Source organism: Coenobita brevimanus, chromosome 90, assembly GCF_032717465.1.
Source record: "Coenobita brevimanus isolate Jiangsu-jjx chromosome 90, ASM3271746v2, whole genome shotgun sequence".
NCBI classification, from domain to species: Eukaryota; Metazoa; Arthropoda; class Malacostraca; order Decapoda; family Coenobitidae; genus Coenobita; species Coenobita brevimanus.
Window position 1 is genome coordinate 6993229 of NC_137043.1, and position 72089 is coordinate 7065317.

Below are 72089 nucleotides of genomic sequence, written 5' to 3' on the forward strand. Positions count from 1 at the left end.
AATACCTATACTTTCAGAAGGACATGTATGATTCTGAAGTGGGTCGAGTAGTATCACTGAAGGACCCAGACACTGACTACCTGATTTCCCAAGAGATTCTTTGCAATCTGGATGTATGAATGTCGAACATGAGTATTGGGGGACTGGATGAGGATAGAGAGAGAGAGAGAAATGGAGAAATGAATTCCCCAAGCTAGGCAACTAAGGCCATATATCTCCCCTGGGTTACAGGAGGGAGCAACCCCTCCCGGCAACGGTAGCCAGGGCGAGGCTCGAACTTGCGACCTCCCGATCACAAGCTCAGTGCGCTACCACTGTGCTACAGCGCCCCCCAGAGAGAGAGAGAGAGAGAGAGAGAGAGAGAGTCTACATTTCACAATCCTGTTTTTATTAATTATCTATTCCATATCCATCTGCATCCACCTACAAAAAGTATTAAAGTATATTTGCGTCAGAGAATCAAGAATATGCAAGTAATGCAAGTTTATCTTGTTGTAGCTGTTAATCGAAAAAACGTTAGTTCACATATATAATTAAAACTATAGCATGCATTTTCAGTAAGTATATTCTACGATACCCTCACTCCCACCACAAAAATTGCCGCTTATCCCATCCATCACTTTGTTCCCAACCTCTTCTGTTAATGACACGTGTAAATAAGCTCGAGTGGCAATGTTTTTAAAAGAAAAACTGATAGAAATGCGTTGATGCTCAGTGCGCGTCACGGGGGGCGACGTGGAGTTTTCCAAAGGATGAAGGAGAGAGCCCAAATGCCTGAACTTACTAGCCGGCAGACGAACTGTGGTATGCAAAGCACCTTCCCAGCAAACTGCCTTACACAACAACCCAGAACCCAAGAAGTGGATGACGGTAGTTTAATGCCTCACTGATTGTACGAGAGTCATTAGAGCGAGGATTCAGTTTTGATGAGTTCTAATCTTCCTTTATCTAAGACACGGAAAAATTGAATTCACAGTGGAGTAGAAAGAAACGCAATCAACAACAGAGCTGTCAGTCCTTTCGTACCTATGTGATACAGAGTGGGCACTAACTAAGGTAACAAGTCGGTGAGTTGAAGACGAGTAAAAAACCAGGGAGGCTCCCCCCACCCACCAAAACTTCTGGCAGATGACGGAAAGAAGAAGAATGAGAAGTACTACCAAGCAGTATGAAAAACATCATAGAAATATCATTGGAACGGATGAAATGAAAACTATATTTACACTGACGCTGCAGTCCAACATCCTCCCCGCGAGGCGTGAAGATTTAAATCTCAGACACAATAATAGATAAAAGATTTTTTTAAAGTGGGGATGGGGACTTCCCCTCGGGGAGACGATCATTGGTACATACCAGAACCAAAGCTCTAAAGTAAGAATAATACACAACGATGTCCCAGTATTCATTTTTAACTTCTTCCACAACCTGCGAATCCCTCTTCCTTCAGTAACATTACTCTTCTAGACTGATGACTTGGTAATAGCTTTACAACACTTTAGAACTCAACAAACAACGACCTATCTCCATTAGTACCTACAATGACTAGAACTCTGGCTTCAGCTAACAGTGACTGCCTCAGGAAGCAGATCAGCAATCACCCTTTTTACTCCATATTGACATAAATCTCAATCACACCCTCAGTTTCCTTTTTAACTTAACCTCTCCCAGGTGAAAGACACGCCCAAAATCTAGGATTTACTTTGGACACAAACATGCATAACGTTGTCTTAATATGCAAGACATATCAGTGGAATAACACCTCGTAAACTAAATGCCGTAAAAGCACCAACAGTCTTTACATTTGTACAGTCGCCCCAAGAAGTGATGACTGAGTTTCCAGAAGTTTTCGGCATGTGATACTGCACATAATCGACCTTAAATCTTTACAAGATGAATCCTTATATGTGATACTGTAACAGAAAACAACCATTAAACGTCAAAATACTTGTGCATTTCAGTTTTGTCGGTAGTAATGATTAACAACCAGTTATTAGAAAATCATCAAACACAACTACTGGAAATTTCAAAACTATCGCTAGGGACAGTCATGAATAATTTGCGGTGTCTAGAATGGTAACAACAATTCTTTAGCAACGTAAGATGGATATGGATACAACTTAAAAAAATGCCTGAATTCTGGCACAGGTGTAAAAAAAAAAATCTGTGTGAACACTGACAAGTAATTTAGTGCCATATAATTCCATACCTGTTATCTCTCTAAGTCTACTAATACTCCTCCACTGACGACGGGTGAAAAGCGGGCAAGGGGCGTTATCACCATGGACGACGGCTGAAAGTGGAAAACCAGCTTAAGCTGGTAAACATTTTTTAATATTTATCAACATACATGAAGGGAGACGACTATTACTCAATGACAAACGGTTATCAAACTGCATTTGGCTAGCCTTCCAACAAGGGAAATCCTAGACTTAGTATAAACCAGAGACTATAACTGAGCAAAAAAAATATAGAGAACCTCGAAAATCTGCCGCAAATCGGAGCTCTTTGGAGAACGCCAAACTTGTCATTGCCTAGTATCCTCTGTGCTTATACAGCTGACAAGAGTAATAAAACGAAATTTCTTATACAAATCACCGAGTACAAAATTTCCTGGTCAGCATTTTCAGATATGGAAGATATAAAGAAACAAGATAACATGGTTTTTCTCCATTGCACAGATTTGTAAACTAGACCAAACGACATAAATACTTTAGGCACACACACACACGGAACTCGGGAGTGCACTGTGCGTGCAAAAATACATTCCACATTCAGATCTAGAGAATGTATCTTACAATGTCGACTTCTAATATCACTGCTTCATATTATTCAATTGATATACAGTTATAAGAAAAACTATCGTTACCCTTCAGAGCTATGCATTATGACACAACGACGAAGTGTTGTGGAATGACGGGACAGGAGTGTTTGTACCTCAAACACATCAGTGTCGGTAATGTGAGACAGATAATAGAATTTGTGCTTGAAGTTATAAAAACTAATTGGATCGTTTGGCCCCTGTGCATAGAGACAATATGCATTATTATCCGGCACCAAATTCATTAAATAACAATATAACCAAATGGTCTGAAGTCGGCAACACACATGCAGACGGGCAATGAATATATGCACCCATGCCAGACGTACGATAGTACTTCAGCCGATGCAAGCCAAGTTAGTAAATTTCAGTGTAATAATGATATGTATTGCTTTCTACATACAATAAATGTTGAGTAGAAGGAAAATAATAAATGTTTAGTCTAATTGGGTTAATATTTTGTATACCCACCCCCTGCATCCAAAACAGCCTCTCTACGTCTGAGGCATCCATCTGAAGCATTTAATCACCCATTTAAAGCAAACAAATGAACTCGTGCACCCCCCCTGGGGGTAGGGGGGTTTTCAAGAATACTCCCCCAGTATCCCTGCTTGTCGTAAAAGGCGACTAAAAGGGTTGGCGGAGGGTTAGTGCCCCTCCCCGGAAAACAACTAACTAAAAAAACAAACAAGAAGCCTCGGACAAGGACTGACCAAACGATGACGACCCAGGACCGGACAAAGGACTTGGTAATGAGTACATGGAATGTAAGAGGAGCGAATGATGAGGTGAAAGAGAGAGATTGTCCAGGTGCTTGAGGGTGCGAAAGTGGATGTATGTGGAATAACTGAAACAAAATGGAGAGGAGAAAGTGTGAGAGAATGGGAGTATGGATGGGGTATATGTGCAGGAGTAGATGAGAATGAGAGGGCAAAGGAAGGAGTGTGTATAGTTGTGAGTAAAAGATGGAAGAAGAGCATAAGACAGTATGGATCAGTTGGGTCAAGGATTGTGTGGGTAAAGTTGAAAGTTGGAATACAAATGTGGGCGATTGTGTGTGTGTATGCGCCAACGCAAGATCGTGCTAGAAGAGTGAGAGAAGAGTTCTGGACAAATGTGGAAATGTGCATGGAAAAGTTTGGAAGGAATGAGAGAGTGTTTTGATTGGTGATATGAATGGTAAAGTTGGGAATGTGAAGGTGGATGGAATAGTTGGTGAGTGGGGTGTGCCTGCCGAGATAGATGAGAATGGGAGTGCGTTAGTGGACATTTGTGCTGGGAGGGGGTTGGTGATAGCCAATACCCTCTTCAGGCATAAAATGATCCACAGGTATACATGGCGAGTGATGAGAAGGGTGGGTGGTGAACTGAATGAAAGGAAGGCAATGATTGATTATGTGTGTGTGGATGAAAGGATGCGAAGATGTGTAAAGGATGCAAGAGTGTATAGAGGTTGGGGAGTGGACTTTCTGACCACTACTTGGTGGTGGCCAGAATTAGGATGCAAGTGAGATGGAGGAATAGAAGAAGGGAAAGACGAGAGGAAGGAGTAGTTGCAAGGAGAGTGGAAAGGTTACAAGAGGATGAGAAAAAGGCAGAGTATAAGAGAAGTGGAGGAACGATTGGGCAAATATGAATTGGAGCAGATAGGGGACGTGGAAGGTGTGTGTAAGATATTTACAGAAGAAATATGTGCAGCATGTGATGTGTTGTGTGGAAGGAAGAGAAGGCGGAGGGGTACAAGGAACAGCGTGGTGGACTGAAGAGGTGAAACAGGCTGTGGCACAAAGAAGAAAGCATACAATGAATGGGTGAGAAATAGGGGCGTGGAAGAAGTTGAGAGGCGGAAGAGAGTTATATGTGGAAAGGAAGAGAAGTGAAAAGATTAGTAAGAGAGAGTAAGAAGAGAGTGGATGAGGAATTTGGAAGGAATTTGAGTGTAAAGTGGAGGGACTGTAAGAAAATGTTCTGGAGAGAAGTGAAAAGAGTAAGACAGGGTGGAAGTGAAGTTAGCAGGGGAGTGAAAGATAAAAATGGTAGATTACTAGTGGAGAAGGGAGAAAAAGTGAGCAGATGGAGAGAATACTTAAAGGAATTGTTGAACGTAGAGGATGGAAGTAATGCAAGTATAAGTGGCTGGGGAATGGCTGGGAGAAGGAGGGAGGTGAGAAGACAGGAAGAAATCAGTAGGATAGAAGTTGTGGAAGCAATGAAGAAAGTTAAATCGGGGAAAGCTCCAGGAATTGATGGAGTGTGTGGTGAAATGCTGAAGCATGAGGAGAGATAGTAGTAGAATGGATGTGGAAGATGTGCAGATTGGCCTGGGAGGAAGGTAGAGTCCCCGAGGATTAGAAGTCAGGTATAATTATTCCCTTGTACAAAGGAAAAGGGGAAAAGGAAGTGTTTGGTAATCATAGGGGCATTTGTCTTCTTAGTATAATAGGAAAAGTGTATGGTAGGATACTTATAGACAGAGTTAGAGAAAGAACAGAGAAATTAGTTGGAGAAGAACAGGGAGGCTTTAGGAAGGGAAGAGGTTGTGTAGATCAGATATTCATTCTTAGATCTTCAGTGGAAAAGTTTCTAGAGAAGGGAAAGAAGTTGTATGCGGCTTTCATGGATTTGGAGAAAGCATATGACAGGGTGGATAGACAAGGATTGTGGAAAGTGTAAAGAATATATGGAGTAGATGGGAAGTTGTTGAATGCTGTGAAGAGTATGTACGATGGTGCGAAGGCTGCAGTGCGTGTGGATGGTGAACTAAGTGAATTTTTCTCTTTGAAAGTTGGTTTGAAACAAGGATGTGTCATGTCTCCATGGTTGTTCAATCTGTACATGGATGGGGTAATAAAAGAGGTACAAGGTAGGGTAGTGGATGTTGGAGTGGCCCTGGTGAGAGAGGATAGTGTTTGGAAACTCCCTGTACTGTTGTTTGCAGATGATACTGTGTTGTGGAGTGAAGACGAAGGGGAGCTGCAAGGCTTGGTGGATGAGTTTGAGAGAGTGTGTAAGAAACGGAACCTAAAGGTGAATGTAGGGAAGAGTAAAGTGATGGTCTTTGAGAGAGGTGAAGTTAGTGAATGTACAGCAAGGTTAGATGGTGAGGAATTGGAAAATGTGAGTACGTATAAGTATTTGGGTAGTGTGATGAGTAAGGATGGAGGTTTGGAGTGTGAAGTGCTTGAAAGGGTACAGCAGGGAAGAAAGGTTGCTGGTTCCTTGAAAGCAGTGATAAGAAACAGGGAAGTGAGCATGGAAGTGAAAAAGTTACTACATGACAGTATTGTGATACCAACTCTAACGTACGGAAGTGAAGCTTGGACATTGTTGGAAGGACACAAGTCAAGAGTGAGAGCAGTGGAAATGAGTTATTTAAGAGGAGCCTGTGGAGTCACGTGGAGAGACAGGCTGACGAATGAGGATATAAAGGAGCGTTGTGGTGTGGATGTGGATGTGATAGGAAGCGTTATGAGGAACACACTGAGGTGGTTTGGCCATGTGGTGAGGATGGAGGGCGAAAGACTGACGAAGAGAGTGTATGTGAGTGAGGTGGAGGGGGGAAGAGGGAGGGGGAGGCCGAGGATGAGATGGAGGGATGGGGTGGAGAGGTATATGAGAGAGGGGGGTGTGAGTTGGGAGCAGGGCAGTGAAATGGCGGGGGACAGGGCGACTTGGAGGCGATTTGTTTGTGGCCACCCCAAACGGGATTGAGGCGTCTGGCAATAGATAGATAGATTTGTTGTATTCTATAGATAATAAGTGTTGAATAGTAGGAAAATAATAAAACTGCCGAGTTTCATTATTAATCCCCGGCGGGGCGCTCAGGGTAACGCAAACACGTCCTGTATATTTCCCCGCCATATGGCTCATTCTTGCTCATTATTCCAACTCTTGTAATGGATTGTGATATGGCAACACTAGATAGGGGAGGGGCGAACAGCAAGGACTCGCCCACATAGTCCAGCGAACGTTCGTTTGGCATCGAACATTCCTGGGGTAACGATACTTTTTCTTATGACTTTACATCTCAGCGTAATAGTATGGATTTTTTTTTTTATGATATGGCGTGATGAAGGTACAAAATATTTAATTATCTCCATGACCTCTTGTAGCACCTGGCAGTTCAGAGTGAGGAAGCATTCTAAAAATTTGTAATCACTTCTTGGGGCGACTGTATAACAGAAAAATATCTGAAAACCCTATATTAAGTTAATAAGAATGACACTGAATTGCACTAAAACAAGCTGGGTACCCACTTCAAGCAACACACACACACACACACACACACACACACACACCGGGGATGGAGTATTCTGTATTCGTATTTGAATGCTTTCGAATACAGTATTAATGTTTACTTGCATTTCTATCCGATTTATTTTAATTTCAAAGTCTTCGCATTCGTATTCGAAGACATAGGTAAAGTATTCGTATTCATCGTGTAATTTGACGAACAGTCGCAGATTTTTTCATCATAAATAACCATCCATGTGACTGCTTATTTCAGTTTGAACATATAAACAAGTATTAAAATATGCTATGCAGTGTGGTTTGACATATCATTACCAAAAAAATGATATGCGATGTGAACCGTATGAAGCTGGTGCTGCTCATCATAACAAGTTGGAGTTGGTATGGCTGTACGTGTCCTGTACACGTCGGTATGGAGTTTGGATGGTAAGATGTTGATAGACAAAGCGGCTCAGTCTTCTGTCGTCTAATCGACCGGTAGTGAGGTGAAATATTAAATAGTACAGCAAGGATTCGGAGCGTGAATTCGTGTTCATCACTTCAAGCAGTAAATTTGGCTAAGGACTAAGATAGACTGATCAAATCTGCTTATATTATTGACTACAAAGAATTATGTGTTGGGCGTAATCACTGTATTAGAGTATTCAGTTTTTGCATGGATAATCGTATAATAATTTTATAATCTTTAATTTCTCGCGAAGTTCTATAATTTTAACTCTGATTACTGACATCTTTCTGAGTCATATGACAGTTCATTAAACCATTCAGAAATTATAAAATGTCATCTAAGTAGTCATCAGTGGTGTACGAACATTTCATTATCCCTCAAGACAGAAGTGATGCCTTCAGAACAAGCTGTTAATATTGTGAAAGTAACCATTTCATCTTCAGGAACAGCTACCTCTAACTTACTGCAGTATCTGAAGATAAGTCCGCTCAGCTAAACGCGAAACAGTTTTTAAGCAAATGACTCCTGGTCCTTCAATTGACGACTTTATTCATTTATTTATTTCTTTAAGCATGAGTATGTGATGGGGACGGTCAGTAATATTTAAGTCTTTTTCCAAGGGGCAGAGTCAAATTAATATCAGTATATACAGCAGTTTACTTTCTCAATATATTTGTGTACATATGTTCATTAGGGTGACCCACTTTTGAAAATTTTTCGAAACTTATGAATTTCTGCTCTTTTTTCCATTATTTCGACCCAGCCAAACACATTGGTATCGTTTTAACGAAAATGGGTCGATATTGAGGGGTCTCGCAAGGAGCCTAAAAGTCTGAGTTTTGGTGAAAAATTACGAAAACAAAAACTTCTTACTGGATGAAAATAAATTAACATACTTGTATATGTACATTTTCTGAATCCTCTCGTTGAGACAAATCGTTTGACGTGTATGAAATCCTCATACGACTAAGGTTTTCCAAAACTGCTTATGTTAAGTGTTGATAAAAAGAACATACTGTGTAGCTTTTTGGGTAACAACGCTACCAATGTGTCTGTATCGGCCGAAATAATGGCAAACAGTGCGGAAACTCAAAGTTCGAATAATTTTCTGAAGTGGGTCATTCTAATGTTCATGAAAGAGGGAGATGGTATCTCGCAAAGAAGAGGTAGTTCTCAAGAGTCTTAACATAAGGTTATGTAAAAGGATTATGCATACCATTTTAAAGGGTAATTGGTGAGAAAAGGAGGGGGAGGGAGGAGCACGATGATCATGACAACGGCGTTCTTGTCCAGGAAAATTATTGCCATAATAAATGTGACATCCAGAAAATAATGTTATTAAAAAATTCCAGTAGGCTCCTTGTGAATGTATTTATAAATTTAATTGTAAAACAAATAGTGATAAATAAGATTAGTAAAAATTCGGAGATTTTCGTTGTCTTTTTTTTTTTTTTTTTTTTTTTTTTGTGTGTCCGACTCTGGGCATAGCAGACACCTGAATTTCTGGAGACTCCGGCCCAAAACCGGAAACCTTGCAACCCTAGGTCTAGGTCTAGGTAGTGTTCCTGAAAGCTAATGCTTAACAGTTGAATTGCACATGAAGTAGCAGCATTTGTCACTATGGTAGATATGATAATCCTTATTAGCAGCCTATTTTTTCATGTTGCCTGTTCTGTACTGGTTTTTCCTTGTTACACTTAACTTGCAGTCATTGTTACTAGAGCTATGGTTTTCATTCTCTTTATCTTCAGTGTAATCATGCGTCAGTGCTGCTGCGAAGGTTTGAGGCTGGCCCTTGAACATTATTATTATTATTTTTTTTTCTTTAAGGTTCGTAGCTTTATTAACTACAAGCAGCACAAGGCGCCTCTGAACACACTGGTGGTGTTACAGTATAGTGCTGTATATGGCAGGTACAGATTATAATTGACAAAGATGTCGTTGCACATGTGTTCAATAGGCATGACGCCTCGCCAGCTAACTAACCTAATTATACAATTGGTGTTAATTGTTGTGAATGTTTCATATGCTATTCAGCTAATAATAATAATAATAATAATAATGATAAATAATAGTCGTAGTCGTAGTAGTAGTAGTAATGATAATAATAATAATAACAATAATAATAATAATAATTGGTAATTATAACAAGTAGTAATATTAAATGATGATGATGATAATAATAATAATAATAAATCATAATCATAATCATAATATTAATGATAATAATTATGATGATCGGTTTATTTTTCGTTTCGTTTTCGTTTTTAAAGGCTCCAACATGCTTGCATGTGTCGGCCTTGGTCACCTAATGGCGGCTCTCCACGCTGCACGATCCATTGCAGCCTCCCTGTTCAGTCCCTTAACCCTAAGGTCACACTTAATGACCCCGTCCCATGTCTTTCTCGGTCAACCCCTCATAACCCCACCCCCAATATTAACACTTCTCACCTTCCTCACCCAATTATCATCCCCCATCCTTTCCACATGTCCAAACCACCTCAATCTACCTCTCCTCATCACAACACCAATACACTCCAGTCCCATCCTACCTCTCAACTATTCCATTGTAAACCCAGCCCCTCCAGGCCTTGGATGCAGGGACGCACTGCACATCCACCTAATCATTGTCATTTCTGTACGTCTGAGCGGGCGAATATCTTCCTCCCTCACTGCCCAGGTCTCACTGCCATACAGCATTACACTCCTAACACATACTGCATACAAAGACCTCTTAGCACGTAGGGAGAGCCCTCTCAATGTCAGGAGAGGCAAGAGCTCCCTGAACTTCTTCCAACCACTTCTCACCCTAGCCACAGAGCTAGCTCCAGCCCCACCTTCAGCACACAACATGTCTCCCAAATAACAAAACTCTTCCACACACTCAAGAGATTCACCTGCAAGTTCAATCCTTTCACGTCTGACGATCTCCACCTGCTCACCTCGGCACGCCGTACACATAAAATCAGCATTATCTCCAGTCTACCTCTGATACCACTACATCTCTTATGCACCCATTTATCACACACACCGCACAAGACGGAATTACTTCCCACGCCCTTGTGGCAAACTGCACATGGCCACTCTCCCTCGTCTTTGACAGTACCGCCACCAACCATAGATATCATCACTTTTGTTTTATCTGCATTTACCCTTAAACCCTTTTGCCCCATACCATCTCTCCACTTCCTAAACCTTTCCTCCGCCTCCCTTTCATTCTCTGCAATCAACACCAAATCATCAGCATACAACAACTCCCACGGGAGTCCGTTTCTAAAGTCACGTGAAAGGGCTTCAAGTACCATGATAAACAACATGGGACTCAAGACTGACCCCTGATGCACACCAACATTCACGGAAAACTCATCACTCAAATCTCCATTCACTCTCACCTGGGTGTGAGCACCCACATACATGGCCATAACCACCCTAACCAGCCACTCCTCCAAGCCAAACTTTCTCATTGCCCAGTTCACCACCTCTCTAGGGACTCTGTCAAAGGCCTTTTCCAAATCAACAAAAACAAAATAAAGATCCCTTCTCCTACCAATATATTTTTCCTGAAGCTGTCGAACAATGAATATGGCATCAGTGGTCCCCCTACCTGGCATAAACCCAAACTGCATCTCATCAATATTCACTCTTTCTCTAATGATGATAAAAAAACAAAATCACTACTAATAACAGTAATAATAATAATAATAATAATAATACAAATCATTATCATCATTACAGAATCATCATCATTATAATGTACAACTATAATAACAATATTATGTTATTAGAGTGTTTTGGTGTATCAGTGTTGTAGGTGTTGAATGTAGGTTAGCGTGGTGGTGGGTGGAGAGCCACCTGTTCCTTCATGTAGGTCGTCCAGCCATGAATCAGACAGTTCGATGCCCGCGGCAGTGGTGTTGGGTCCCCTGCCAAGGAAGGCAGTGGCGGGCAGGTAAGGAGCCAGTGATCAAGGCTGGTGGCTGGGGTGTTACAGTGTGTGCACGGCTCAGCTGGGTATTCATATCGCTCCCATCTACACATCCAACCCAGTCGAATTCTAAATAAGTGTTGCTCTTCAGCCCTGGTTGTGGAGGTGTTGAGAGCTGGTGGGTCATATTGAGTGACGGTCCTGTACCACTTAGCCGAAGCTGAGTGTTGTGGAGCTGTCTTGTGTGTAGTAAGTGCTTTCTCTCCTTCTGCTTTGCGTCCTCCTTCAGTTTGGCTCTGCTGGGGTGTAAGTTTATGCAAAAGTCGGGATTAGGATGGGTGCAGGCTGCTCTGGCTGCCTTATCAACAATTCCGTTCCCTGCTATATTCACATGGTCAGGGACCCACTTAATGATGGTTTGTCTTCCTTGTTCTTGAAGTTGCATCAACTGTGCCAATATATCTGTAACGAGTGAGATGTTGTCTTTATGGGGTGTCTGCTGGAGGGCATAGATGAGGGAGACTAAGTCTGTACTGATGTTCACATGTTTCTGGTGGGTAGTGAGTGCGTGAGTTAGTGCATGCTGGATGGCCACAGCTTCTACCTGAAGTGAGATGCAACATGTCGTGATTGATATTTTAATGGGAGGGAGGGAATCAGCTATGAAAGCGGCTCCTGCTCTTTTAGATTTGTTAACTGAGCTATCAGTGAAATATAGGGAGGTATCATTTGTTGGGAGAGTTGCTATGTGTTGAAGTGAGCTGCTTCGCTTAAACTTCGATGTGGGCCAGGCATGATGCTGTACGTAGCAGGAGGTGGTGCCCATGGTGGTGGCGGTGTGTATCGAGGGCTGGGTCCATCATGTCCCTTCTCTTATAGTGTTGTTGCTAAGTCAGATGTCCGGAGAGCTTTCACTGCTCTACCTGACCATTTGTTTAGAGGAAGCATTTCTTGCACTTGCTGAAGTGAAGAGACTAATTCTGTCAGAATCTGCTGTCTTCTGGTGACTGTAGTATCTTTGCAACAAAGTTGGCACACAGTTGCTGAGCCCTCTGATACAGAGTTGTATGCTGGCACTCTACTAGGGCATTGTCAGTCAGTGTCCATTTGGGAGCTCCCAACAATACATGGGCATACTGATTCTGAGCAACTTCAAGGCGATTTTGCTGGTTCTTACCGAGTCCAATCATTGTGAGGGCAGCATAATGAATAACTGGTCAGATGGCATGTGTGTAAAAGGCCCTTAACACACGGTAGTTGCAGCCGTTGTTTCGAAAAGCCAATGCTCGGAGGTGACGTAGTCGGGAATTCACTCGATCCCTGAGATAAGTGACTTCTTGTACAAATGTAAGGTTTTGATCAATCCACATTCCGAGATACTGGAACTTTGCTACTCATTCGATGTCTTGACCATAAATCTTCAGATTCAGCTTGGTGTTATGTTTCCCAAACCTCATTGCTTTAGTTTTGGTGGTAGAAATCTTTAGGCCTAGATCATCTCAGGCATCCTGCAGAATATTTACGGCTTTTCTTGTAGTGTGGATCCTGGGGCCACGCTAACCAGCGACAATGATATAGGATATTAGAGTGCAGCCCTCGGGGAGTTTGATATCCAGTAGGATGGTCATTAGGATGTTGAATAAGGATTCCTCCCTGGGACATGCCATTCTCTAGGCAGTGGTAGGCAGAGGAATAGTGCTGTAGTTTGACTCTGGCTTGCCAGCCATGCAAGTAATCTGCCACCATACACAGGAGTCGTCCTCGGATATTCTTCCTGCCTAGGCCATGAGTATGGCGAGGGGGTTGGCATACTCTAAAGCCTTCTCCAAGTCCAGGAAAACTACGACAGCATTTTTACCATGCACAAGAGAAAGTAAGGTAGCAATGCTATACTGTGTGCTCCGACCCTTGGTGAAGCCATGAAGGTTCTTATGAGGTGTCCCCAGCTTGTATCTTAGTCGAGTGAGCACCTGATGTTCGTCGGTCTTGCATAATACAGAGATGAGGGAGATTGGATGGTGAGATGTTGGGTCAGAGTGCTTGGAGATGGGAATTATGTTGGCCTTCTTTCAAATGTCTGGTAGTTGACCCTGTTACCACAATGTATTGATAATTCGCAGTAATGCCACTTCACTTACCAACCCTATGTGTGCCATCATGGAGTATGTGAGATGGTCATGGCCTGGTGCTGTATCCTTGCTCTTTTTCATGGCTACTTTTAGTTCTTGAAGTTTGAAGTCTCTTGTCAGTGTCATCGGCTTGAGCACAGGCCTGATCAACCCTTTGCTGACGTTCTGACTGTTTTACCTGTAGTTTTACTGTGATATTTGCAGGCAGTGAGGAACAGTATGTTCTACCTGCAAACTGCGCAGCAAGACGTTGAGTTTCTTGCACAGGATTATGGTGAAGCCTGCATCTTGGCCGATGTCCAGTGGCAATGCAGAGTTTTTGCCAGAGCTCTCTCAGGGATGTGTGTGCATTAAATGTGGCATAACATTCAAGCCATTTCTCTGTCCTTACTTCTGCAGCTACTTCCTGTTGGCGGGCAGTTGCAGCTCTAAGATTGGCGAGGTCTAGGTCTGATCTAGTGCAACGGAATTTGCTCTGTGCCATACATACCTGATGGTTGTATTCTTTAATTCTGTCATTATAGTACCACCGGTCCTTCCCTGCTGATTTCCCTGCATCCTGCATTGCTTTTGTTAAGTCACGCTCCAGCTGATTGACATCATCTGTTGGTTCATAGGATTCTTCCCACTCCTCTATCTTGGCTTTGAACAAGGTCTAGTTGGCTTTGTCGAGTCTCCAGCGTGGCTCTTGTGCAGCAATGTGATGGAATACTGGGATCTGAAGGGTGATAGTAACTGGATAGTGGGCACTAGTGATGCCAGAGTTGATATCCCACGTAAGATAATCGGCCAATTCTGTGGAGGCAAATGTTAGGTCTAGGCGACCACCATGGATGCGAGTTGGTTCTTTGGTGTCGTTAAGTAGAGTGACGCCTGTGTACTGGGATTTCAGCAATGTGTCATCCTGTAGCATTGGCTGGACGGGGTGACTCTAGAAGGATGGGGTGATGAGCGTTGAAATCCCCTGCTATGATTGTGTCCTCTTCTGCTTCGGTGAAGAGTTCACCCAAGTCAAGAGTTCCCGTGTGAGGTTTGTATATGTTGTATAATGACGGTTTTATTCCCAATGAACAACTGTACCCCCAAGTAACTCAATCTGATCCCCACACGCAATAGGACTGTCAATTTTCTGGCTGTTCAGGTTCCTTTTGACAATGGTCATGCATCTCCAACTTCGCTGGGCTGGTGGAAGGACGTAAACTTCGTAACCTGGAAATCGTGGGGACTCTTACGTTAGTCTCTTGTAGGAGGAGTACATCTAGTTCCTGCAGTCTTATACAGGCTTGTAGAATGGATTCTTTGTTGAGAAATCCCCTACAGTTCCACTGCATGATGCGAAGTGACTGAAAACGTTTGAGGAATGAGTTATTTCATTAGCCATTTTGCTTGATGAACATTAAGTGCAATTCTGGTTCAGTGCGATGGTTATTAGGGGTCAAGTACTCTATTGGTGTCTTCGAGTTCTTCTTCAGTGTCAGGGTGTCTGTCAGAACAACTATCATATCCAGCTCATTGTTGAGTGATGACGAGGCTAGGGGATGGAAGTTTGTGACAGATGTCTGTGTTCCTTGCTGGAGATGTTGTAAGGGAGGTCACTTTGTTACATGTGCATTGGTTGTGACGAGTGGATCTGGTTTTGTAGTGTGGAGACTGGTGAAATACAACATCCTCTTGGAGGGTGGAGGTATCAGAGCTGGAACTTCTCTTGATGGCTTGTTGTTTCACTGTATGTGATACTGTTATTTTCGGTGATGAGGGTGCTGTTTTTGGTGATGTTGTGGGCGTTCTTTTGGGTGTTAGTGCTGTGGATGTTGTTGTGGGTGATGTAGATGTTTGGAGAGTGGTTGTTGTGGGTGCTTTGCATGTTGCATGGGCTTTTGTTCTGAGTGTTGTGTATTTGGCTTTGGGTGTTTTGGATTTAGTTTTGAGTGTTGTACAATTGGTCTAAGGTGCTGTGCATTTTGCTTTCTGTGTTGCGAGTTGTGGATTTTCTAGCTGTTTTTTTGGGTTTGTGCTATTGTGTCTATCTCGGTTACATATGTCTGGGTTTGTGTTGTTGTATCTGTCATGGTTGCACATGACTGGGTTGCTGTTGTGATGTATATCCTTGTTGAGGATGTCTGGGTTTGTGTTGTGGCATCTACCATTTTGTGTATAAGTTTGCACAGACTCCTCTCCATGGGAAACTGTTGGGTGTTCCTGGGACTTGTTCTTTTCCAGTGCTGAATGCACAACATCGATTACAAACTTAACCTCTTCCTCAAGCGAGTTCCTTGCAAGGCCCCATCTCTTAGTCACCTCAACAATTGTTGTACCAATAATATCGATGAGAGTGTTGGGGGGTCAGTCCTACCTGGTGTTTGGGAGTGGGACTTTTGCTTGAACCTGTATGGGTTGGTAAAGCTGGGATGGTTTGTCTTCGAGCCTTCTTTTGAGCAACAAGGTTTGGGGGTTTAGACCAAGCTGAGGGATGGTGTGGTGCTGGTATGAAAAGTGGCTGTTTACTGGCCTTGTCTTGTGCATGTTTTCTAAACAGTCGAGCTATGGGGCAAGTTGGGTTCCATGCATGATGATTTGCTGAACAGTTCGGGCACTTGGGGGTTCCTTTTTTGCCTGTTTTCTTGAACCTTGCAATACAAACCTCTGTTTCACATACACCGCTGCATACCCCACACTTGGCATTGTTGATGCACTGAATCTTGTTATGACCCCACTGCTAGCACCTTCGGCATCTGGGGTAGGTTGGTATGTATGTTCTCAGCATCCAAGTGCCGTGTCCTGGTATCGTGATTTTGTCCGGTGGGTGTGTTCCATTCCATTTGAGGACAGACTTGGATGGAGTTTTATGCTTTCCAAATCCTTGGAGAAGTTGTTTGGCCTCACATACTTCTCTGGCGTTGTATAGAACTGCTGTGTCGAGGCTCTTGGGGAAGTTTTGCACTACCAGGCTGTGATTTTTGTCATATGGATCGACCCTTGCTAGATGCATATTTCTTCCCTTTATTTTGGCGTTCTGTAGCTGCTGTGCTGTACCTCGTCTGAGGGCATGATAACAATGTCCAGCCTCATGCACTGGAGCAAAGGTGAAGTTCCACATTGGGCATTCCTTTTTCAAGGCCTCTATCAGCTCAAAAGTAGAGTTGAAACCAGCTGAATAGGCTGCGATGAAAATCGTAGTAACTGGCTGGAGCTGACAGGTGGTGAAGCTGGGGGAGGGAGGGGGCAGGACTCGGCGCTGGAGGTGCTTGCTCCGTCATTGGTGAGTGTAATGGCTGTCGTATTACGATGTGGCACTTCTATGTTTGATACTTCCCTCTTTGTTCCTGAAGTTCCACATTTTCTAGTTCCTCGAAGTGGTGAAGTTGTGGTGCAAGGTGAATTAATGTTTTGGCTATCAACGTCCTATTAGCAATCACTCTAGGAGGATTCACTATAGCGGGTTTGTGAGTGCAGCGGGAGTCAGTTTGAATTTCATCATATTGAGTGTCGAGAGACTGTAGCTTATAATTTCCTTTTCTTTTCCCATTGTCACTTATGATCCAATCTTGTGGGATTTCCATCATCTGGTTGTATTTTCCTTACATAAGTGAAAATGTTGATGTGGGTGGTGGGAAGTGTAGCCATGGTACAACAGTCTGGGCTTGTTTACTATTCCCTACCTATCCTCGCAGCCATGTTAGACTAGTCGGAATGGTGCTTATGATCCTCAGGTCGGGCTGTGAGGTGCCTAACACCTAACCCTAGTGAGTGGTAGTTCATGAAGGTCTACCAAGGCCCTGTCGAGTGGTTGCCACCCTTACTGGTTGTGTCTCTGACCACAGGGTTCTCCTCGCTACCTCCAGCAGGGACCCTGGGCGAAATGGATAGGATAGGGAAGGAGGGGTAGGGAGAGCACACTGTATGGATGAAATAGCAGATCGATACACTGTGCTGGGACAGAATTATGGAGAGGGAGTCCAGGGTTGGTTGTCAACAGAATGACCATTAAGATTTAAATCACGAAGCGATGAGCAATACATCCACTCTTTATGCCGGCTGGACTCGCTCTGTTATACATCTACAAGTATGACCCAATCCACAGTTCCATCTACCTAGAGGAAGACAGAACACGTCCAACCTTCACACACGCTGAAAGTTTATTACTGACAATATTTTCACCTTCGTTGCTGGAATTCTACAACCAATGTTAGTTATAGAAGCAAGGGAATTTATAATTTAACAAGTACATTGGAGCCATTTGTCAAAAGCTTTGCTTAACCCTTCATTAGTCCTGCGGGGTATTCAAACGTTGTTAGTCCGGTGGGGTGTTACAACACCCCAATACAAAAATACATGTAGTGTTATTAACATGTAAAATATATTTATACTGCCGCTTCAGCATATCTCTGCAACCACAAATGAAAAGACTGAATGCCTTTGAGGTGGTGTTTATTAATTTATAAAAATAAAATACAGTAAATTATAATATCAGTAAAAAAAATAACAAATGGATACATATCTCATTTGTCAGGTAAATGCGCACAGGAAAATACATTCTGTGATTCTTAAAATCAGTATAATAAATAATATGCAATTATAATAATAAAAAAAAATCTATATCGCAATATGATCTAAATGGTTAGTTTGATGGTTTTGACTGGACACCCCAGGAGGGGGGGAAGTGCCCCTCTCTCTCACTACAGGAGAGGCAGGACTAATCCAATCCACATGCTCCCTCCCCTCACTGAATCAGGAGAGTACTGGAACGGTGAGAAATATTCGAATTACCTGCTAGGAAATATGGACTTTAACAAAAAATCTGGGGTGCCAAAACACCCCACCTGACTAACTAAGGGTTAAAAACAAGTAAGAAGAGCTCCAGCAAAGTACTGTCTCCATAATGAAACTTGTGCCAAACATTAATATTACTGTAGATACCTGGTGTAATAGACAAATATAGTACGTACCTCTCTACCTGGAGTAACATACAAATATAGTACGTAGCTCTCTTGGAGTGACTCCTCACTTTCATACATGACTGGGCGCTACACTCAGTAATGTTATCCTATCAGAGATTTATAGGACGTCAAACCTCAATGAATATCATTATGTACTGTCACCTCTGCGATCCAGACTTTTACATGGTCAAAAGGGGGAGAAAACAAGTCACTATTGATGACCAGTGTGTGCTGGAACGGTCAGGAACTCAGATTGAGGGAGACTCTCTCCCATTAGCGGCCTCTTTGGTTGTGTTTATTATATTTCAAGTGGTCAAGTTAAGAGTGGTAGCATGCCAAAATGGCGGGGCCAGTTTCCAACTAGGCCAACCCAAGCCCAACCTTCGCAGTTTCCCAGAATGCTTCTAAGTTGCACACTAATGAACTACTAGGTAAGCTCTATACCACCAGTTCTCAAGGGTTATACAAACAATAAAGTTCGAGTGGGAGGGAATGTGTATTAACAAGACCAAAAAGTAGAAATCGTCCCCAGCAACTTGCTTCACAAATTAAGCGTAAATCAGTTGGCACATTGTTCGAAAAATATATCTCTATATAGTTCACGTATCACGGCCGGTGAGCGAGTCAGACGCCAAAACTGCATGAGTGATGCAAAGGGGAGGGGGGGATGACGGCATACGCAATTTAAGATTTTAATTATTACAGACTCGAGATAGACTCAGTGTGATGTCTTTCCCCTTACAATCGATTACCCCCAAAAAATAACATTCTCTAGTTACAATAATTACTCAGCATCAACTCTCACTTTATACCCTTACATCGAAAAATAATATAAATTATCGTGCTTTACATCACTTTGCGCAAGCGTACATTATGCTGGATTATGTGAACAAAGGCACATGTTCCCATCGACTCGAGATTTTATATTATAAAGAGACTTAATACTAGTGAATTACAGTAGGAAAAAAAAAGTGACTTAGCAACTATGTAATCAACCTATATTCTGGTACGTCCGCATGGTAACAGCCATGCCTCGGCCACTCTCTCTCACTTAACCGAACTTTTGGTCATATAAAATGAACTAGATACAACTCATTATCACTTCCGAGCACTACAATTACTCACTTTGAAGATGTAGTTAATTTCTTAAGCATCACCAACAAAGTGTCTTATGTAATCACAGACAATGCATCAGACATGATTGAAGATTTATCCTTAGCTGGACCAAAGCCCCCAAAACAAGAACATCATATTCTACAGACAGATAGGTCTAATAATAGTTCAGCGAATGACTCAGAATCAGACAGTGAATCTCTAGGTCTATAAAACTCTTCAGACGATGCATTCAGGTTCTCCCCTGAGCATGACCCTTGTCTTTCACACACAGCATATTGTAAAGGATGGTAAGAAGGAAGCTGGTTGTATCAGAGATGTGTGCTCTAGTAGCGGATGTCAGAAAATCTACTCAATCAGCACATTTACTAGCGGAAGAGGCCAGGCTTCACATAGCAACACCAGCACGATGAACTTCTGAAGTTAATACGATTAAGTCCTCATTGAAAATTCCTGAAGGAAAGTTGGATGAACTAGAGACTGCTGTATCTAAGCGTGTTTATCACGCTCAGCCTCTGCTTACTGAATTGGTAACAGTCTTGGCACCGTTTGCTGAAGCAACAAATCTTACTTAAGGTCAGAACATTGTCACGTCTATGTATGTCACACCATGTGCCGCAGGGCTGAAATCTGAGTTCAGTAACATGCAGTTGAGATACAACAGTCCTCTTGTACTGAATCTTAAACCTTCAGTCTAAACTCGACTGATACCTAATAAACAGTGCTCTGTCTTCTGTTTAGTTACTGCCTTAGACCCCAGGTTTAAATTAAGTGGTGCAGTAATAATCCAGGTACATACATATGGCTTGACACAAAAAACTGAAAAGCTGCAACAAAGTACTACATCTGAGACAGTTAATTCATTAAAAAATAGAGATCCGCTCTTCCCAACACCCAAGTAAAAAAGTAAACTGTTTTCCCTTCCTCTGTTCTGTTATTAAAAGAAAATAAAAACCTAGTCAGCCAATTCTTCCATCTTTCATCACATGTGGAAGCAGAGCTACAAAAAAAAAATAAAAAAATAATAAAAACTTAGAGAGCCCTTAGGCATCGGGATGTAGCAACCTACTGCAGTTCTGGAAAGCTCATGAAAGCGAGTACCCATACTTGGCAGGATTAGCCAAGCAATAAGATCGAAATTCAAGTCTCGGTTTTGAACCCGATCCCTGGTGAAAACCTTGGATGGCATTATCCCAGCTCACCTATATTCAGAACGAGGTTTTGAGTCACTATGGCCGATTAAGTCGATCCTCGGTTTAAACCGCCTCGAGAAGAGGGACTGATGGATGACAAGGCTGACAAGTGTCAACATAAATAAGAGATTATTCTTTCCAAATTTGTCTACAGACTGAAGAGTTTGTGGAGAGGAGACTGTTGGATGATGTACGTGAGAATATAGACGGCCCTCAGTAACAGTGTTAATGCAAGAAATCTTTCATAAGTTGACAAATCACTGGTAGATAGCAATAAATTAAGTCATCAAACTGAAAAGGTTAAAAAAAAAACTCACTAATACAATCTCAGTGATGTTAAAACAGAGGTACTGAATCTGGGAACTAAAGACGATTTTATTCAGCAGAAAAAAAAACCATGCAGAGGGTTAAGTCTCAGCCTCTGGCTCTCCTCACTACTTACATGAATGGCTGTGGAATATTCTGCTGCGAGTGTCACTGTTCCATTTTCCTCTTTCCCTCACACTCCCCTTCCCCTCCAATGCTCCCCTATCACTTCTCTCATACTTTACCCTCCTTACTTCCAATTTCTTTTCCCCCTTCCCCTTACTTCCCTCTAATTTTTCTTACCCTGTGTGCTCGTTATTTCCCTCCTATTTTTCTTACCGCCTCGCCTTCCTACTTCACTCCCATTTTTCCCCCATCCCTCTATCTCCCCTCCCATTTTTGTTATCCTTCTCCTCTGACTTACTTTTGCGTTTGACAGGAGCCAGTGTTTTGCGGCCTCAAAGCACTTGCATGGATGAGGGACGTTCCTAAACAGCTACCACCACCACCACAACCAAAGCTACCACCTCCACCATCATCACCACCACAACTACCACTTCAACCATCACCACCACCACCACCACAACAACAACTACCACCTTCATCTTCACCATTACAGCTACCACCACCACCACCACCACCACCATCATCATCGCAGCTACCACCACCATCATAGCAGCTACCACAATAATCTTTGCCACACATACTACCACAAGCAGCATCTCAACCAAAGCTACCACTACCACCGTCGTCATCACGGCTACCACCACCACAACCATTTTCTCCTGAATAAAATCGTCTGTTCTCTCTCTAACATCATTTGAAGTAATAGACATCGGACTGTAGATGTACAATCTCTCTCTCTCTCTCTCTCTCTCTCTCTCTCTCTCTCTCTCTCTCTCTTCAAAGACACGTGAATCTCTACAGAAATGTCCCGCCGCCTCTTCCAAGTACTCGTATTTTAGTACCATAACACTTTTTCAGAAAATTTCCATCGACATCAAACCGAAACTGCCCCATCTGTGACCCAGTTCTAACCATCCTGCCATGATTCATCAAAATCCATTTTCCAACTGTGGCTGGATTACACACACACACACACACACACACACACACACACACACACACACACACACACACACACACACACACACACACACACACTCATAAAAAGAGAAATGAGAACAGTACTAAGAGGAAACTACTCATCATGGAAAGAAGTGACTAGTGGAGTACCACAGGGTTCAGTGCTGGCACCAATCATATTTTAAGTGTATACAAATGATATAAACAGTAACACTGGAAATGAGAGCTATCTGAATATGTTTGCAGATGATGCAAAAATACAAAGGAGAATTACTAACACAGACTCTTGTAAAGAGCTACAAGAAGAATTAAATAAACTTCATGAATGGAGTAGTACATGGCAAATGGAATTCAATGTGGACAAGTGTCATGTAATCAAGTTTGGTAAAAGTGGAAAAAGACTTGATTGGGATTATAAGTTAGGAAATAAAACCCTATACACATCAGAAAGAGAGAAAGACCTAGGTGTGATTATCAATAACAGACTATCTCCGGCTGACCACATCAGTGAGAAGGTACGGAACATGTATACACTGCTTGCAAATATGAGAAAAGCATTCACATACATAAATGAAGACATGCCAAGAAAGATAATAACATCATTCATTAGACCAACCCTGGAATATGCATCAGTAGTCTGGAGTCCTCATCTCAAAAAGCACATAGACAAGATTGAAAAAGTTCAAAGGGCCGCTACAAGATGGATACCAAGCTTAAGGGACCTAAGCTACGAAGAAAGACTAAGTAAACTGAATCTACCAACACTACAGGAGAGAAGGAAAAGAGGTGACATGATAATGCTATATAAGTGCATATCAGGGAAGGAGAAAATAGACATAAATGAATACTTAACATATGGAGAAGCATCAGCAAGAGGACACTGCAAAAAACTGCATAAGAAGAGAGGTGATAAAGACGTAAGGAAATTCAGTTTCCCAAACAGAGCAATTGATCAATGGAATGCACTACCGAATGAAATAGTGTGTGCCAAAACAATTCACAAATTTAAGGATATGTACGATAAATATGGTTTAAGACACGGGACAGTACGAGCTTGACTCATTCCTGTAAAGATACAATTAGGTAAGAACGAACACACACACACACACACACACACACACACACACACACACACACAAGTATCGTATATTAGATTCCAGCTAACGTCAGACTAGTTTTATTATCTTCAGTGTGAGTCATGACAGCATTAAATCAATAACATAATTCAAGTTCACTACTTAATCATGATATAAGTATTTGCCTCTGCATGCTGATTGCCTATCGATCCATTACTGATACTTCTGATAGCCACCTGAAGCACTGTGGATGAACTACATTTGTGTAACCACGTTGCGTAACATTCAAGAGCAGGGATTCCCACACTGGGGGTTGTATCTACCATTGTGGAATGACAGACTCAAGGATGGATAATAGTTTTGAGGCTGTTTTCAAAAAGTCAAACAGGGAAGGGCTAAGGAATGTATAAATTTTGGGATGCGTTCCAAAATATCGATACATTTTCCCCAAACTGGAGACGTAAATTGGTGGAAACTGACGAATTTGATAAATAGGTAGCTATGGAACTTAATTAGTAATGATATGTCCAAAACATTACACTCTCTAAATGGAAATGTATCTGGTACATCCGGATCCGAATCTGCCTCAAACTTTATTAAACTCTTCTTTAAATCCCACCTTTCCACTAGGTTTAATTGAAACCCGATATCCGCTTTTTGAGATAACTTGTACACAGACAAACAGACAGACAGACCGACAGACAAACAACAGACAGTGACATGAATGAATACATAACCTCCTCCAACTTCTTTGGCGAAGGTAATTAATATTCGAACGAAGGTAGAAATCTCCACTAGCTATTTAATTCTTTGTACCTCTAGATTAATTCAGTTTGTTCCGGCATTACCTACCATCGTCTAAGAATTATTATTATTATTATTTTTGCAATTTTCTATGGGCTTATTTTCAAGACAATGGCGTTCTTGAGCCTTTACAAGTGTTTTGCGGCCCTGTCGGGTCGCATAACATTTACCCAAATGAGAGCCATCTCTGTATTGTGCTTTGCTTTGCCCCCAGCCAATGATTTATCCGTCGACGCAGAAGCATGAAACCACGTAAATCTCCCGCTGCATTTTCCGCGTATCCGTGTAATGGAACACCTATTGGAAAAGGTATTAGTTGCCAAAACACCCCTTTGGAAATTTCCAATCATAATGAAACTGAACTACGCCTATATGTGGCCTAGTTCCAGCCATCCTGCCAAGTTTCATCGATATCCTTTTTTTTTTTAAGTTTCAGCAGTACAAACACAAACACACGCGCACTAGCTCAGAAATGGTTTATTGCCACTACCAAACCAGCTTAATTAGTCTGGGAGACTCCCTTTGTGGTAAAGATGATTGTGAAGGCTATATTTATGAGATGGAGCCCGACACGTCTTTCTTGAGAAAGGCATCACGGCAGTGAGATCAGAATCGGAATACTATGGCGTGCATGATTCAGCTATGCAGGTCGGAATGAAAGTTGAAATAAGAACACGTCATTTCATTAAGCCACGTAATGATCACTCCATTTCTCAACACCAGACATGATGTAAGCTACTCGAAGAAAACTGGATGCCTAGAATGTGAACCTGCAGAAAAGATTTTTTTTTTTTTTTCAATTTTAATGGCTAACCACACGATCGGACAATTTGGGTCAGTAGAAGACAGATCGCCTCACTGTGAATGCATCAAGCGGCAAATAATATTAATCGCCTAAGCACAAGAAACATGGCACAGAGTACTGTTTCCCGTGCTCAAATCTCTATGCACTAAGCAATAATCTCTCTACGAAATCGTATTGTCTCTCACTCTAACAAATACCAAGATCAAGAGAGCCAAATACCTTTTCTAATGCGGCGCAACGTACCCTGCCAGTTTCTCTCTCTCTCTCTCTCTCTCTCTCTCTCTCTCTCTCTCTCTCATTTTGGTACATGGGTTGATGACGATACTCTGTTTACTCCTTTGACTCTAGTCGTCTAGTTAGCTTAAGAAGCTTTGCAGTAATTGTTTCTCACGGGATTTTTTTTTTTCCTTGCCGGTGGTAAAGTCACTCTTCTTTGGTCATCCCGACACACACACACACACACACACACAGGGAGTCAATCGAGGCAGACGTCCGACATCGGCGCTCCGTACCGAACCAACATGGCCAGTGGCATTACCTAAATTAATATCTTTGTATGAGTCAAGCTCTGTACCAGGTTAGACTAAATGATTTTTCATTATTAAAAGGACAAAAATAATAAGTTTAAACAAGACTTGTTCAAACAGAAAAGAGAACCAAGAGGAAAAAATGCGCTGAGTCAGCTGAGGTTTGTTTAGACTACAGCAACACGGGGAAAGTATACATACTCTGTTCTTTTAGTATTGCAAAATGGATACATACTTTAGTAAAGCAAATTTGGAAAAGAAAAGGGATAAAGGTAAAAAGCAAAATGATGATTTCTACCAAGAACTGGTTGAAGTGGAGACTCACAATAGACTGGTTGAACGTGTACACAAACTAGAAATGGCTTTCAAAAATGAAATTGATGAAATAAAGAAGCAGATGCACTTGCAAAAGGAAGAAATAGAAAAACTAGGAAGGGAGGCCAATAAGAAAGACACAACCATCAGTGAACTAACAGTGGAATTGAGTACACTTAGGAAGAAAATGAGTGAAATGGCAAGTACAGTAGTCAATCACGAGAGTGTTATGGAAGAGTTCAAAAATGACACGGAGACAATTAGGCAAGTAAGCAGTCTTATAGACCAGAGCAGTGATATTGAGAAGATAACACAGGTGAATGAAGCTGTGCAAAGCTACAAAAATGATGTGGAAACCACGTATGCTGAAATGGTGAAAGTAAAGAAAGACTTAGAAACAAAGGTGGAGGAAAAAAGCATTAAAAAGGAAGTGAAAAGAATAATCCAAAACAATCCAAAGTTAGTCAGAGATTCAGTAGATATAAACAAATCTATAGTAATCACTGGTATAGAAGAGGAAGAAGTAAAAAACAAGATCACAAGAGACAAAAAGGAGATGGCAAATGTAATGAGCTTACTGAAAGAAGTATCAGAGGAAATCTGTAGTAAAGACATAGAGGAACACAAAAGGCTAGGGAAATACGAGAAAAGCAAGACAAGACCTCTAAAGGTGACTTTCCAGAGTGTAAACACTGTGGAAGAGATACTAAAAAATGCAAAGAATCTTATGGAAAAAGAGGAGTTCAAAAATATATGGATAAAAATATGCCTAACACAAGAGGAACTGGAATTACTGAAAGAGAAAAGGGAGGAAGCAAAAACAAAAAATGAGGGAAGATCAGAAGAGGAGAAGAAGATTTTTTTTTTACAAAGTAATAGGATTGCAGGTACGAAAGTGGTACACAAACAGGATGGAATAAAAACGAGGAAGGTAGTAGAACCATGTCATGACAAGTATATAAACAAGATGATAAAGTTGATGTACTCAAATGTGGATGGAATGGTATCTAAATTACTAGAGATGAATGATTATGTCAGAGAAAATGAACCACAAAAAATATGCCTAACTGAAACAAAATTAACACCAAGGATATCCAATGACATACTAAACTTAGAGGAATACAATATATGGAGAAGAGACAGAAATTTAAAAAAAGGAGGAGGAATTATAATATTAACTAAGAAAAATCTAAAAGTCAATAAAAACTAGATATACCATCACAAGTAGAACTGATTGCAGTAGAGATCAACACATCTGAAGGTAAAGTAATTGTAGCCAATTTGTACATGCCACCCAGATCAAACACATGGGAAAGAGACGAATATGAGGACCTGGCAGAGAGTACAATTCAGAGTTTAAGATCATTACTACATAAAATGGAAGAGAAATCGGAAAGAATTGTACTAACTGGGGATTTCAATACAAATATAAATTGGAATACTCTAGATATAATTAGCCAAGAAAGCTGTTGGGACCAAAAGCTCCTGGATCTCGTGCAAGAGTTTTTCCTAACGCAACATGTGAGGGAAACCACCAGAAAAAGAGGACTTGATGTACCTTCAGTGTTAGATCTAATATTTACTAGGCAAGAAAATGATATTGACAGTTTAATATATCACCCTCCACTCGGCAAAAGCGATCATGCAGTACTAAATTATAACTTCAGGATAGCATATGACATAGTAAACAGCAATGACAGTTACAAAAAGAGCCTAAACTATAAAAAGAGAAATTATCAAGACCTAAAGAAGTATTTCTTACAAGTTGATTGGGAAAATGAGCTTAGAGGACAAGATTTAAATGCTGTATATAAAAAATTCTGTGAATTTTATGAAATAGGAGTCTAGAAGTACATCCCACAGCACAAAGAAGCAGATAAGAAAATACAGAAATGGTTCAATACAGAATGTAAAAAGTCAAAAGAAAGAAGAGATTTGTTTTGGAATAGATACAGAAGACACAATAGTGAAAGGGCATATAATAATTACAAACAGACAAGAAACGATTATACAAGAATAAGGAGGGAAGCCCAAAAACAGTTTGAGGAGGATATAATAAATAAAAGTAGCGATCATCCAAAGCTGTTTTACAGCTATATCAGAAACAAAACCAAAGTAAAAGATATAATACAATCCATTACGGACGAGGGAATCACTTATACACAAGAGAAAGATATTTGTGAAGCACTAAGTAAGAATTTCCAATTAGTTTTTACAGAAGAAAAAAATTTTGAGAGGGACTATGTGGAACATGCATGTCCACACATACTACCAGATATACAAATAGCAGAAAAAGTAATACAGGAGGAGTTAAGTAGATTAGACAGAGGAAAAGCAAGTGGTCCTGATGAAATTTCATGTTGGGTATTACGAGAATGTGCAAAGGAGTTCAGTAAACCATTATTTTTAATTTTCAAGAAATCCTTGAGTCAAGGTAAACTACCTGATATTGGAAAAAAGCAAAGATTGTCCCCTTATTCAAGAAAGGAAATAGACAAAATCCACTCAACTACCGTCCAGTATCACTGACCATTGTTGTAAGCAAGGTATTAGAAAAGCTTATAAGAAAAGCTTGGGTAAATCATCTAGAAGAACACAGTATGATAACAGAAAGACAGTTTGGTTTCAGAAAAGGAAAATCATGTGTTACTACTCTGTTGAGCTACTATGACAGAGTAACAAACACAATACAGGAAAGGGAAGGATGGGTGGACAGTATCTATTTAGATTTCAAGAAAGCTTTTGACACAGTACCACACCAAAGACTTTTATGGAAACTGTACCATCAAGGAGGAATTCGAGGCAAACTGTTTTGTTGGATGCAAGACTTTCTCATAAAAAGAGAAATGAGAACAGTACTAAGAGGAAACTACTCATCATGGAAAGAAGTGACTAATGGAGTACCACAGGGTCCAGTGCTGGCACCAATCATGTTTTTAGTGTATATAAATGATATAAACAGTAACACTGGAAATGAAAGCTATCTTAATATTTTTGCAGATGATACAAAAATACAAAGGAGAATTACTAACACAGACTCTTGTAAAGAGCTACAAGAAGAATTAAATAAACTTCATGAATGGAGTAGTATATGGCAAATGGAATTCAATGTGGACAAGTGTCATGTAATCAAGTTTGGTAAAAGTGGAAAAAGACCTGATTGGGATTATAAGTTAGGAAATAAAACCCTATACACATCAGAAAGAGAGAAAGACCTAGGTGTGATTATCGATAACAGACTATCTCCGGCTGACCACATCAGTGAGAAGGTACGGAACATGTACACACTGCTTGCAAATATGAGAACAGCATTCACATACATAAATGAAGACATACTAAGAAGGATAATAACATCATTCATTAGACCAACCCTGGAATATGCATCAGTAGTCTGGAGTCCTCATCTCAAAAAGCACATAGACAAGATTGAAAAAGTTCAAAGGGCCGCTACAAGATGGATACCAAGCTTAAGGGACCTAAGCTACGAAGAAAGAATAAATAAACTGAATCTACCAACACTACAGGAGAGAAGGAAAAGGGTGACATGATAATGCTATATAAGTGCATATCAGGGAAGGAGAAAATAGACATAAATGATTACTTAACATATGGAGAAGCATCAGCAAGAGGACACTGCAAAAAACTGCATAAGAAGAGAGGTGATAAAGACGTAAGGAAATTCAGTTTCCCAAACAGAGCAATTGATCAATGGAATGCACTACCGAATGAAATAGTGTGTGCCAAAACAATTCACAAATTTAAGGATATGTACGATAAATATGGTTTAAGACACGGGACAGTACGAGCTTGACTCATTCCTGTAAAGATACAATTAGGTAAGAACGAACACACACACACACACACACACACACACACACACACACACACACACACACACACACACACACACACACAAAAGGGTGGGGGGGTTTCTTTCATGAAATTTTATTTCGCACAAGAGTCCATAGCGGGGTATGGCCGCCACTGACAAGTGGTTGCGTGCGCGGGCCCCTAAGCCTTATGTACAGGGGGATCCAGTTCTTTATCAACATTTATTTTGGTTTTTGGGGCATCCTGAGATTTATATCTTAAGTTTATCTGCGTTTGGGATAATTTCACATATTGTTAGTCAGGAGTCAGGAAAAAAAGAGGCTTTTGGAAGGTTAGGTATGATTTATGCTATGTTAACTATTGGAATTCTTGGTTTTGTAGTGTGAGCTCATCATATGTTTACTGTGGGGATGGATGTAGATACTCGAGCATATTTTACATCGGCAACAATAATTATTGCGGTTCCTACTGGAATTAAGATTTTTAGATGGATAGGAACTCTTCATGGGACACAAATTAATTATAGACCTTCTATGTGTTGAGGATTGGGATTTATTTTTTTATTTACGGTAGGAGGATTAACAGGGGTTGTGTTGGCTAATTCTTCAATTGATATTATTTTACATGATACTTATTATGTTGTAGCGCATTTTCATTATGTGCTCTCAATGGGTGCAGTTTTTGGGATTTTTGCTGGGTTGGCACATTGATATCCTTTGTTTACTGGATTAGCGCTAAATCCTAAGTGGTTGAAGATTCATTTTTGTACTATGTTTTTGGGAGTTAATATTACTTTTTTCCCTCAGCATTTCTTAGGGTTGAATGGGATGCCTCGACGGTATTCTGATTATCCTGATGCTTACACAGCTTGAAATGTTTTGTCATCTCTTGGGTCTATGATTTCTTTAGTAGCTGTATTGGGGTTTATTATCATTATTTGAGAAAGGTTGGTGTCTTACCGTGTAGTTGTGTTTTCAATGTATTTTCCTAAAGCATGCATATCCTCCTGCGGATCATAGATATATGGAAATTCCTTTAGTTTCTAATTTCTAAAATGGCAGATAAATGCACTAGGCTTAGGACGTATGAATGAGAATATTATTCTCTTTTAGAATTAATTAATGGCAACTTGAGGGTATATGGGATTGCAAGATAGGGCTTCACCTCTTATGGAGCAGTTAATTTTTTTTTCATGATCATGCGATAGTAGTTTTAATTCTTATTACAACTCTTGTACGGTATATAATATCTAGGTTGTTTTTTAATAGGTTTCTTAATCGTTTTTTGTTAAAAAATCAAACGATTAAGGTGATTTGGACTGTTCTCCCTGCTTTGAATTTGATTTTTATTGCTTTACCTTCGCTTCGACTTCTTTATTTGTTAGATGAAGTTAATAATCTAAGTGTAACTTAAAGTCTATTGGGCATCAGTGATACTGAAGTTATGAGTATTCAGATTTTTCTCAGTTGGAGTTTGATTCGTTTATGGTTCCTACTGAGGAGTTAGGGGAAGCTGGATTTCGGCTTTTAGATGTTGATAATCGGGCTGTGTTACCCTTCAATACTCAGATTCGAGTGTTGGTAAGGGCAGCGGACGTTATTCATTCTTGGACGGTTCCTGCTTTGGGGGTGAAAGTTCATGGTATTCCTGGTCGTTTAAATCAAATTAGGTTTTTAAATCTCGTCCTAGTTTGTGTTATGGTCAGTGTTCAGAAATTTGTGGTGCTAACCATAGTTTTATGCCTATTGTAGTAGGGAGAGTTTCTGTTAAGTCTTTTTTGTCATGAGTTAGTGTACATCTTCTGATGAGGCTTAGGTTAAATTTCACCAGATGACTTAAGTTTAAGTGTGGGTCTTTTAAACCTATTATAGTATAATTACTTCTGATGAGTAGTTAAAAAGATAAGCAAAGGTTAAGCTGATGGGTTCATATCCCATTTATGGGCATAATTCCCTCTTTTTAAGGGTTTAGGAGTGGTATAGTTCTTAGTGAGGTTGACGCTGATAATGTCAATTTTGTAATTTAGATGTTACGTATACCTCCAAAAGAAATAAGTAATTAATTTGTATTTAAATAATTTTCTCTTTTGAATTTGTTTTTCTTTTCCTAATTTTTTTTTTCTACCTTAGTTTCGGGAACTTTGCTATTTCATCTCGTTCATGATTCAGGGCTTGAGTTGGATTGTAGTTGAACTTGTTGTCGTTTATTCCTCTTATAATTACTAAAAGTAATCAGTATTCTTCAGAGGCGGCTTTAAAGTATTTTTTAAATTCAAAGTCTGGGGTCTTCTTTAATTATTTTTTCCGCTTCATTTATGTTGATCTATTTTAGGGTTGCTTCTGTTATTTTGTTTTGTGCTTTGATTTTAAAGTTAGGAGGTGCTCCCTTTCATTTTTGATTTCCTCAGGTTATGGGGGGTTTGCTTTGGCCTCAGGCTATAATTTTAATAAGGATTCAAAAAATTGCTCCTTTGTTTTTATTATGTTACTCTGCTAGAGTGAGGATAATGGAGATGTATTTTTCTGTGGCTAGAATGTTATCGGCTGTTGTAGGTGCGGTGGGAGGTATCAATCAGACTTCTTTGCGTAAGGTGCTGGCTACATATTAAGCGCGGTAACCGTTACTGACACGGCCTCCAATGTTTTCCACAAATGATCCTGTAAATAATATTACCGCTAAGGGTCGTATTCTAAGTGGCTTTGAAGATTTCGTAGCACCTCTTCTGTAGCGCCTTGTTATGTTACTGTACCAGTAATACCCTTTTATGTCACTGATGCAGTTTATGTTGAGATTAAAAGAGATGTAAGTAACACACTTGCCAGTGGGGACCCATTCTGCTTAAGCAAATAATCTTTTCACAGGGTGACCATCACAAACTATGGTCTTTCCTAACTCTTTGCTTATTCTGCTTAAGCAAATAATCTTTTCACGGGGTGACCATCATAAACTATGGTCTTTCCTAACTCTTTGCCTACCCAGTTTATATACTACAGCTGTGACAATTTTACAACTCAAGGAAAGGTGTAAATAAAAATAGGAATATCTGCATTGTATTTATGCATGTATGTATTGAAACTATTATAAGTGATACTGTAGACTTTGTAGCAACTATCTGTTAGCGATACATATTTCTGGACCAATTATAAATATTTTATTTATGATATTAACGGACACTTATTGTCCACAAGGTATACTTCAGTAACGTGGAAGAGATCAAAAGGTGTACTATGGGAAACAAATCGCCACGGAAGAGGGACTACAAAGTCCCCTATGCCAGCCGTAATAAGGTTATTTATTTCACTGGTATGTTGTGATGTGTGGGTAGAATTTTGGCAATGGAAAATGTCAAGATTTTATTCAACCGCCAGGTGTCAGGTTTATCGTGCTGAGATTGAAACTTAACGCCTCTTGTTCGGTGCTTAAAAAGTGTCTGTTTATAAAAATAGATAAACTAAAAAACTGCCGTAATAAACGAAATTTTGCGAGTTACAACCTTGTCCCAAAAATTTGACCAGAGAAGTGTCCGTGCCTGTGGGTGCCATAGCTAAATACCACAGAACACAACAGATTCTGCACACAGTCCTCTACGTAGTCTCCGTGTAATCCATTCCCAAAACTGTATTGTCTCCCACTCCGCCTGGCACTCTATTTCAGCCCCAGTGTACCCTCCCGTCCCACACTCACAAACACACACTTCGCACATTATGGTACACGGGACGATGAGGTTACTTCATTAACAGCCTTCGACAAACACGCTCAAAACACGGAAAATTTGCCCCCTGTTGTGGTCTCTCGTCGTTAACGCTTTGGGTTCATGAGAGTCAGTTCGCTCGTACTGGATATGATGTTTTTATTAGCGAGCAAGTAATTGGAGACCCAACGGACACTTGCAAAGTGTTTCAATCGTGACAACTTCTATCCTATTGTAGGACAGGAGTCTCACTAAGCTGAAAATTATTGTCGATCAGCATCAAAGAATACCATTGATATACTGTTGCTGAAACTTTCCATAAGATGAGCCGAATGATTACATAAATTACTTGGCCTAAAGTTTCCTCCCTTTACGGCTTAGTTCCAGAAGCTCGGTGGCAAAACATGCAGACAGTGCTACAGTCCTACAGTTTCTTAAAAGCACTTGTTTGTAACTAGCATCATATTCTACTGTTACTGTATTGTTATAACTCTGTATTCAAAATTAAGAGATGGCAGTTTTACCCCAATATAAAGTAAAAATGATAATGTTTAATCTTGACCTACGACTGGCCACAAGTGGTCAAATAAAACCATCTGGCGAAAGCAACAATATGCTGGTAAGGTTTATGCCATCATGAAGGCTGCAGGAGACAATACTTAGGCAACGAGAGGCTACTTCGATCCAAATCTAATGAGGGTATCCAAAAATGGGTAAGACTTACGTTGACGTCTAATGTTAACACTTTTTACTCGACTCCTTGCTGTAATACCTTGAATACTGTGGACGAATGTCCGTACAGAGAGAGAGAGACTCGTTGCTGTAATACCTTGAATACTGTGGACGAATGTCCGTACAGAGAGAGAGAGAGAGAGAGACTCGTTGATGTAATACCTTGAATACTGTGGACGAATATCCGTACAGAGAGAGAGAGAGAGAGACTCGTTGCTGTAATACCTTGAATACTGTGGACGAATATCCGTACAGAGAGAGAGAGAGAGACTCGTTGCTGTAATTCCTTGAATACTGTGGACGAATATCCGTACAGAGAGAGAGAGAGAGACTCGTTGCTGTAATTCCTTGAATACTGTGGACGAATATCCGTACAGAGAGAGAGAGAGAGAGAGAGAGAGAGAGAGAGCTGCGAGAATAAATCAATAAAGTAAAAACGCACAATATCGGAATGTAATGTGGCAAATGATTCACTTTTATAATATTGCTAGGAAGTCTGCCATGCCAAAAGACTACAACCACAAGCAAGAGATGTAACTAGGTCAGGAGTCGGCAACCTGCGGCTCTTTTAAGACACTTCTGCGGCTCCAGGAGCTTCACAAATAATCATTTATTCTTTAAGAACGAAGGCATCATACAACTACATTAAAGCATACTGAAAAAATTACAGAACACATTATATTTTGATTAGCTTTGTGAATATAAATAGATCGAACAATATCACCGTAATGTTTTGTTTAGATTAAAAGCACTGTAGATTTCGGTTCACGAGACAATTTTTTTTTTATTGTGGCTCCGAGAGTACTATATTTTTATGAAACTATAAAATAAATGGCTCTTCTAGCTTTAAGGGCAGCTGACCTCTGAACTAGGTTAAGCACATTGGCGCGTACAGCGATGGTTTAAGCTAAAAATTATTCCTTGATACTCAGTTACTCACCCATATGAAGTTCAGTGACGAAACATGCTTTTTACAGGTGACCGCACGAAGCCTGCAGCCTTTACGCTAACACAAAACACAACACACTAACTGTAGCACAGCCACAGAGCAGCTTTACTCATTGCCATGAAACCAATGAAGCACTGAGACAGGATTCAATGAGTGACACAAATTCACTCAACCACTAATCAAGTATCCTCATCCCATTTCTTTTCGTGTACGAAGACAGCCCCATTACAGCTGTGGTACTATGTCAGCAGTTTGGTGCGTAAATGAAAGTGAGCATGTGATAATTATATTCATGAACTCACTTGCAGCCAATGTTTACATGCTTGCTAGATTCCTAACACAAAACATTCCTTTGCTTCGTTTTCAATAAAAAAGTTATTTTAAAAAGAGCTAGACATGAAAGCTGTGTGTCCAGTTGATGAAGTAAGCAACTTTGCTATCTACAAGACGTAACAGAAAGGGTCTTGGCGAGCACAGTTTATAACACATTATTCATCAATTATTTACAGAGTACTGAGAACTGATAACTGTTTACCAAATTTGCTGTTGATAGACATGTGATTAATAGTGGGGAGAAATACCTTGAGACTGTTAAGCAAAGTGGAGAGGATGAAAACAGAGACTGACTAGAAGAGTGTCTGTGAGTGAGATGGAGGAAGAGGAAGGATAAAATGGAGGGATGGAGTGGAGAGAAATATGAGGGAAGGGGAGGTGAATTGGAGGCAAGGTAGTCAAATGGGAGAGAATAGGGGGGACATGGGGGCAGTTTATTTGTGGTCACCCCTTACGGCATTAAGGCGTCTGACAAGATAGATAGGTAGATAGATACACAGAGATAGACATACAGGCAGACATCTAGTGGCACATGCACACTTGTACGTCAGAGCCCGCTCAGCTTGTACACCTTCAACTTGCTGAAAGAAAGAAATTTTCACATCGAACGAGATCTGAGAGTCAAAGTTGTAGCTCGAGGCATTGTTAGACTAATCAAGGAACGATTCGAGATGACACTTTTACTTCAGCAACTACCAACAACAGGTGTGAAATCATGGTCATGATTTTCATTCAGTGGATGGCTTACGTTTGTACAAAGAACAGGATATCTACACTTACCTGAAGCATCTTATAGTCTAGTGGGACATGTGCCATCCATTGCAAGATCGAAGTTTCATCACAGACTTATAAGGAAAACAATTTGAGAGAGACAGTTTCTTACCACATGCTGGAGGAAATTAAGGGAGGATAGCACAGTCGGCAGAGTTCCTCTAATACCAATGCATTTCTACATGTCATCTACTGACTAATACTCTTAAGATACGCGATAGGTGTGTTTATGATAAGATGCATCAGGAAAGAAAACGACAGGATTGGCTTAAGTGTAGACTTAGTTGAACAGCAGTCTAACTTTTGACCATGATTATATCATAGGAAAGTTGGCAATAACATAGTAATTTTGGCAAAGTAACGTGTATGGTTCTATGTTGCTTGTTCATTTTTTTTTTTTTAACCCAATGATTTCTCTCGACTGGATAAAATCGCCTTATGTTAGCTCCGAAAAGCAGGAAAAGCATTGCTCAAGAAGTCTTTTAAGCCTATGACCGCCAGGATTCTTCTCAGCTAAACCATAACATTTGCTAATAGCTTGAAAACTATTACCAAGAACAGAAGAAACGCTGCTAATTATACAGGTGAGATAACTCCAGCAGCAAAAAAATTTTGAACTTTGCTTACTTTCTCATGTTATCTGGGTTCAAGCAAAGAATGGCACTACAAACACTTGAAACAACGAAAAGGATAAACGCAGAGGTAAACAAGAAGAAACTGAATATTCCTTTTCAATAAAACAACCTATTTCTAACCAATTATCGTTAGAATAATTTTCATTTTCCTAAGGCAAACAACAATAAATGCAGACATTAGCCTTATTATTCTTTTTTTACAGAATTCTATGAATCAAACACTTAGTCATCTGATTAGAATTTAATATAACTGAAAAACATATCTCACACATTGTATGCTGTCAAATGGATCAATCAAATGTTGATCTATTTTGGTTCGGAAGTGACGTGTTTTCATTTCTACATACAGGTTGTGAATTTAAGAAAAAATATGACACTCAAAATGCAAAAGACGGGTACAGCCGCGGAAACTTCCGCGTCATACATCTCTCACCACGTCGAAATAGTTAATATGAGACAAATGGTAGCAAAGCAGTAGCTAACATTCATTTATCTGGTAACTGAATGAGAAGAATGGGGATGGAAGAGGGAGGGGTAGGAAATGTCAGCTCCCCCAGCCTTCCTCCTCCCTTAACCTCTCCCCTCCCGAGCAGTAATGGTACCAGATTTAATTTTGAACAGGTTGAAACTTTTATTGTAACCATGTTTGGTTACCTGACTGTATCAATATCATTTAAGTTTATTTATTTACCAGGTGGGAGATGTTAAGGATTGTCCTGTGAATATATGAAATGAAATGCATGACCTTTTACACATGTATGAACGTGCGTAAATAACCAAAGGTATCGGGTCAAAAATGGAAACAATATATATATATGTTTTCTTTTAAGGTTCTCCTTGCAGGGAAAATGTCATTTCATGTTGTAATAACTATAAAATAAACACTTTGTATTACATATTTTTCCTTATTACATTGACATGTAGCTTAGTGACGATGATTCACTGGTTTTCATGCACGATGCGTGCCATATTATGTTAACTGTAATACATAACTGAATAATCTTCCATAATACAGTATATTTGGGAAAATAAAATGTTTATCTACATTTTTTTCATAAACATAGTCATTTGTCATGACATGCCTCTGACTTGGTTACCGGATAATTTTATGGTTTCTCTCTATCATTGTTTCTCTCGGTAATTTGTTTTTCTTCTTCCACCACTCCCCTTCTCTCTCTCTCTCTCTCTCTCTCTTTATATATATATATATATACAGTATATATATATATATATATATATATATATATATATATATATATATATATATATATAATGGTTACCTTTTAAAAAAACACAATACAGTAATGTTATAGATACAATGATACTACTACGGACAAATATGTAAATATGATGAAATAATTCAGAGTAAATGTTTACTAATTTGATTATATTTCCCTATATATATATATATATATATATATATATATATATATATATATATATATTTCAGTCTGCCAATCCTTCCCCTTCTCACTTTCTTTCCTCGTTTATTTTTTTCAAACCGTTTACAGTAATATAGGTTATAGGTAGATACGCTGACTACTACAATGGACAAATATACAGATGCGAAGAAATAATGCAGAGTAAATGATGCTTAGTTATTTCATTATAGTTTACCCATATATCTTTTTAACTATATACAGAAATATGTTACAAATATTATGACCATTAGTACGGACAATATCCATTTATCTTTTATATACATGGCTTCAGTCTAACTATCCCTCGCCTTCTCACCTTGCCTTTCCTTTTGTCAAACTGTATACAGTAATATATGTTACAAATATAATGACTATTACTACGGAGAAATACTTACTCATAGATCATTTATATACTTGGTTTCCGTCTCCCTATCCATCGCCTTCTCACCTTGCCTTTCCTTTTGTAAAACTGCATACAGTAATATATATTACAAATAGAATTACTATTACTACCGACAAATACTTACTCATATATCATTTATATACTTGGTTTCAGTCTTCCTATCCTTCGCCTTCTCACCTTGCCTTTCCTCGTCTATCCTTGTCCTTCGACATGTTATTGTCGTCGCTCAGTCTCTTCTTTTATCTGTAGAGTATTTCATACTCATCAGTGTTCACTTTTTATTTGCCTTTCATCATTTCCTATGTGAGCCTTTTCATCCTCCACCCCTGTTAGACGGCGCCGTATTATTATGCTTTTTTACAGTCACACTTCTGATGCCGTTTCTTTATTTTTCATACATGCGTTCTGACTGACACATCCGTTCACATAATGTCTTCATTACTGGATCCCTCCTCATCAGTGGTCTTATTCTAGTGGATACTGGTATTACAGAGAAACGCAAGATGGAAGAAAGGTAAAAGATTACACCGATTTTACTGTCGTAACGAGGGATTTTATGGCTGAGCCCTAGATTGTGATAGGGCTGCCATATCACCTATATTATCGACACAATCTAATTATCTGGTTGTCAGTGTTCTGTCGGGTAATCTTCTTTAATTTTAATTAAAATATTACTTCATCTAGTATGTTCATCCTTGGATGTTGCCAGTTTCTAATGTGTTTATCACTTTGACAGACTTGTGTGTATTCTTAATTTCTATTTTAAATCTGTTGCTCTCACTCTTTCGATATTAATGATTTCATAAATGAATGAATATATGAGGAAAAAAAAAAATTTCCTTAACTTGTTTGTAGCACTGGTCGGCCTAAGCAGATTATAAGAGTGTAGTCATTAATAACACTGGAAGAATGTCGGAAGTAACGCCAGATGCTTTAGTATTTGGTAGTACTACTGTGATTTGGTACAAATGGCATGACACATTTATTCATTCTAATAACTCCTGCAAAAATGAATACAGTCATGAAACACGCAAATTTTCATTAGCAACAGGCATAATATATCATGCCCATCATATCGAGTAACATGCAGTAAACTCGGACGTTCAGGTGCTTCACAACGCGGGTCATAAACCTCAGAAGCTATCTGGGGAGACGGGTGGAGGGAGGGGGTGTAGAGGGGGAGAATGCAACGTTGCCACATTTATCAAATCGCCCACAATGAGAGGAACGAAACTTCTGTGGCCAATAGTACATGCTTTGACATGAGAGAGAGAGAGAGAGAGAGAGAGAGAGAGAGAGAGAGAGAGAGAGAGAGAGAGAGTTGCAAGCATAACCTCAAAAGGTCTAACGAAGAATACTGAAGAGGTACCATGAATAAAGCGCCGTGCACACGTTGGTGTTCCAGTATTAAAAGTAAAGTAAATACTAGAGGCCCTCCCAAGCGGGGAATCACACAAACCACGAGAAGATACATATCTAGCGCGGCTCGGAATATGACCTTCGCCTTGACCTACTTTCACTAATTTCGAACTCATAGGACATTTTCATCCCTACTACACACCTGTAAAATTTTGTGATGATATCTTGAGCGGTTGCGTAGTTATCGTGGTCATAGACACACAGACCTTGACCTACTTTCACCAGTTTCAAACTCGTAAGAGATTTACATCCCTACTACACACCTGAAAAATATTATTTTGTGACGATATCTTGAGCGGTTGCGAAGTTATCGTGCTAACACACACACACACACACACACACACACACACACACACACACACACACACACACAAAGATTGAAAACAATACGAGCTTCGTTATCGCGGCTGGTAATGAAACCTCTACCCACGCTCCTTCCCACCTGCCTCGCGGGCACAAAAAGCAGCGCATTTAAGCTGAGAGGAAAAGGCCGGGCTGGGAAAGCTTATAGCGAAAGCAAAAACACTCAGTCTGCCAATAAATTGGACCTATCAAACCTAACCAATCTTCGTTTTGAACTGTTCTCCCTCTGTTGGTAGCTTATTCCAGGTATTGCAAATCTCAGACGTGAAGAAAATATCTAATGTACCATCGTGTGTGTGTTTCAAGTCTAGCTTCCATCCATGATTTCTCATCGAGTTAGTGTTTCAACTAAATGTGTGTTAGCCGTAGATTATTTTAAATCCACCAATGATTTTAAAACCTCAATAGCTCTCCGAGCAAACCGCCTCGTCTTTAACGAAAATAGGCCTAGTGCCTGCAGCCTTCCCTGATATCTCATGTGCCTAATGGATGGGATTATTTTGGTAGTACGTGGCTGCACTCTTGCTTGTTTAACCAAATCCTTCTTTAGGAACGGCGAAAATAAACCTGCAAAGCATGCTCAAGATGTGGCTGTTCAAGAGACAGGGAAGATCGAGAATTATGTAAATGTTTCTGTACGTAAACAGCCTCTTTATATAACCCATAAACCTCTGTATTATCTTCTCTGCCTCTATACAATGTTTCGAGAACCTATCACTGTTGATCGTTACACGTGGGTTTTCTTTTTCGTCTCGCCAAATCACTATTACTGATTGGAGAAAGAGAGAGAGAAAGAGGGGGGGGGGGTTGAAGCCCTGAAAAGAACTACTCTAATTCCCTTCATACGACTTGGGTAAAAAAAATATGGAAGGGAGGTGGATTGGGAGAATAAGGAGGGAGGGAGGGAGGGAGCAGGGGAGAGACTCTAGGAGAAAAGATTGATTTCCCCGTCTTGATGGAGCCGACAAAGAAAAGCTGCTCCAGAGGGTTCAGGGGCAAACCCTATAAGAGCCCCAGGTCCATCAATGCCTCTCTCTCTCTCTCTCTCTCTCTCTCTCTCTCTCTCTCTCTCACACACACACACACACACACACACACACATTTAGGAAGGAAAATCGTACTAGTTTACGAAGTATATTCTTTGATATCATAATCGCTTAAGGATTTAAAATTATCGTCGTATGTTGCATTACAGTTGCCCATATAAGAGATCTGGTACCTTGAATTAATACTGGGAATTGAAACTACGTCATGTGTTTCGTCTTCACCCCATTATTTTTTTTCCCCTCCCCGAGAAAATGAATTTTAAAAATCTCCTTGTGAACGGAATGTAACCTTGTGCTTGTGATGCTTCATAGATTAGGCAAAGATTTAAAGCTGTATCAGACAATGACAAACTTAAAGGCTTAACTGTAATGCCTGTGGACTAAGTGTGGGACAATATGATGGGCAGTTAATTGTTGCTGTTTTTATCGTTCCTCAAGAATACGACCTGCAGTGATAGATATTATATCCTGGTCCTTATTTATACTCCTAGGCGAAGCGGGACAAGGGTTGAAAAACCTTTGTCTATGAGTCTGACCGGCAGGAGAATGAAACTGAACGTTAGGTATTTAAGTTTGTTGAAGAAGACTTTACTGAACGCTTATGGATTACACCTTGAATATGTGACTTTTTTTTCCTGTAATAAATCAATACTTATGTCCGCAGCTGCACAGTTGCGAATAAAAATATCGACTTACTTGGTACTGGCAATTAAGGAGATTATTTACAATGTTTTCAAAATCAGCAATTCGATAATTGGTTACGACAAAATGTTCAGAATATAATGGCCGAGTTTTTTGGACTAAAAATGGGCCTTAATTATTGTCCACAGCTTCATGTTTGTCCTGCAAATACTGTTCCTTTAAATTACTACCTTGTTATTGCAACAGGCAACACATCTACGCACAGTTAGGCGAACTGCATAAAATTACAGGGAAAGTAAGATGTTTCACTGATAACCTCATGATTACTATGATTAGATAAGACCTACATAATTGGATCAGTGTAAAATCCTGGGGGTCTGATCAAGGTTAATGTCAAATCTTCATAATGCTATGGTGGCTTGAAGGTAATGAGTGACCAGAGCAAAAATGCTCTTACTGCTCTGCTTCACCAGTGAGGAAGAAAAAAAGCTTAGGATTAATGCCAATCGACTGTATGAGTCATTAAGGGAGAATTTTTTTCCAAGCCACAATCTTCCCGCAGAACACTGCACGCAATAATCAGATTTATGTCTTGGTTCACTATGGTACTGCGGGGTAGATAGGGATATAGGTAAAACAAGCTTTGTCCAAGAGTCTGCACGGTCCAGGTCATCAAATTAATCTTCCCTGGTTACGGCAGACTATGCTAACCATTGCACCACCGATTTCCCACAGTTATATAATTATACCACTGTCGATTTGTTTTACATGTATTGTTATCCAGAAACATGCAAGCGGAAATGTAACGCAGTGAATACAGACTGACTGACTAATTAACCCACTGCCGTACTATATGTGTGTCTGTCTGCCTGCCTGCTTGCCTTTATCTATCTTCCTGCCTCCCAGTGTCCGACTGTCTGTCTACCTGCCTGTGTCACTTTGTCTTCCTGTCTGTCTCTGTTTATCTGCCTACATAACTGCTTACCTGCCTCTGTCGGTTTCTATTTCCCCATCACTCAATATGTCATTTCTTTTTCCATCTCTGTTTCTGTCTTTCAGTGTCTGTCCCTTTCGCTGGCTTTGTTGTCTGTCTCTCGCCTTATCTCTTTGTCGCTGTTTTTCAATGTCCCATTCTACTGTACCTGTCCCTGACCTTTATTACCCTCCACCAGACAGAGTCAGAGGAGGGTGTTGGTATCACTGAGATCAGTAGGTGTCCGTCCACAGAGCTGAGCGGCAGGGCGGCTGGTCGGGCGTAGAGATTTCGTTTCCTGACCAGAACTTGAAATTTCACGTAGTTATATGTCTTATAGTGAACTGGTGTCTCTTGATGGGCATAATCTTTTGTTTAAGCAGTTTTTTTTTTTTTTTATGAAATTAAATAAATCAGATATTTCAGGCGACCTGCACAAGTAATATGAAGGGCCCAAGTTATATACCCTTCACCTGACAAAGTCAGAGGAGGGTGTTGTTATTAAGTTTTAATGTCTGTGTGTTCGGGGGGGGGGGGTTGAGGGCCTTTATGCGCTTGGTTAGGTGTGCAAAGGGGTGGGGGTATGTGCTTGGTCAGATGGAGAGTTGCAACAGCATAGCGTTCCAATGTTTTGTCTCATTTTGTCATTCTCATCTCCTTTTGTCACATTCCAGCTGTTTATATTTCTCTCTCTCTCTCTCTCTCTCTCTCTCTCTCTCTCTCTCTCTCTCTCTCCTTTTTTATCTTTTTTGTCTTATTCCTCATTTTCTCTTTTTCTCTCTTATTCTATTTTTTCTCGTTTTCCTTTTCTCTATTTCTCTTTCTTTTTCTTCTCTTTTTCATCTCTTTCACCTATTTCTCTTTCCCTATCTCTCTTTTCTCCTTTCATTTTTTTTTTCTGGGAATGATAAATAACCAACTAAGAGACAAGAAGCTTATCCTCATCCTAATTTTTCAGATCAACTGTACACGACTCATTCTGGGGTTATTTGATATTTCAAAGTGACTGTGAACTGCTGATTATTGGCACGTGCCTTGTAAATAACTGGTTAAGTAATTATCTCAATAAACAGTACTGATATCGCCGGGTGGGTGCATGTAGACAATGTTCCACCACGGATTCTTCCTTGTTATAAATGAAAGTATTGTGAACCAACGCTACATACTCATTGGCTTAACTATGAAGGATCAGCATAACAAAAAATGTTAATGTCTTCCAGCTACTTTAAATTCCCCTTTTTGCTCAAAAGAAGCATAAATGAGTAGTGTGGAAATAATTTTTCCCCACTGGTGTGCAAGAAGTCCGCCTGCTGACGTTCATGTCCGTTATCCATGTGTTTCTCCACCTGAACATATGAAATTTCACGAGACGGCAACATGTCCATTTCAGCACAGAATTCAGTATTACTCTCACCAATAATGGGTAGCCAAACAAAACCAGAACAATCAAACCCGTAAGCAGTCTAACTGAAAACTGCAAGAATCTGTAAATAATAGTTTTAAAAATGAATGTCACACTCCACGAACTATGAAATGATGGAACAAATAAATCTGAAGCTTTCTAACCTGGAATGTGTGAAACAATGGAATCCTGCAACTGAAAATCCATGAAAATTATATCATACCTGAAATTGGAAATCCCCAAATCTTCAGATAATGAAGTAACTTGTTCCAAAACTGTTCGAACCTTCAAAACATAGAACAACGAAACCTGAAATGCCCGAACCTTCTACTAATGGAACAGTTTTACCTCAAATCACGCGAACCAGCAAAACTATGTGGTAACTGAAAAGAAGAAATGAAAACTGCTGAGAAAGTAGCCCACAAAATCTGGAAACTTTAAACAAGGCAGCTTTTTTTAAAAATCCGGTGACTTTTTTTTTTCTTTTTCTTCCGGCCAACACCACATGATTATAATGAGATTGAAAAGAAAATGTCAGTGAAGGCTTTATCTAACCCTGCATTTTGAAAGCTACGCCCTGTTATTGTTTGGAGATAGTAAGAATAAACAAACAAACAAAGAAACATAGTACCTCACTGATGTCAAGGGGTTAACAGCAGATATGGGAACCTTCATAAATTATTCCAGATGAAAATACAGCTTCGAGAACCGACAAAGTAACCCTAAATTTCGTGAACAGTAAAAGTATAATTGCAACTAATACAGGAAATCCTTCAAACCTTGAAACATCAGAGACATATGAGCCCACGACTGTTGGGTTTACAAAAAAAAAAAATGCTTGAATAGGCATGTTGTGTGTGTGTGTGTGTGTGTGTGTGTGTGTGTGTGTGTGTGTGTGTGTGTGTGTGTGTGTGTGTGTGTGTGTGTGTGTGTGTGAGAGAGAGAGAGAGAGAGAGAGAGAGAGAGAGAGAGAGAGAGAGAGAGAAAGAGAGAGAGAGAGAGAGAGAGAGAGAGAGAGAGAGAAAGACTGTAAATTGTAGCACAAATTGTCCCACATTTACTCGAGCCTCCAGATAACACAGCAAATGAACCTAAAGCTACTCGACCCAGCAAACTGAGCCCAGAAATAGAACCGCTGTAAATTCTGCAACGTGGTGGTGTGTGCTGGAGTATTAGATTGGCGCAGCGATAACGAGGGCCCCATCACCACCCAATAATTGCCTTCAACAAGAAAATAATTGCCACGTAAAAAAGAAAATGTTGCGCCCTCCCTCCTTATAGCTCTTCCTCAGCTGCTCTTCTTTCTATTGTATTGCCTTTATCCCACCCTTTTCCTCCATGCCTATCTTTCCATCTTGCTCCTCTTCCTTACCCCTTCCCTTCACTGTCGGTCGTATCTTCACCAATCACAGTTGTTTTTCTTATCCAACTTCCATCCCTTGCAAACCCCTCACCCTTTCCTTTCCTACAACACCCACTTCTTTCCTGTCTCCCCATCTGTCTCCCTTGCCTTCTTTCTCCTGCTCCCTCTCCATTCTCATATTCTCCCTCAGCTGTATTTCTTTCCGTTCTATTCTTCCTATCAAGTACCCTACCCTTACCTTCCTTACATTTTCTTCGATCTCCCTATTTTCCTCTCATGCCCTTCCCTTGTCATGCTTTCCCTGCAGTACTAGTCCGTACCATATCCCACCATGCCAGACCCTTACAATAACCCTTTGGCTTATCCTCTCCGGCCATCCCCTTCTCTATCTCCCATCCTATCTCTCTCCCCAGCATCTTCATCTGCCTCACACTGCGTCGCTCCCACACCTGTATCTCCCATTAACAATGTTTCCATCCAATCTACTTTCCTACATTACATTTCCTACATCCCTTCCCTGCCCTCCTAACTTTTCTCCCATTATTCTCTCCATATTATTTTGCTTACCTCTGTTCCTGCTGGTAAGAGAATGCCACCACATCCACTCACTTGATGTAGGCCTGCTTACTTCTTCCTTCAACATTTTTTCTGTCTGCCCTCCTGTCTTTTAAACTCTCCCATCCTCTCTCACGCTTTTTATTTCTCTTCTTTCCACATCGAGTGGCTCTACATTGAGTGACAAGCCAAACAGTTTCTTGCAATCCATGAAACCATTTAAGACGCTGGGTGATAACCATATACCTGAATAACGGGGTGAAGTGGAACCCTCAATGGTGTCCCTGTTACCTGGGTTGAGAGAGACAAATGCGGTGTTCATTTAGGAACAAATCCTCCACATTCTTCTAGCATTGCTGTGGCGAAGCGCTGTTTACACAGGGGAACATCATCTCACTGCACGGGATGACCCTGCAGGGGCGGTTGCTTTCCTGTGGTTAACGGGTCCGTGCCTCTCCCTGCCTTTGCCCTCCCACTCGTCCCGATCACATCTCCCCCTTACCTCCCCTTACCCCCTCTCCCTTCACTCCAGCCTCCCAGTTCGATTGTATACTTCCGACTCCAGTATTTCCTTTTCTACCTCCCTCCACGACCTTTTTCCCCGGCCTTTCTCCACCTCGCTCACTGCATCTTCTCTCACTCCTGTATATTCTTTCCCTTTCTCTGCCTCACAATCAGACTTATATTCTCAGTTTTATCTCCTTCCGAACTGAAGAAGCTCTTACTTTTGTATGGCTCCCAAACAGTTGATAACAATTGCCTGGCATTAGGTGGAATAGAATCTCAGATTTGTGACTAGAGTCGGGTTAATGGTGTCAGCCTTAACACTCTCAGCCCCTTAGTGTTAACTTTCAGCCAAGCAAAAACCTCTGACATCAGCTGAAATACAGTAGAATAGTTGTTATCCCAACTATAAAAGTGTTAACTCTACCTTTATTACCAGTGTCAGCCTCCTAGACCTCTTTCCCTAATCAAAATAATCTTACACTAACTGCAATAAAATACTCGAATTACTGGAAATGTGAAGAGGTTAAAGGTGTCCATAATAATACTTCGATGCTCGTTGGATCCACTCTCAGCCGAACAGCATCGATTGGCGTTAGCTGGAATAGATTACTAGTGTTGTTCCTACTATAAGATTAACAGTGCTAGGATTAACACACACACACACACACACACACACACACACACACACACACACACACACACACACACACACACACACACACACACACACTCGCTGGCTCAGTGGTAGCGTTTTCGCTTGCCATCGGTAGACGAGAGTTCGCGCCTCGCTCAGGTTGCAAAAAGTTTCACTGACGAAGTGGGTGGTTACTGTCCCCTTTGAGCAAGGGGACGGGTGTGTGCATGTTTGAAGGTCACAGCCTTGCCCTTAGATCGGACTATATGAGCTCTCAGCTCCCTTCCTGGAAAGTAAAAGCTGACCATCACGACCATCAAGTGACCCTGGCCGACCCGGTGAATTACACCTCTCTCTCTCTCTCTCTCTCTCTCTCTCTCTCTCTCTCTCTCTCTCTCTCTCTCTCTCTCTCTCTCTCTCTCTCTCTCTCTCTCTCTCTCTCTCTCTCTCTGACCTTTATCCATATTATATCTCATAACTTTACCTCCTTTCGTAGTTTTCTTCTTTCTACAAGTTTCCTCTTATACTTGGGATTCACTTCTTCATGCATTAGGCTTTATTTTTGCTTTTGTTATATATTCGTGTGTGTGTGTGTGTGTGTGTGTGTGTGTGTGTGTGTGTGTGTGTGTGTGTGTGTGTGAGGGAAAGGAGAAGATATTGTGATGGAGAGAGAGAGAGAGAGAGAGAGAGAGAGAGAGAGAGAATGTGTGTCTGCCTGTTTGTCATTCTGTCTGCCTTAACTGAATGTGCATGTGTTTATGTCCCTCAGTACACGCTACCAACCACATTGTTCACTTTCATTTTTTTTTCTTACCTTGATACTTCTTTCCTCTGTGAGGATGTGCGTACGTTCTTCTGCATGTGTGTGTGTGTGTGTGTGTGTGTGTGTGTGTGTGTGTGTGTGTGTGTGTGTGTGTGTGTGTGTGTGTGTGTTTGTAATTTGAGTTTGTGTGATTTTTGGTTTTCTTTCATCAAGCTTTAACTTTTTTTTAACTTTCCTCCCTTTCTTCAATAATTCATTCATTCATTCATTCATTCCATCCTTCCATTAATTACTCCGTTCTTTCAACGTGTGTGTGTGTGTGTGTGTGTGTGTGTGTGTGTGTGTGATAATATATATATATATATATATATAGAGAGAGAGAGAGAGAGAGAGAGAGAGAGAGAGAGAGAGAGAGAGAGAGAGAGAGAGAGAGAGAGAGAGAGAGAGAGTACATGCAAAATGTAAAGCTGGAATTCTCACATACGTCAATATTAATCGATTGCATCTGCAATTCTTCTGTGTTACGGTGTAGTAAAAACGTATGTATGGTGGCCAATGTACTGCTTGTGTGTCTGTTTATCTGCATGTTTGTAGCTTTACCTCTTCATTTTCACTTTTCACCTCCCTGACCTTCTTTCCTTCCTTCCCACGCCCACCACCACCATCGATCTTTCCCCTCGCCTTCACAGTCCTGATTAATGGCCTTCTCTCACATCCACGCCGGACACACACACATGCACACAGATACGTAGACACAGATACGTACAGTACATACACACAGAAGCACACGCCTACCCCTACGGACAAACGCACACCACACATGTATTTGAACAGAATCTCTTACACACACACACACACACACACACACACACACCACACACACACACACTCACACACACACACAAATTAGTATTCATATATACAGCATATTCCCACTGTCAAATAAATTCACACAATCATGCATAACCTCAAGCAAACACACACACACACACACACACACACACACACACACACACACACACACACACACACACAGATACTATATCGCCCTGCCTTGCTAAAGGTGGGCGATAATAAATACTCACAGTCATGCTCAACATCAATCAAAAAATAACCACTCAGTCACGCTTTATCACACACAGACACACACACACACACACACACACACACACACACACACACATACACACACACACACACACACACACACACACACACACACACACACACACACACACACACACACACACACCTCCAAATGACAGAAAAATGAAAACAATCATGAATGCAGTGTAGTATGTACAGCAATGTTCAATAATATTACATTTTTTTTTTCGTACAATTATGAACCTTTATTTAGCACTCCCTGGCTTCTATAGCTCTTTCTCAGCTGAATTAAGTTGAATGATATTACTTGAATTAATATGCCTGCGCTGCTTCTTCCACGAGAGGGTTAATGGTGGTAGCCGTAACACCTAGATTTTTGTGACACAATCTTATGCGAGAAAATACTGTCTGGCGTGACCTGGAATGGGCCAATAAAGCCGTCAGGACCATAAGAGAATTAGTATGGCAATTAATATTCTGGAAAAAAACGCGTTCTTCAAAAGATTCCCCTGTTGGGGTAAAAAAAAAAAAAAAAAAAAAAATAGCACGCTATTTCATGATGTACAGTAAAAAAGTAGATTAGTACTCATGGCGGCAAGCGTGCGATGACGGCAAAAATCTATGCTGGTGATTGAATACCCTGAAGTTGACGGTCATGCATCCAGATCCATGGACTCCTGTCAGTGCGTTATTATACGGCAAGGATTACGGCATTAACGCCTTCACTACGATGGCGTATTATTTTAGTACATTCTTGCCACAGTTAGATGACCTTACTGAAGTTGAGACAAATCTCTCGTACTGTACTTAAAGAAAAAAAAAATGTCTCCTAAACATAATCTGATTGTGTGTAATCACCAATATAAACATTCGAACACGAAGAGTAGAACATAATTAAGCTCACACACACACACACACACACACACAAGCGTGGTATTAGGAGACTGCAGTGATAACCGTAATCTATTATCCACGATACCAAGAATCAGTGTTGTTATGGTGATGACAGCTAGGGATGTGGTGGCGGCAGGGGATGTGGCAGTGGTTATTGGTGGTTCCGTCGAAGAGTGTGGTGATTTTGGTGGTAGGAAGTGTGGTTGAGGTGGGTTGTGGTGGGTGCCAATATGGTGGTGGTGGTGAGGAAGGTGGTGGTGATGGAAGTAGGGATGTGGTGGTGGTGGTGGTATGGCGGCAAGGAGATATTGTGATGGCAAGGTGTGTGGTGGTTTCAGGATGTGTGGTGATTGCATTACGTGGTGGTGGCAGGGTGTTAAAGGGTGCTTTGGTGCTCAATGATGTCAGGATATTCAGTTTTGGCAGGGTGTTCAGTGATGGCATAGTGTCCATTGATGGCAGGGTGAATAGTAGTGGCAGGGAGTGTGGTGGCTACAGGGGATGGTGGTGGCAAAAGGTAGTTTTGTTGGTGGTAGGGGTGGATGTGGTGGCAAATGATGCATGTTGTGGCAGAGATTCGGTGAGGTGTTGGCAGTACTGGTGGTAGAGGGTGGCAGAAGGTGGAAAAGATCAATAATGTTGGCAGTAACTAGATTTTAGCCAGTGATTGGTGACAGAGGAAAGACAAAGGTGGGTGTGGTCAGTGGTGGTGTGGAGGATAGGTTTGGTGGTGTCAGAGGAGAGGGTTGGTGGTGGCAGTGGTTATATATGACCATTAATGTTGGTAGATATAGGGCATAGTGATGGCAGAGTTAAAGTGTGGTCTACAGCGGTGTCACTGGGTGGATGTAGTCAGGGTTGATGGCAGTAGTAATGCGAGGTCAGTGATGGTTTCAGAGGTAGATGTCATATGTAATGGCAAAGGGTGGTGTACTGATGACAGAGGGTGGGTGTCGTCCTTGTTGGTGTCAGAGGAAGGGTGCAGTCATTTGTGTTGGCAGAGTTAGGATCCAGATAATAGTGCTACAGGAATTTGGGTGTAGCGCTTTGTGGTAAAGGAAAAAGTGTGGAGTAAGCAGATGGGTGTGGTCTGTGGTGGTAGCAAATGGTGCTGACAATGTCAGGGTTGTCTTTGATAATGACGAAGTAGGACGTAGTCTCTATATAGCAGAGTCAGGAGCTGCAAATGGTCAGTGATGGTAGAGGAGCAAGGATATTGTGATGACGGCGAGTTTGTGTTGTCTATAGTGCTGTTGAGGTGGGAGATATGCTTGGTAGAACTTAGGTTGTCAGCAGTGGAGGTAGGGGTTTACTTATGTCTCGGACGCGTGTGTTGGTACTATGGTGTGTGAAGTGGACTGTTTTCCGTAGTGGTGGCAAAGGATGGTGTAGTGGTCTCAGAGGATGGTGAAGTGGTATCAAAGGATGGTGTCGTGGTCTCAGAGGATGGTGTCGTGGTCTCAGGGGATGGTGTCGTGGTCTCAGAGGATGGTGTAGTGATATCAGAGGATGGTTGTTGTGATGTCAGAGGAAGGGTGTGGTCATGCTGGCAGAAGGAGGGTGTGGTGGTGTCAGAAGATGGGTGTGGTCAGCCTTACAGTCTCGTAAAAATTAAACAGGAGGAGATTAAGACGGACTGCACCACTCTTTGTTTTTTCATTTAATCCTCTGACAGGAAATAAGTGAGTAGGAAATACAGGAAGCTCATAGCATAGTAAAGTAAGTTTCTCCTTTTAGTTCGTTCAACCCGCTGACATAGATCTCGTGTAATTTTAGTTAATAGATCTCGTGTAATCGTAGCTCCTTTAAGAGACTTACTTAGAGGAGACTTTTCGATCAGGATGGGTTGGATATTACTTTTACTAACATCTTGATAACAAGGTGACTCTCCTAAGCTGAAAACAATTGTTTGGTAGAAGCAAGGATACAATCTGAAATACATCACCGGAGTGAAGCGTTTCTCTGTGTGATGATTGCAAAAAGAATATATCATTTTACAATGAACTGTATTTTCTTACTATGATGCGTTTGTTGTTGTTGTTGTTGTTGTTGTTGTTGTTATTATTATTATTATTATTATTATTATTATTATTATTGGCCCAAGTTTAGCCTCGCGTCGCCTGTGGGTTCAAGGCAGTCTCCGGTAAACCTTTGACGACAACAGTTCTTAAACCCTTCTCTCCGGTGATTTATTTATTTTTTATATTCTTACCATCTTCATACCACTTATTCAGCTCTGTGGAGACGTATGGAATTGTAGAGGTTAAAATAGACGTTTATTAAATCCTTCATCACACGTTTATTTCCTTATGCTGAACACAAATCATCTGGAAGTGACGTGGCAAGAATAATGGACTCATAGAATTACAGGGGAACGGTATATGTATTTTTCATACTAGCTGCTCACGATTATATTCAGCTTCACGATGACATGTGGAGAGGATGGAGAATGAAAGACTGACTAAGAGGGTGTATGTAGGTGAGGTGGAGGGGGGGAGAGGGAGGGGTAGACCGAGGATGAGGTGGAGGGATGGAGTTGAGAGGTATATGAGGGAGGGGGGGGTGAGTTGGGGGGAGGGGAGTCAAATGGTGGGTGACAGAGCGACTTGGAGGCGTTTTGTCTGCGGCCACCCTTTGCGGGATTAGGGCGTCGGGCTATAGATAGATAGATAGAGACGATGACTTCTATTCGTTAAATGGGATAAAATTCACTCTATCCGTTATGTCTGTTGGTTAATTTTGCCATTCCGGTATCCTTTCCTTCAGCTAAGGAGAGATTATTGGTACTGAAGAGGTTAGACACAGCCTTTATAAATCCCTTCGCTGTGAGGGATTCTTTTCCCCTTGAACCCTCTAAAGCACTTTTCATTTTTCTTTTTGCTATAAAGAGACGATTTTTTTAATTTGTGAAGGATTTCTAATAAAGAAAGTGGTTAATGAGAGCTAGATGTAACCCCTCCAGTTACCAAAAGAAATCTTTGAAGCAAACATAATTGTCGGGAAGTATCATGAGTAAATTGAAAAGGACGTAATTGAGTTCCAAGAGTTAAGCCTTTAATACCGTTTGGTAGTCGCAAAAATGCATTGTACAGGAGTCATAAGTCTCAAAGCCTTAAAACAGATTGAAACAATGAATGGACATCTTTGAATAAATAATACGAAAGCAGCTCTTTGTGTGTGTGTGTGTGTGTGTGTGTGTGTGTGTGTGTGTGTGTGTGTGTGTGTGTGTGTGTGTGTGTGTGTGTGTGTGTGTGTGTGTGTGTGTGTTTAACTTTAAATGTTGCCTTTATCTTCATTTGCATTAGTCATATGAACCACCATGCAAAAGCCTTTAATTAACTCACCAAATTTTATACCCTCATGTTTATATATTTATTGTGATGATATCACTAGGGTGCGATTTTTCTGGCCCGACGAGGATCCTTAAGCCTCTCTCAGCTCAAGTGATGGCCAAGTGTAGTCAGACTGGAATGCTGATTTACCTTAACCTAAAATACCCACGTATCCATAATGTATGCTTAACTGTAAGAAGAGACTAACGCTAGAACATAGAACAAGTCTCAAAAAAGTGCAATGAAAATAATGTACAGCCATAGTAATGCCACATTCTGCCACTGAACAGTATGAAATAAGCTACAAAAAGACAAAGCCTTCGCCTACGGATAGTGTATTATAACTCGTTTGTTCTAGCCTGGCGATTTATCCCTAACCTTTTTCACCGCAGTTGATGGCCAGTTATAGCCAGACTGGAGGGTCGATTGGATCAGAAACTAAGTAGCCTTCTTCCTACCTCACAATTAATGTCCCTTGAATTTCATGCAGCCTTGATTTAAGATTCAAATTTTGGGAGTGGCCTAGATCCGTTAGGTCAAAACTAAACAATTAAATTAATCTTGGAGACGCATTCCTAAAGCATAACTAAGGCGCATCGAGATCCATTCAACCATAACTTAGTATTTACCTTATGGGAGTGGCAGAGTTCAGTCAGGTTATAAAATGCAATTAATAATTCTTTCGTTTCCACGTTTTAACCACGTAAAGCTAACCATATTCCATCAATTTTACATTCAGATAAACCTTTTCTCTCTCTCTTCACTAATTTTCATTGATAGTACTGTCTTAGTATTTCGACTCTAACTACCTCTAGACTTTTCTACTCAGCGTAGAGGAGACCATAAGTTATGAAGAGACAAAATTTTAATCCTCTACTGAGCAGAAGTAAGTCGTATGGAGAAAGTACGAATGAAATATAAAGAACTTACCTGGAATGAAGAGATGAACCCAATGTGCAAAATTTTACATTCATGTGATTAAAGAAAGGACAAGGCATTTGTGACTGCTATTTTGACAATCCATTATTCACCATTCCCCGTCAGTTTTACTTTAGGGTTGTTTCCTCCTGTCTCCAATAAAATAAATTATCCAAATACTTTTTCGTCTGGCTTATTATGCTTTCACAAAGTTGGGTTGACCAAGCATTTCGCTTTATTACTTTCAGCGTCCAATACTTCTCTTTATTCAAAATAATATATTCATCACGTGTTATATAATTTCAATGAGATAAAATGTTATTTGACTATTTTATGAGTATATGGTTAAAGCTTTCTGTGTACCGACTATATATTATCGTTACGAACGGACTATTTTTTTCAGCGTAACAGCCTTCAAGAGCTGCTCTTAATATACCGTTTGCAGACATGCTAAAAATCGAAATCCCGATATGGGACTGATGTGTACTGACGTCCGTCTCTCGACTTCTGCACAGTACAACACACTTTCTTTTACCAAGTCACACTCCTCTTTTTGCTAAGTCACTCTCTTCCTTTTGCTAAGTCACATTCTTCCTTAGGTAAGGCACATACTGTACTTAAGTCACATGCTATTTTTTGCTAAGTAATATTCTTACCCTACCTAAGTTGCATCTTTCCCTTTGTTTAGTCAAATTCTTCGTTTTGCCAAGTCACATTCTTCCATTTGCCAAGTCATATTCTTCCTTTTGGTAAGTCACACTCTTTCTTTTGCTAAGTCACATTCTTTCTCTAGAACACATCCCGCAACAGGTAACGTTACATCCGTGTCCTTAACAATTGTACTGCCGGGTGAAGAGAGACAAAGGGGGACAACCCCCCCCACACACACACACAAAGAAGAACAATGCTTATATCAGTGTTTATTGACTGCACGAATCATTCAAACATTCGCTATAATGACACAGTTGTCTTCATTTAACTTATTTTAGAATATAGCGATTTTATTCAAGTTAGGAATGCCCTCAAGTGATGGAGAAGTTAACAATAATCTCTCCTAATGTAATAATCTTTAAATAGCACGAATTGGCTACAAAATACGTAATTAGAGTGAAGGATATTTTCCCAAGTAGGCCGGAAACAGGGACAGTGAGTGAAGAGGGAGAAGGAAGGAACAAGGGAAATAAACCAATACCAAGAGTACAAACATCATCAGGCAGAGTACTCTCGGGCATCAAGCAGTCCACAAAAAACACAGCCAAATACCACACATTACCTTGATTAACAATACTCCGGAAGGCCTGTGTGCGTGTGTGTGTGTGTGTGTGTGTGTGTGTGTGTGTGTGTATACGAGGATGTGTTTTCTTCCGTGTGTGTGTGTGTGTGTGTGTGTGTGTGTGTGTGTGTGTGTGTGTGTGTGTGTGTGTGTGTGTGTGTGTGTGTGTGTGTGTGTGTGTGTGTGTGTGTGTGTATACGAGGATGTGTTTCCTTCCGTGTGTGTGTGTGTGTGTGTGTGTGTGTGTGTGTGTGTATACGAGGATGTGTTTCCTTCCGTGTGTGTGTGTGTGTGTGTGTGTGTGTGTGTGTGTGTGTGTGTTTGTGTGTGTGATTGTCTGAGAGAGAGAGAGGGGGGGGGAGTCAGTTTTAGAGGTTGTGAGTGTGTACGTGGGAGAACGCTCAAGTTTGAGCGCAAGCGCAAGCGCGTGCGTGCGTGTGTGTGTGTGTGTGTGTGTGTGTGTGTGTGTGTGTGTGCAGTTAACCCTCTTAACTATCATGGCGGTTTTATATTTTATTTTTTATATCCCTAGACGACTTTAATCAGCTTGTGAGAATTTTTGAACTGAAGAGATAACGACGACAGCGACGGAGACGACGACAATGATGATGATGATGATGGACGACTAGAATGCGGACGACGATATGGCTAACTACATTTTTTTTTCTATCTTATGGGAAACAATTCGAGGTTGATGAATTCGATATAGCTGGCTCTAATTACTTTAATGTGACGGCTCTTGTCAAAGCTGAAGAAAACGTTATTACTGAAGAAAGTTAATGTTGAAGGGAAGGGGCAGTGGGTGTGTCAGTGGGAAATAAATAAATATGTCGATGATAGACTCATAATTAATATATGCAGTGTACCTGCGTTTTTGTTCCACTGTGTGAGGTGTGGCGTGTTTTGTAAATATAAGAGAGAGGTGTTGTGAATGGCAGTGTACACTCGCGAACTATAATTTCTCCCCACCCTCTGTTCCCTCCCTTGACCGGAGGGGGTCGTAGCAAGGGACCGTCATCCACCCAAGATCAGTTGCTAAGTGTTAAACCCTTCAATACGATAACATTTGTTTCATTTTCTTTTTCTCGCAGTCTCTATACAGTCATATTCAGCTCAGGAGAGATTTTTCGTATTGGAAGGGTTAGATACAGCCTTTCACTCCATCACTTCTGTGGCGCTCTCCTAAATTGAAATGAATCAGTCTAGCAGCAGCAAAAATAAACATAAATGGCGTTCTAGGACAGAAGACTAGGTGGTAGAAGTTTTGCTAGAATAAACGAAGAAGAGTTTATGATCACACTGTTAGTCCTGCATCCTGCAAACCCTTCGAACTACCAGTAACAGGTATTCTTTAGGTGTTAAACTTTGGGTATGGTGCCCCCTCAGTCAGGAGTAGAGAGTGAGCAGAAACTATGCGCCAATAATGTACAATCACCCAAAGAAGTAACGACCCCCCCCCCCCCCTTTCAGGACGTTTTATTTGGAAACATGGACGTAGCTTTGTGGTATATGAGATACCCTGTGACTGTAAGTGCAGATTTTGTCCTTGGTAATTATTATGAAATGGACTTGCATAAAACATCACATATTGGGCGCTATTTTTATTGAGGCACTGGATTAACAAAATCGTGTGTGTCTGCGAAACATGCTACACATCACATCCATCGAACCTTGAGTGCGGTACATAGTTGACTGAATGTACTCGTACATACTGTAGACAAATAACATTTGGTTCACAGTAAAAATACTGTATACAATACAAGCATTTACCTTGGTGGTAGGTGGTGGCATCGACCATCCACTCACTCGATGTAAGGCTGGCCTCAAGTGACTCTACAACAGTGGTTCTTGAACTTTCTCCTGCAGCGGACCCCTTTTTATTAAAACTAATCATGTGGTGGACCCTTAACTATGAGTAGATTTCCCTCCTACCCTACCTCTTGAGTATAAAGGTGTTTGTAGGCTATAATATACTAAAATTGTTACTGAATCATTTATTAATGGCTTAACTTGAACATAAGGGTTCACATTTTACTTCACATAACTGTCATAACAGTATTCATTTTACAATTTACATTTTATAGTTTGTTTACTATTATATGTTATATCTGATACTCAATTAGCCTGCGGACTCCTTGCAACGTTTCACGGATCCCTGGGGGTCCGCAAACGACACTTTAAGAAACAATGCTCTGCAATGAGTGACAAGCCAAACGGTTTCCTGCAATCCAGGAAACCTTTCCCTACGGTCGTTAGTGACTATAAAACAAAATGATGCCTGGTTGTGAAATGGGTTATGGCGCCACTGCCGGATGTGGCAAAGTGATAGTTACTGTATAATGCCACTCAGGGGCGAACAAACTTAGCCGCACTCACCTTAAAAGTCGGAACTGAGTAGTCGAACCTCGTGTATGTACGTCCCTGGTGGGACAAAAACGACTGGATGATGCATGGAATATTTTCCTTACCTTGCTCGACGTTTGAAGTGTTTTTTGAATACAGTCAATCGACCCTGTTCTCTCAGCTGATTGTAATGACGTCACGATGTAAACATCGGCGTCTGGCTGCCATTTTGGTAGAGAGCTCTTCATCTGTTGAAGCTGTCCTTTCGGAACCATCCATGTGCTGGGTTTCCTGAAACAGACCGTGCTATATTTTTCGTATCAGCCACTCAAAGATCTGATAGTTTAAATTGTTCTCCTTTTGACTTATGTGGGTAATATTTATGTAAACCCATTATTATGCTATGATTCTTGGGGTGGTTGATACGGAAATTACACCTTGCTGTTAACAATGTTAGTTAGTGTGTTGGATCAAATCCTTACCCAGATCATCAGACCAAAGGAAGAAGATATACTGGTAATCAAATTAAGTACTGTAATGCTGTAGGCTATTAACACTGTATGTTAAGGATGAAAAGACGTAGCTACCTCAGTTAATCTATGTATATGTTCAGAATAGCTCTGCATCTTTTTTTTTCCTTTCAACACAAAAACCCCCCGTGATATGGTTAAATGTACCATTACAAAAGAGAAGAAATGCCTTTTTTCCATTTAAAACTTCAAAAAACCTAACCTAACATTCACCCAAACACCCAAATTCAGGTATAAAAAAGGGAAATTGCGAGAGAAATGAACGTCAGAATCGTTCAAAACATATAAGAAACCATGGGAATAAACGTTATCTATATTTTTATGCCTGACATTAAGTGTTAGGGTGAATGTTAGCTTTTTCTTTTTTTTTTTTAAGTTTTGTCAAGTGAAAAAAAAAAATCCTCTCATTTTTATTTACTTATTATTTTTTTTTTTTATGTAAGGAGAAAGGAACCAAAGGCCAGGAGCCAGCAAACTATTCCTTCCAAGAAAAAAATAAATAAAGAGAGCCAAATTCAAGATCAATTCATTTCGAGATGCCTGGACACACTGCGTTTAAAAGACTTGAGATCATAAGAAGTAGGAAATACAGACAGAGGGAGACAGTTCCAGAGCTGACCACTTGCATAAATGAAAGACTGGGAGTAACAGTTAACTCTTGCATTAGAGAGTTGGACAGAAAAGGGATGAGGGTGCTACACGCCCGTCGTAGAGGTGGAGGGATGCAAGCAGACAGGTCAGAGGAGCAGTGACGTTGAAGCAGCGATAGAAAAGAGATAAAGATGTAACAGTGCGGCGAAGAGACAGAGGTTGAAGGGAGCCAGTAAGAGGAGGAGAGTTAATGAGACGGAAAGCCTTTGACTCCACCCTACTGAGAATTGCTGCATTTGGGGAGCCTTGCAACATATGAGAATTGTACTTTACATAGGGGAGAATAAAGCCCGTGTATAAAGTCAACAACCGTGCATGGGTAAAGAAGGCATGGAGTGGGCTTAGCACACCCAATCTCTTGGAAGCAGATTTTAAAAGAGATATAATATGATCTTTCCAAGATAAGTCCCGAGTGAATGAAACCCCAAGCATGTTCAAGGATGATGCAGGACTGAGCTGGATATTATTAAACGTTAGTGGGTACTCCTGAGGAAGATTTTCTTGGGCTGATGGGGGTAAGAATTGAGTCTTTGATGCATTAAAAACAAGATTATTTTTACCCCAGTCAGAGATACGAGCCAGGTGAGACATTAGGTGTGCCATAGCCTCATCCCTTGTTTATTGAAGTAAATGCTGAGATGGACGTTGCGGGAACCGAATGGACAGGTGAAGGGTGGAATCATCAGCTTACGAGTGGAAAGGGTTAGATGTACAGCTTAGAAGGTCAATGATGAATGAAATGAAGAGAGCTGGTGATAGGACAGAGTCCTGAGGAACACCACTTATGATAGATCTAGGAGAAGAACGATGACCGTCTACAACAGCAGCTATAGAACGACCAGAAAGGAAGCTATAGATGAAGGCACAGATAGAAGAATAGAAACAACAAGAAGGCAGTTTGGAAATTAAAGATCTACGCCAGACTCGATCGAAAGCCTTTGAGATGTCAAGTGAAATAGCAAAGCTTTCGCAAAAGTCCCGAAAGGAGGATGACCAGGAGTCTGAAAGGTAGGTGAGAAGATCGCCAGTGGAGCGTCTCTGACGGAAACCATACTGACGATCAGAAAGAAGGTTGTGATAGGAAAGGTGTTTTAAAATGTTTTTGTTAAGAATTGACTCGAAAACTTTTGAGACACCAGATGTTAAAGCAATTGGATGATAGATAGAGGGTTGGGAACGGTCACTCCTCCTTGGGACTGGCTGAATGAGAGCAAACTTCCAGCAAGAAGGAAAGTTATAAGTTGATAGACAAAGGAGAAAGAGTTTACCTAGGCAGGGTGTAGGCACAGAAGCACAGTTCTTGAGGACAACAGGAGGGACTCCATCAGGCCCATATGCCTTGTTAGTACTGTGGCCAGTGATGGCAGAAAATACATCAGCTGAAGAAATTTTAATGTCAGCCAGGAGGTTGTCAGAGGGGGGAAGTGAGGGAGGAACAGCACAGGAATCGTCTAAGGTGGAATTGGAGGAGAAAGTATGAGCAAAGAGATCTGCTTTATCAGTAGAAGAAATAGCTACAGAGCCATCAGAGTAGAAAAGATGAGGGAAGGATGATGAGGGAAAGTTGTTAGAAAGGTTTTTGGCAAGGTGCCAGAAGGATGGGGAAGAATTCGAGTAGGAAAATTGAGAGCATTTAGTACGGATGAAATTATGTTTAGCAGAACGAAGAACAGACCTAGCACGATTCAGGGCAAAAACATAAAAAATATGTGATTCAGGGGTAAGTTGGCTCTGGTACCGTTTATAGGCCCTCTCCTTGTTCCAGACAGCATTAGATCAAGCGTGATTAAACCAAAGCTTTCTTGCATTAGTCAAAGGATATGAGCAGGGAATGAATCCTTTCATGCCCGAGAGATTACCTCCGTAATGCGCAAAGCACACTCAGATGGCTCCCGGCCATGGAAGCAATAATCATTCCAGGGAAAATCACAGTACTGCCTGAGGGCCTCCCAGTCCGCAGCTCCAAAGTGCCACAATCGACGTTTCTTTGGAGGGTCCTCAGGCCGTACTGGAGCGATAGGACAGGTTAAAGTAATAACGTTGTGATCAGAGGAGCCCAATGGATAGGAAAGATTAACAGTGTAAGCAGAAGGATTAGTTGTAAGGAAGAGGTCAAGTATGTTGGAGCTCTCTCAATGGCAGTCAGGGATACGGGCAGGATGCTGTACAAGCTGCTCTAGGTCATTAAGGATGGAAAAGATGTAGGCTTGTTCACTAGGTGGATCAGTGAAAGGAGAGGAGAGCCAAAGATGGTGTTGAACATTGAAATCAGCTAGAATGGAGAGTCAGAGAAAGGAGACATGGATAGAATGTGTTCATTAAAGAAGTAAGATAGTCGATGAATTTTTCATAATCAGTAGACTTAAGGGATAAGTAAACAGTACAGATATATTTAATCAGAGAATGAGAGGGAAGCCGAAGCCAGAGAGTAGAGAATTCAGAAGAATCAAGTTCAGAAACACGAGAGGAAGATAACTCATTTCGTACATATACACAACAGCCACCTTTGGCCTTGAAATGAGTATAGAGAAAGTAGAAGAATACAGAAAAGGGTTTGCTATCAGTTGCCTCAGACAGCTGAGTCTGAGTTAAGAAGAGAAGGTGAGGTTTAGAGGAGGAGAGGTGGTGCTCAACGGTGTGAAAGTTAGAGGAAAGGCAGCGAATGTTGCAGAAATGAAGAAGAAGTGAGTCAGACATTGGTTTCAGGCTGCTCGTTGTGTCGTCACCGGGAGAGGGACGGATGGTGGGGGCATTTATGGTCCCCCCCCCACCCCCTGGGGACTTCGAAGCTTGGTTATTAATCGCCATTTTTTCTTTGAATTTTGAAAAGGAAGTGTAGTGTGTTCTGTGTATGTAGTTTGGTGCTGACAGCTAGAGAAACTTGAACTGAAGAGCATGCAGACCTACTCTCTGTGTTACTGAAACCCTGAAAAAGTTCAGCAAAAGGGGATGGTCAGGAACTAGTCCCGACGGCTCATGAAACTGGAGCTCCAGCTCTCCCTGTCATCAGCTTTTCATCCAGCTTGGGAGTACCGCCATGCTCGACTGATGCTACTACAGTCTACTCCCGGGAAAAATGGTACATTTAGCCATAGTACGGGGTTTTAATGTTAACACACACACACACACACACACACACACACACGCACACAAATGAGGAGGTCTTCTGAACATTTACCAGTCTTTAAAGATATGTGCTTACTCTACTGAGAGAAAAGTAATTCGTAGTTCTTTCAGTAGAATCTGGCAGAATGGGAAGTTTATCTATTTATTTGTTTTAAATTTAAAATTATAAAGATTATTTGTCAGAGTTTTGAGGGAGTACTTGAAGAAAGGGATTCATAACGTAGGCAAAACAGCTATGCGTTCAACAGAAACGGCATGTTACATCTGCAAGGTCGTCCATTCCAAAGAAGTTTAAGTAAGAGTGACAGATACATCTGGTCATGTGTAACTAATGCACCAGAATATTAACAGTAAATTTGGACCGCGGTACATATGTACAGGTAAGTGCGGCCCATTGCTAGTTGGTCCGAACTTACCAAGGTAAGTTCAGACCATATATTGCAAGATAATTATTTACAACACTGTCTTACACGCCAAAAGAAATAGTCTAACTGATTATGATTATGTTCAGGATTCGACGTTTGAACTCGCGATATCAAACCACACATTCCTTTTCTCAATAAGCAGTTTCTTGTGTGCTTCTTGGTTTTTCACTATCTTAGGTATGCGAAAAAAAAAAAAAAGACAGACCAGGAAGTTTGTCGGTGTTACTACATCCTATTACACAGCAGAAGCGTGGCATTCTTAACTTTTCCCTTAAAGGAGGGCAAAACTCTTCCAAATGATGAAAGAACGACCAAAATTGCTGGAGTTCCCACAATTCTCCAGTTTGTAAACAGTCGGCTGCTCAACCAACATGGCCGCGGAGCACAGAATGACGTCAGAGTGACGTAGAGAGAAACTCCCTATTCCCATTATGTGTCGGTGAAGTATTTCCAGTAATCGTTATTGTTTCCATACAGTTATTTTTAAAACTCGGGTACAACTGGCAAGCCAATTTTATAGGTACCAATATAATTGCAATAGGCTATTTTTCTGTTATGTCCAATGCTTATATGCTTATACATCCTATGCATTGTTTTCAGATTTCTTTTGGCACATAATACAGGATGCTTAGACTCAGTTTACAAGAAGTTTCGAGTCAAAGTGCGATACGTAAACTTATCATTAATCCATTAAGTACTAGTGGTGCTTATCATTGCGAACGAAATCGTGGGTAAAAGCTCACGTAAATTGAAAAAGCGTCCTCGTACTGAAGTGCTTAACATCTTCGCTACGGTGACCCGTCTTTCCTTTTGATGGGACTGCCGGTAGAATATAAAATTCAATGATCTTATTTGATCTCTGTAGTGAAGAGGTCAATCAACGCACCTAGCCTCCTTAGTTCAGAAAGTCTCCTCTAGATTTACCAAAACGTTTGGTAGCTAAAGTATATATGTATAGTATATATATAGTATATGTATTTTCGTGCAGTTCAGGAGAGCTTCAGGGTAGTAAACTTGCTAAGGAGGCCTCCAGTTCCAAAAATCAATCCTCTGAAGTGCAGTCGTCTAGAGGCAGAAATATACATAAGTGAGAATATATATATATATATATATATATATATATATATATATATATATATATATATATATATATATATATATATATATATTGTTACGGAACAGAGAAAGATAATGTACACTTTAAGTGAGAATACTAAAAATCACTACTGTCCCGTAAAGTTCCAGGTTCAAAACAAAAGAGTTAGGTAAAATTACAAGTTAAAGTTTAATGCTCAAACAAACAACAAAACATTCAGGACTCATAAGGATAATGTAATGGCAAAAAACAGGTTAAATATATGGTTAACTGCAATAGCCTCTATTAACACGAAATTAGCAAGAGTAAATTTATCTAAGTCAGCCCTGATAAAATGAGAATACAAGATAATACTCAGTGAATGCAAGATATATTATTACAGATACAAAATATTATTAACAATGACTGACATCCAAACTTTACATTAATCACAAAAACCTCACTAGGCCTACAAATTAACACCTTATGCTATACAGTACAAGAACAAAATGTAATAACACTCATACTCAAATTACACAGCTGCTAGATGGTTGGAGACTTCCTGAGCACTCACAATAATAACAACTGTACAGGGAGGACAGAGATGTGAGCAAAATGAGGAGTAGATCTAAGTGGCAATAATGCAGAGACTGAGCTCATTATATAGGGGCCGGCAGAGCTTGATACAACTTGTAAGAAGGACGCGCAAATGAAGCCATGGGGACAAAGAGTTGACATTCCTGCTCTGAACAACAGAAAGAACGACTTACTCTACTATAAGGGAGGAGGGGGGGAGTGAGGTAGAACTCGCTCGTGATCAAACATGCAGCATACTGTACGTTAGAATTACACAAAGGATGATGAAATCATAGGCTATGTAACACCTCCACACAAAGAAAAAGAAATTTACAAAGGAAATTTCTTATTATTCTAAAACAATCTTTCTAAAGTCTAGATAAGCAATCTGCAATAACATTTTCTTTCCCCTTGACATGTATGTCTAATGAATACTCCTGAAGAAGTAGACTCCATCTTGTCAATCTCTGATTTTTATCTTTAAACTTACTAAGGAATTTCAGTGGGTTATGATCGGTATAAATGACTATGGGGTCAAAACCAGAACACAAATAAAATGAAAAATGCTGTAAACCCAAAATCAAGGCCAAAAGCTCTTTCTCAATAGTTGAGTAGTTCTTTTGAGGTGGAGTGAACTTCTTACTGTAATAAGATACAGGGTGTTCAATACCCTGATCATCCTCTTGCAGCAAAACAGCCCCAGCTCCTGTATCACTTGCATCAACAGCCATCTTAAAAGGCTTAGCAAAATTTGGAGTAGCGAGCACTGGCTGACTTAATAGGATAGCTTTAAGTTTGCTGAAAGAGGATTCACAGTTATCGGTCCAGACAAATTTAACTCCCTTTTTCAGTAGATCTGTAAGTGGTGATACAAGAATTGAAAAGTTAAGAACAAATCTCCTGTAATAACCTACCATTCCCAAAAATCTTTGTAGTTCTTTCCTACTTTTAGGTCTGGGAAGATCACTTATAACCTGAACCTTAGCTGCTGGTGGTGCAACGTGTCCATCACCAATTACATACCCAAGGTACTGAACTTTAGCTTGACCAAACTCACACTTTGATAAATTAGCTACAAGATTAGCCTGAACCAAACGCTCGAGAAATTTACTGACATGGCATAGGTGATCTTTCCAGTTGTCACTGAAGATTAATACATCATCAATATAAACAACACACCCTGCCAAACCCTCTGTTACAACATTCATGAGCTTCTGAAACGTGGCTGGTGCATTCTTCATACCATATGGCATTACAGAACATGCAAAAGTCTTTCCTAGTGTTACAAAACATGAGATCTCCCTAGCACGTTCAGTCATAGGTAGTTGTCAGTATCCCTTTAACAAATCAAACTTACTTATGTACCTAGCCTTTCCGATCTTGTCTATGCAATCTTCCACGCGAGGGAGAGGGTAAGTGTCTGTTTTGGTTATCTGATTAACACGTCTGTAGTCAATGCAAAGCCGCTGTGACCCACCTGGCTTAGGGACTAGAGTGACAGGAGAACTCCACTCGCTCTGACAGGGCTCAATCATCTTGTGGTCCAACAGATAGCCAAGCTCCTTCTGGATGAGAGGAACTTTCACTGGGTTCACGCGGTAAGAAGGCAGTTTAATTGGCTTTGCGTCTCCAACATCGACATCATGCTTCAACACAGTGGTTCTTCCTGGAGTGGCACTGAACACTTGCGGGTACTCCTGCAGTAATGCCGAAAACTCCTGCCTTTCCTCGGGAGCTAGATGAGAAAGCTTAGTCTGGAGATCATTCATGATATCAGGATTCTTCCCCAAACTATCACTCAGGTTCATGCTGCACGGGAGAACTCCATTTGCAGACTCGGGTGGAACAGCTACAGTGCAGACTGGGTTATTTTCGTCCCGCCTGTGATATAACTTTAGCATGCTGATGTGACAAAGTTGCTTGTTCTTTCTACGATCTGGTGTGGCGATGACATAGTTGACATCACTGAGTTTCTTCTCCAAGAAATGAGGACCACTAAACTTGGCTTGAAGAGGTTGCCCATGCACCGGTAGCAGAATCAAAACCTGATCTTCTAGCTGAAAGTGGCGTAACCTGGACTTCTTATCATACCAAGTCTTCACCTTCTCCTGAGCAGCTCCTAAATTCTCTCTCGCCAGCTGTAAAGCAGTGGACAGCCGTTCTTTGAACTTCATCACATACTCCAGCAGGTTCACGTCATCTTCCTCCAACAGCCAGCATTCCTTGAGTAGCTTAAGGGGTCCTCTTACTTCATGGCCAAACAGTAGTTCAAAGGGTGAGAAGCCCAGTGATTCATTTGGAGATTCTCTTGCGGCAAACACAACGAATGGAAGACCTTTATCCCAGTCTTTCTGGTGTTCCAAACAGTATTTCTTGAGCATCGATTTGAGTGTTTGATGATATCTCTCCAACGCTCCTTGAGTCTGGGGATGGTAAGCTGAAGACGTGATCTGGGTGATGCCCAACTCTTTCAGAGACTGCTTGAAAACATTTGACATGAAATTACTTCCCCGGTCTGACTGTACCTCCTTGGGCAGACCAAACTTTGTGAAGAACCCTAGCATTTCCTTAACCACGTTCTTTGCTGACATATTTCTAAGTGGAATGGCTTCAGGATAACGAGTAGCCATATCAATCAGGGTCAACACATAAGAAAATCCTGAAGAAGTCTTAGGAAGAGGGCCCACAATATCCACCAACACATGGGTGAATGGCGCCTCAAAAGGAGGAATGGGAACTAGAGGTGCAACCTTTTCGGTCTGATTACACTTCCCCACAACTTGACAGGTGTGACAAGACTTACAATACCAGGAAACATTCCTGAAGATACCTGGCCAGTAGAAGTGTTTCAAAATGCGTGCCACAGTCTTCCTCACTCCAAGGTGTCCTGCCAAACTGGAATCATGAGCCACTCTAATGATATCCTGCCTACAAACACGAGGGATGACAACTTGATGTACAACCTCCCATTCACAGTCGGCTGATGCTGTTGGGGGTCTCCACTTCCTCATAAGTACTCCTGACTTTATATAATAACAAGTAGAAGCACCGGCTGACTCTTCCTCACTGCAAGCAGAGTTAGCTAGACCTTTCAACTCAGGGTCAGCACCTGCGACTCAACCAACTCTTGACGAGACAAATTATCAACACTACGGGGTATTGCCTCATCTGGTGAGTGGTCCAAATTAGCAAGAAAAGTGTCAGCTAGGATAACATCATCATCATCATTATCCTCTAAGTCACCAGTAACTTTAGACTTAGCCCTAGTGACAGCACATGCAGGGAACACATCAGGGACATCACAATCCTGGGCCGCAGCCACTGGCTCACTAGACAACTGAGGAGCTGGACACACTTGACTTCCACCAATATCATTTCCAAGTAAGAAAGTTACACCTGACATTGGGAGTGTCTCAACCAACCCAACCATAACGGAACCATTAACAAAACCAGACTCTAAATTCACTCTGCACAGAGGGACAGAGAAGTAATTTTTCCCTACACCTTGTAAGATTACATTTTCATCAGAGGAATTAACATTAGAGCCTAGAACACTGGTCAGCATAAGGGATTGGCAAGCACCTGTATCACGATATATTTTAACTGATTTCCTGTCATTACTGTCCAGAGGACTGACAAAACCATCAGACAGGAAATTAGCACATGAACTCTTGAGAGTGTCACCCACGTTACTGCTCAAAAGAGGAGCTTCATCATGAGGATTTAATTTACCCCTCAAAGCAGGTTCAGTTAACTCAGTTGAAGAATTCTGGGAACTCTCAAGGGTGGACACTAGACCAATTGACTGAATATTTAAAGACTCCTTTTTGTTCACATCACGCTGTCTCCTGAAACGTTTCTCCGTAGTATGACCAAGCTTACTACAATAAGTACATTTACTTTTCTGAAATCTAGAGGTGGAGCTGGTATTTACTTCCTGAGAAACATCATCTTTATTCTCTTTCCTGTTACCTGTACTCTGAGTAGAGGCAACGTACTTACTCTCAGCTTTCCCTTTTTCTTTAGAATATCTCTTGTGAGTGAGAACATATTCATCAGCTAAAACTGCAGCATCAGACAAATTATCTATTCTTCTCTCATCAAGATATAGGCTTACATCTTTACTAATACACCTTTTGAAGTCCTCCAGCAAAATCATCTGCTTAAATTTGTCAAAATCAGAATCCACATTCTTAGAATTTAACCACTGCTCTAACAGATCTTCTTTGATTTTTGCATACTCAACATGGGATTGCTTATCTTGCTTGTAAGTTGTCCTAAATTTTTCCCTATAGGCTTCAGGAACAAGCTCATAGGCCTTAAGAATCAAGCTCTTAACTACATCATAATTATCAGATTGATCCTGAGGCATAGATGCATAAGTTAACTTGAGCTTTACCGGTGAGAACAGTTTGAAGGAGTACTGGCCAATACTTTTTGGGCCAATTAAAACCTGTAGCTACCCTCTCAAACCCACTGAAAATACTTTGTTAAATCAGAGTCATTAAAAGGAGGGACAAGTTGAACATTTTTAGCCACATCAAAATCATCAGAGCTAGATGATCCAGTTCCACATTGTTTCATGCGGTACTCATGGTCTGCCTGAATCCTAGCAAGTTCAACTTGTGCCTCAGCCTCCTTAGCACGGGCCTCCTGCAGGGCTAGCTGTAACTTAGCTAATTCAATCTGCTTTTGCTCATTTGGAGGAGTTACATTAAACAAGCTTTCATTAATCATGTCAACAATTTGATCTTTAGAATGATGAGAGCGAACAGCAATTCCCAATTGTTGAGCAACAAGCTTAAGTTCATTCTTTGTTCTGTTTTCTACATCCAACACTGTTTGCACATTTGACAAAAAATCTTTGGCTTCATCAAGCGTAGTAATAGTAGACATCATGAATAAATCAGTCACAAAATATCAAGCAATATCCTTATGATAATATCCTGAATATCCTGATAAGAGGTCGCCAAATTTATGTTACGGAACAGAGAAAGATAATGTACACTTTAAGTGAGAATACTAAAAATCACTACTGTCCCGTAAAGTTCCAGGTTCAAAACAAAAGAGTTAGGTAAAATTACAAGTTAAAGTTTAATGCTCAAACAAACAACAAAACATTCAGGACTCATAAGGATAATGTAATGGCAAAAAACAGGTTAAATATATGGTTAACTGCAATAGCCTCTATTAACACGAAATTAGCAAGAGTAAATTTATCTAAGTCAGCCCTGATAAAATGAGAATACTAGATAATACTCAGTGAATGCAAGATATATTATTACAGATACAAAATATTATTAACAATGACTGACATCCAAACTTTACATTAATCACAAAAACCTCACTAGGCCTACAAATTAACACCTTATGTTATACAGTACAAGAACAAAATGTAATAACACTCATACTCAAATTACACAGCTGCTAGATGGTTGGAGACTTCCTGAGCACTCACAATAACAACAACTGTACAGGGGAGGACAGAGATGTGAGCAAAATGAGGAGTAGATCCAAGTGGCAATAATGCAGAGACTGAGCTCATTATATAGGGGCCGGCAGAGCTTGATACAACTTGTAAGAAGGACGCGCAAATGAAGCCATGGGGACAAAGAGTTGACAATCCTGCTCTGAACAACAGAAAGAACGACTTACTCTACTATAAGGGAGGAGGGGGGGAGTGAGGTAGAACTCGCTCGTGATCAAACATGCAGCATACTGTACGTTAGAATTACACAAAGGATGATGAAATCATAGGCTATATATATATATATATATTCTAACTTCTCTATATTTCTGCCTCTAGACGACTGCACTCCATAGGACTGATTTTTGGAACTGGAGGCCTCATTAGCAAGTTTACTATCCTGAAGCTCTCCTGAACTGCACGAAAATGTCTGCCAACAACCGGAATACATTTAAAATTAACGTCATCTTAATGAAAGCTTGGCTCTCTTTTGGTCGGAACAACTCTAGTATTTAACTGCAGCTGACGCCACACGATTTAATTAAGTTGAGAGCGAGTCATAGCAAACTGAAATCTTTCACCTTTATCCTTCTTAAGACCGAGACCACACTATTATTAAGCTTCAGCTAATGGCATACGATTTTTTCACCTAAGTGATTAATTGGAGCCTAAGAATAAGCAGATAATAATTATGTACGTCCAGTGACAAGACAGTGTACACAGCGGTTCTTTCCTAAGAAATCACCCCTCCCACACGCACACCCCCACATTCATAACCTAAACATGAGATTTACAGTAATAATCACACACACACACACACACACACAAACACACACACACACACACACACACACACACACACACACACACACACACACACACACACACACACACACACACTAATTCTTCCTTTCAACTCGTTTGTATTTCTCCCCTCTTATCATTTTCTCTCCACTTCCCTTCATCATTCTTCCCTTTCGTATCTCACCATCCACCTCTCCGTATGTCCTCTCCCCTCTTCTCTCCATCCTTAATATCATCATGTATCTCCTCTCCTCTCTGTCACTACCCTTTATCTCACCATGTATCTCCACTCCCCTTTTATCATTTCCTTTTATGTCTACATATATCTTCCCTCCCCTGTCCCTCCCATTTTATCTGTTCCTTTTATCTTTGTACACATCTTCTCTTCCCTGTCCTTCTCCATTCCCTTTCCACATGGTTATCCTTCCTCCTTAATACCTTGTTGTATTTTTTAAGGATTACAGATGATCAAAAGTCTGCAAACACTTTCTTGCCCGCTGTGATGGTGGGTGTTGTATGAAATGTTTCTAATATGATAACAATGCGAAACACATAAAAAAGTATAAAAAGAAAGGATACTCTCTGATGTTGAGAGAGGAATGAGTAATGTCCAAAGCAGGGCACAACGCTGGCAGGAGATTGTCGGAGAATTTTTGTTCTGGCTATATAAAGGAAAGCAGACAGCAACGCACTCATCAGTACTTTCGAAGCTGTTCGTTATAAGGCAATTTATAACTACGGTACATGTTAAAAATAGTTAGTAAATCAATAATAGAGAACAGGACGATTTCCTTCAGTTTAGGAGGACCCCTAGCAATAAAGGCTTGATTATGGTTATATCAAATCCTTCTGTTCGCAAACATTCTTCTTAGCTGAATAAAATCGTCCAGCGAAAACGTAAATAAAATCTAAAACCGGACTTTACTGGCGGATTTATCTTTCCCGAAACTTTTCACTTTGGCATTTAAGTTTCTGTGTCTCAGCAGCAAGTGAATGAAATAATTTGGCATAAGCGGAATGGAATTTTGAAAAGAACGCGATTATGAGCGAGTTAACAGTGAGACAAGCACCTTCAGCTAAATTAAATAGCTGGCAGTTAGAGGGAATAATTCTGAGTGAAGCAGCTTTAGCTAAAGTAGATAGTTCATTCTTAGTTGGGATAGACAACTAGAGTTAACCTCACCTTCCATCCACCCTCAGTCTTTCCCTCAGCCCCACCCTCTCTTCAAGTAATCTTATCATCAGCCTGTCCTGAACCTCACCCTCATCCTTAATCTCACCCTTACCCTCAGTCTCTATCCTCATCAGCCTTACTCAGCTTCACCCTCATCCTTACCTTCAGTCCACTTCATCCGAATTCAACCTCATCTTCAAGCTAACCCTCAACCCCATCAACCTTAAA